The sequence below is a fragment of the Spinacia oleracea genome, chromosome 5 (genome assembly GCF_020520425.1).
Source record: "Spinacia oleracea cultivar Varoflay chromosome 5, BTI_SOV_V1, whole genome shotgun sequence".
Lineage (NCBI taxonomy): Eukaryota > Viridiplantae > Streptophyta > Magnoliopsida > Caryophyllales > Amaranthaceae > Spinacia > Spinacia oleracea.
The window spans coordinates 26,076,817-26,148,435 of record NC_079491.1 but is presented as its reverse complement, the minus strand read 5'-3'; the positions used below and the strand labels follow the sequence as shown (position 1 = coordinate 26,148,435).

Genomic DNA, 71,619 nt, shown 5'->3' with positions numbered 1-71,619 from the left:
ATCGCCCTTAAGGTGCTAGGATTTTCGGCTATTGTGTTTGCAAGTGTATGGCTGATTTTTCTTTCAAAACTTGCCCTTTGAATACTTCAATTGTATCTATAAATTATGACCCTAGGAACTTATTTATATAGGTATGGAAAAGGAATTATAATCCTATTAGGATATTAATTAGTTTAATTAGAATCCTGCTAGGACTCTATTAAATAATCATTATCTAATAGTTTTAGGATTTAATCATATTTCGAATCCCGATTGCTTTAGGATTACCGCATGAGCATTGCACGAGCACCGTACACCCGCGCAAGCCTTGCGGCCCACGCTAGGCGCACAACGCTCGGCCCATTGCTGCTGTGTTCTCGCGCACGTGCCCCAGGCCTTGGCTGGGCCTGGCCTTGCGCTGGGCCTGGTCGAGGCTTGGCGTGCGATGGTGCGTGTGGCTCGTTGGGCGATGGCCTGGCTTCGTGCTGGGCCTTCGTCTAGCGGGCCTCGTCCGATGCTAATTCGTACGATACGCTTCCGATTAAATTCCCGATTCCGGAATTCATTTCCGATACGAACAATATTTAATATTTCCGATTCCGGAATTAATTTCCGTTTCGAACAAATATTTAATATTTCCGTTTCCGGAATTATTTTCCGATTCCGATAATATTTCCGATTCTGACAATATTTCCGTTTCCGGCAATATTTCCGATTCCGGCAATATTTCCATTTCCGATAATATTTTCCGATACGTACCATGTTTCCGTTTCCGGCAACATCTACGACTTGGATAATATTTATATTTCCGATGCGATCCATATTTCCGTTTCCGGCAATATCATCGTTTCCGGAGTATTCATTTCTTGCTTCTGACGATCTCAGCTCCCACGGAAACCAAGATCCGTCGATTCCGAATATCCATAGATGGAGTATTTAATGCCATTAAATACTTGATCCGTTTACGTACTATTTGTGTGACCCTACGGGTTCAGTCAAGAGTAAGTTGTGGATTAATATCATTAATTCCACTTGAACTGAAGCGGCCTCTAGCTAGGCATTCAGCTCACTTGATCTCACTGAATTATTAACTTGTTAATTAATACTGAACCGCATTTATTAGACTTAACATCGAATGCATACTTGGACCAAGGGCATTATTTCCTTCAGATACAACATACCCCCAGGGTATGTGTATCATCTTCCATTTAGGCAAGACCACAAACCATTGAACTACAAGATTCTTTGTTGCTCTAAATAGATATTAATTACTACTCCCTAATATATATTTTTGCAGTTTTTCCCCCAGAAAAATGGGGTCCCTTTGGTCCCCTCAAAGGACATGTAAGTCCGCCCTTGGTTATAACTTGTACTCCCTCCGTATTTATTTAAGAGATACACTTGCCTTTTTCGGCCGTATTTATTTAAGAGATACACTTGCCATTTTTAGTAATTTATCAACCCCACCATCTAATTAAATAATACATCTAATTTACCCACCCCACCTCCCACCCCAAAATGACATGGTCCCCACTTGTTTACTTATTAAAATATCTACCTAACTCCACTTGCTTTATTATTTAATTCATTCAATTCTTTTTCTTAATACACGTGCCCGACCAAGTGTATCTTTTAAATAAATACAGAGGGAGTAACAAACATATCACTCTTGATCAGGGTCACTTCAATATTTTTTCATTAGGATCACATTTTTCATTGGTTATGCTCACATTTATCCTTAAGTAAGGTAACTTTATTCCTCAAATAAGGTCACTTATATCTTTAATCGGATTCACTTTTATTTTCGATATGAGTCATTTTTTACCTTGAATAAGTTCTATTTTTCATTTTTTACGCGCTAGGTTAGATGTACAGTAAAAATTTATGTCGATTGTACAGAGTATGGTCAAGAGATTTTTTATATAGAGTTAAGTTGTACTACGTATTACGTACCACGAAACATACAATGCATTTAAGTTAAGAAACTAAGGAATACCGAAGTAAGAAAATCTGAGTTTTTGTTTAAATATTAAAAAAAAAAAAAAACATCAAGAGAAAACGACATGTTTAGATTACTCTTAGGACCGACAACCAACTAAATAATATACGAAGTAAGTAAAAATTCTTGTAAAAAATTGTCTGAAAGTTAGTAAATTGTCATATTATATGTAATGTCACCCACCTCCTACTTAACTAATCAGCGTATTAGGACATGAGATAAGTTAGAATAAACGTACATAAATTAAACAAACAAATAAGGAGACTTAAAAACGAAGTGTCGTTTATTTTTATTGGTTGACAAGGAGTATTAGTAATTGATTCACTCCAAGTCCAACTCTCCAAGTTTGATATTTCCTCCGATCTAGAAATACTCGCAACGTTTGGTCTTTTGACACTCTTTGCATATTCTACTTTGATTATATGTCAGATAAAATATAGTTATGTGAGATCTTGTTAAATTCGTTTCAATCCGTAATTTCAAAATATTATCTTTTTATAATTTTTGCTTGAAAAGAATTTAAGATGTCAACGATCAAAATTGTGCATTGGCATGCATGAAAGTAACAAACGTGGCGACTATTTTTAATCGGATAAAGTATTAGTATATCACAAATAAATTCACATAAATGACAAAAATAGAATAAATAATTCCACTTTTCATACTAATTATATTGGAATTGAATCTGGTTCGTTCTTACTCTAGAGGAATATGCATTGTCTACCTTTTTCCCCCATCAGATGACAAAATTATCGCTGTGGAGAAGATTCACTAAGAATTAATTAATTAGTGGTTAAGTGTATAATTAGTGCCTAAGTATATAATTAAAAAACCACAATTAATTGATTACGTGTTACAATCTTGGTTAGTAGTAATTAAAAGAGCCTGTCAGCACGTAACACGTAGCTAATAATTGGAAGAGAGATAGAGATGTGTGATATGTCTTGCCTGCCATATGCCTCTAACCTCTAACTCAACACATTATATTGTTATTCTGTTTTGGGAAAGTGACTTACGGTTGGTTGCTAAACAAAGATTCCCTTACGACTACCCTACATTATTAGGTCATGAAATTTTTCATTATCATTTTCTGAAAATTATTTGTCAATTATGATATTATTATTTTCTTTTCTTAGGTGACAATGTACGTGCAAAGGATCTTTCCAATTAACTTTTAAAATTCCAAATATAGAAGAGAATAGAGATTGGCAAATCCGAAATTGTTTGATCACAGATAAGTTTATCCCTCATATTCAACCCTAAATATCGGGCTCTATCCCTCATACTCAACCTCAAGTTTTAGACTCTATAATTTTTATCTACTTTTTTTATTGTCCAGACTTACGCATGACTCCATATTTTTTACACATTATCTCCAGACTTGACTCAAACCAACCTAAACTTCTAAAAAAAAAATCAAGTAGGATAAAGTGTGTTGATGTGGCATGATTGGATTTGGTTGGAGAGAAAATAGTGTAATGTTCAGTGGAATCTTGAATTTTCAAACTCACGTCTAAACTTGCAATCTTTTACTCCGTAACACATTATCCCAATAGTCTGGAGTGCATGCAAGAGTCTGGATTAAAGACTGCACTCCATACTCCGATCCACTCCAGACTAGGGATAATATCACCCGTCCTTGTAAAAATATATATAGAATTCATGAAGTCTTTTTGTTTTTCGAAGTTCTTGTAATAAGTTTTGCGCACACTTAATGTACAATAAATTTATCGTATATCGGAGTAATTTTTACTCACGTGTAATCAGCGAATTTTAGTCATATGATAGTATGATAATGTGCTAGATCATTTCCCTCTAGAAAAAAATAATATTGTGCTAGATCATTTTCAATACATAAAAACTCACCCGAGTTCAGTTTTAACTTCTTTTGATGTTATTGTAATAGCACATACGTCGTATCAACCACTAAATATAAAAAGTCTCTGCCGCCCTAGCTGACAACATTTATGTTATCAAGTAATGTTTTGGTCTAGTGGAAATGAATGCACCTTTCAGTCAAAAGATTGGGGGTTCAATCCTCACCAGGAAGAGGGAGAGTTCCCTTTATTATTCCCTCCATTCTCAAATTGTCTACCCCTCTAATTCGAGAAGGGTTGACCCATGCAGGGTTTCAGTTCGATAAAACATTTCATTTTACCTTCTAAAAAAATATGCACCACTGAATTATTGGGTGTAATTTGGATTTTGGATTCTGAAATTGATTGTATTTAAATATGGCCAACGTAGCGGGTTGGGTGGGTCATGGGTAGGTTTGCTGGGTCGTGGGTCGGTGATACTTGACACACAACCCGCCTCAGTTAATTTAGGGTGGGTCGACACTACAAAAAAAAGCTCATATAGCGACGGACCAAATCCGTCTCTAAATGGGTCAAATCCGTCGCTATGTGTGCTTAGGGACGGATTACATCCGTTATTAAAAACCTTGTCGCTAATTCAATTTAGGGACGGATTCAAAAATCCGTCTCTAAATTTAGCAAGTAAAAATAATTACTACCTATTGTTAGATGTTTGGTTCAACTCGGTCCCATTACCGGTTCGAAATCTCGCTTAGGTCAACCCGGTCCAGCTTTGCAAGGGGAAGGGATAAGGGGATTCGAACTTGTGACCTCAAAGTCGCGAGGAGAAACTCTAACCAACTACACCAAATACAACTTGTATACTTCTATGTGTAAAATTGATAATAATTAAAAGAAATATTAGAAACGGATCTAGAAAATCCGTCTCTAAACTAGGGACGGATTTAACATTCCGTCTCTAAATTAGGGACGGATATAAAATTCTGTCTCTAATTTAGAGAAATTGCTAAAACACATTAGAGACGAATTTTAAAATTCTGTCTCTAATTTAGATCTAACTTTCTACGAAGAGTCTATGAGAAATTGCTAGTGGAATTTACGTTTTGAAATTGCTAAAACATATTAGGGACGGATTTCAAAATCCGTCCCTACTTAGAGACGGATTTGAAATCCGTCCCTAAATTAGAGACGGATTTATAAATCCCTCGATAAAAGTATCGACGGATTTCCAATATCCGTCTCTAAATAAATTTAGAGACAGATGTTGAATATTCCGTCTCTAAATTAGAAACGGATATAAATCCGTCGCTAAATATCCGTTGCTATATGAGATTTTTTTTTGTAGTGCGAGTCGCGGGTTATCTCGGAAAAATGGACATTGTACATGATTGGTTGTGGTGGGTTTTGCGGTCGAGTGGGGCCAGTGTGTTTGGTGGGTTACAACAAGTTTTGAGGCTTAGTGTTATTTCGATGGGTCAGGTGAGTTTGGTGGGTTTAGACGAGTTTTATGAGCTTATTTGGGCCAGATGGTTTGGACGGTTATTTAAGCGTTAAAAAGTTATAAATTTTGTATGAACTTAAATTAATTAATTTTTATGTTATCACATACTCATATAAAATGTGGTTAATGTAAATTTAAACAATAAAATTAAAATTTATTAGCATTAAACATATAAAATAGTTTAAGTTATGATGGCGGGTCTGGTGTGTTACATGGTTAAGTGGGTTGGGTTCTTGTATCGGGTGAGTTGAATTCGTGTGTTGGGTGTGTCGTGGTGAGTTGTATCGTGTCCGATGGGGTGGGTTGAAATGGATTGTGTTGAAAAAACTTAACCCACGACACATCAATAAAATATCGGGGATGAGCGGATTGTGTCATGGGTCATAAGTAGGTGACCCACAATGAATTGTGTTAGGGTGGACTGAGTCAGACCCGATCCACTAGCCATCACTAATTGTATTATATGTGGTCTAAAAATTCCGAATCATTATACAAAGAATCCCAACACTGCCACGGATGCAGTAATCACTAATCAAACATTTTGTATACGAGTACTAATGATTAAGGACATGAAGGGTTGTCAATCCTAAGTATGAATGAAACATTCTCCGAATACATCAAATAAAACGATTAATGTGAATAGTAGTGGTGCACTTTTCCTGCTGATAGAACGTGGATGTGGTCCGACATGTACGCCAATTGCCAATTGCCAATTGCCAATTGCAATTTTCTTATCCTCTTCCTTATTAGTCTTGTATGTATTCTACATGTTGTGGATTAATAGTGACATAGTGTGCTCCTTTTCTACGCCATAAATGTTTTGTTCTTGGGAATTTTGTCAAACAAGAAATAGTCGGTGAAAATTTCCAAGAACAAAATATTTGTGACCTTAAGGAGCATTTTTTGTGCAAAATATATAGCCATTAAAAAAATATTTGAGGTTTATTTACAAGCTAGGTATTTTATGGAATAGTTTTTTTTTCCAAATATTTACAAAAGTTACGAACATTTGATCCATAATGTCAGGGCAAGTACTAAGCACTACGCTATTACTGAGTACTCTACAAGGCAATATGTGTGTTGGGTTGGGTCGAGCTTGTTGGGTTATATTTGACAAATTTTCCAAACAGAAATAAAAGATTACAGAGAAGAGCAGATTGGTGAGTGATTTTATACAAGAGATATGAGGGTGTTCCTGGTTGTAAAATATACATACCATAAGCATGTTTGTAACGAAAAACACTTTGTTTTAGAGAGAGTTTATACAAATTGACATCGGAATATTTTAGATAAATCACCACTTTAATTCTTCCCTCAACTGACTCTTGCTGTTTACCGGCGTTGTACCTACTCCATGCATCGAATGTGGAGCAGAGGTCAACATTCTGAATAAACTTCCCAGCGTCAACGAGAATGAGAGGTCCAAACTCGAAAACCATGGATTTACACTGGGAAAGCAAACAGGGAGAGTGAGAATTATTCACTTGATCAAACATTTTGCTTACAAGACCAGAAAGAATTCTGCAGATATATGTGATGCCAATGCGCATCTACCATATTAGTCCCAAATTGGTCCAAGCTGTAGATCAGAGAAATTCTGCTAAGTTTTTTACCCTCTATTTTTCCTCTAAAGTGCATATCCAGTTACCCACAACCACCCACCTTTTTTCTCCCTACTTTTTCTTGCAACAGACACTAAACAACATGAACTTCAAGTTCGTATTTGACAGCATTCCCGTGACATATTTCTTTGTCAAACCGGGAGGAGGAGGGCCGGGGGGAGCTTACCTTTAGAAACCGTTTAATCATATGCAATTCTCAATCCATCAGAAAATACAAAAGCGATAAAAGTACAGACCTCAGTGTCAGGATCATTCAACTTTTCAAGAGCTTTATCACAACAGCTCTATGGCAAAGATCACACTTGTTTCACTTTTCAGGCATGGATGAAACCATACAGAGCTCAACTTTCTTACAAAATCCTTCACAGGTTCAACTGATGAAACCTCTAAGAAGAAAAGAGGAGCGTAGTAGTTCATCAATGTTGTGGACTGTCAAGTAAAATAAGACTAATAATACTTCAATAACAACACAGTTTCCAGAGAGATCTTATGCTCAAGCTTTGAGCTATAACATTATAAACAATTATATGGGACCAAATTGTTTTAAGCTTCAAGAACCAAAAGTACAGACAAAAGTTCAAAGAAAACACATCTATGCCAACGGTTAAATCATTCACCTCCTTTCATGACCCATGCCATTAAAGACTTAACATTCCTTTTTTATCTCCAATAATAAAACAACTAACACAATCTACTTGTTTTTATACATCTTAAACATCTTCTAATGAACCAACTATAAAATTACGAAAAACACATAAAATCAGAATTTATGGCATAAATGTTTTCTATAATGACAAAAATGAGAAATTGGTGGAGCCAGATGAAATCATGGAAGAAGTTTTGAAATTTTATGGTGGCTTGTTGGGGTCTTGTGCTGATTCTCATCCAATGATCGATATTTCAGTTATGAGAAGTGGCCCAAAATTCCATTTAGTTGCGGCAAATTTGTCAAAAACTACCTTATAAAATATGATTTTTGCGAAAAACTACCTTATAAAAAAAATGTTGTCATAAACTACCTTATAAAAAATTTATGTTGTAAGATACTACCTTTTCCCAAATTACGAACGTTTGATTGAAATTTCGGGATTGACTTTACCATATATATGTCACGTGCCATTTAATTACGTCTTTCCCGTTAGATGTCGCGTAATATGCACCTAGTAAAGTCAACGTCGTAATTTTGAATTAATGCTCATAATATGGCCAAAGGTAGTATCTTACAACATAAAATTTTTATAAGGTAGTTTATTACAACATTTTTTTTATAAGGTAGTTTTTCGCAAAAATCATATTTTATAAGGTAGTTTTTGACAAATTTACCTTTAGTTGCAATGAAATTCCTTTGTGGGACTGTTGATAATTCTGAGATTGATGCAGCTTTTAAAGGAATAGATGATGGGAAAGCTCCAGGATTTGAAGGACTTAATGCAGTTTTTTCAAAAGAAGCTGGAACATTATAAAGGAGGATATATACGAGTTTTTTCAACAAATAAGCTCCTCAAGCAAGTTAATTGCACTTCAGTGACTCTTATTCCTAAAATCCCTAACCCGTCTATGGTTAAGGATTTTAGACATATTGCTTGCTGCAGTGTCCTTTACAAGTTTACTTCAAAAATCTTGACCTCTAGGCTGCAGAAAGTGGCCGGTGATGTTATTAGTGAGTGTCAGGCAGGGTTTGTTCCAATGTAGACATATCTCGGATAATATTCTTCTTGCAACAGAGTTAGTCAAGGGTTATAATAAGAATCATATTTCTCCAAGATGGATGATAAAGGTGGATAAGAAAGCATACGACTCCATTGATTGGAGCTTCCCAAAAGAAGTTATGGTAGAGCTTGGGTTTCCTGAAATGTTTATTGGGTGGATTTTCAGTTGCCTAACTCAGTCTCCTACAGTATTTTGATTAATTTTGATTAAACGTACCCTCCTGCTGCTAAGAAGGCATTAAGGCAAGGAGATCCTTTATCTCTCTTTTTATTCTCTTTAGGGATGGAGTAATTGTCAAGAAATATTGGAATCTTGGGCTCTGACCCTAATTTCAATTCTCATCCTTGGTGTGAAAAACTGAACGTCACTCACCTAATGTTTACAGACGATCTTCTACTGTTCTCAAGAGCAGATACTATTTCAGTGACTATGTTGTTTCAAGCCTTTAAGAAGTTTTCTTTAGCTTCTGGTTTAGAGGCTAATCTAGAAAAGAGAAATGTGTATATCGGTGGAAATAAAGTTTTCAAGCAGCAAATCATCGGTGCATTACAGATTCCAGTGGGTGATTTTCCTTTTAGGTACCTTGGGGTTCCTTTGTCTACTAAGTACTCTCTTATATCCAGTGGAAACCTCTTATTGACAAGGTTCTTGCTAGAGCAAAGTGCTGAACTGCAAGGGTCTTGTCGTACGTAGGAAGATTACAGTTGGTAAATGTTGTGTTATTGGTGCCGATTTTTGTAATTCTGTAAAAGAAATCAAAGAGATTCAAGGTTTCAATAGGACCTTTCTCTGGACAGGTGGTGTTAATCCTTCAGAAAAAGCTTTAGTTTCCTGGGATGGGAAAGAATGCGAAGGATTCAATTATATGATAATGTGGAGCTATGTGCAAACTCTTATGGGCCATTTCTTGTAAAAAAGGGTAAGTTGTGGGTTCGTTGGGTTAACAGCTCCTAAGTTGTGCCTTAGGAGAACTTTTAGTTGTGCTCAGCTAATCACAAGTGTAAGGGGGTGGAGTGCAGTGGTGAAAAATGGAGTTTTCTCAATAAAGTCTATGTACACCCTGCGGTGTGGAATTTATAGCAAAGTGCCTTGGCGAAGAGTTCTCTGTAACAACAAAGTAACTCCAAGAAGCAATTTTATTCCGTGGCTTGCTGTTCATAATAGGCTTCCTGCCCTTGATTGACTTATAGTCTGGAAAGTGATTAATGATGATGTGTGTGCTCTGTGTGCGTGTGATATAGAGTCTGTGAAGCATCTATTTTTTCACCTGTACCTTTTCTGTGCAGATTTGGGAGAAGGTGCTAAGTGCTAGAATCCAACATTCCTTTACTTGTATTTTGCTTATCTATTGCTTTCTAGAATCTTTCTAATAGTTTTCTAGGGTTTTTGATAGAATTATTATGTTTCTGTCAATCCAGCGTTCACTAGAAGTTTAAAGCTAATTCAAAATAAACCTTGAATTAACCTCTATGAGGGGTATGAACCAATAACTTTCATCAAAAGTTGTCTTTTCTTAATTATTTGCATTGTTGTTACTTTATAGATATTGTGCTGTCGCATGTTTTTAAGCTTTTCAAAACTCAACAAAGTCTACTCAAAACAGATACACTCTCGTCGTCGGTCCCGCTTGTGCTTGTTGTGCGCACACAAGCGCCCCGATCGACCCTCGACTCTTGCTCTTGACGCCAATAGGCAAGAGTGAATTTATAGCAGTTGGACTTATTTATTTTGAGGTGTACTCTTACTCTGCTTCTTTACTTGGTAATTAATAAAGTTCTTTAATTGCCAACAAAAAAAACACATAATTTGACATGTTAAGAAACCATGAAACAATCAACAGATCAGTTTTAAAATTTGACATGAGAATTGCCTACAGCCAAAAATTCTATGAGGAAACACAAGTGGGAGGGAGAGGGGGAGAGAGAGGGAGAGGGAGGGAGAGAGGAATAGCACACATTTTGATGGCACTAATTATTACACATTCTGCTCTAAAGAAGTCAGTACCTTCTTTGCCAAACCATGCATTCGTAAGCAGGCTTTGTGAAGAAAACTCCATAATCTCATTCTTGGTCTTGTTTTAGCTGAGGTAATCAACTGCTAATGTGATATCGTCTTCACACATAATACAGAAATCTATAGGTCCACGCCGTCCACCAGGTTTTGTCACACCTGAAACCAGGCAATCTCAATCTCAACTGACTAAACGAACAACTCAAAACCAGTTAAAGAATCCAGACAACATCATCTGGTTGGAAGTTAAAGATGTTTTATCATGAATTAACACGGTAATATTGTATTATTTTATACAAAGTCCAAGAATTGGAACCCTCAAAATGCTGAAAAGTTTCATGCAATAAATCTGTACTTCTGTAGTTAATATCAGGAACTGAATGTAACATTTTATGGTACTTTGTAACTATCAACTATGGCCTAGAACCCTGGGACATGTATTATTTTGGGATTGGTATCCTCCTCAATATTTCTATAGTCAGATACCTCTCATGCAATTGAAAAGGTTAGGAACTAATGTGGTTTTGCATGTATGCCGTATGGTATCCTTATAATCAGCAAGTCACTATCAGAACTAAGCTGTGAAAACCAACAATCCCCATATTTTCAGCAATTTTGTGATTTAATGTAAACAAAACGAAGAATGTAACACCAAATTCTGCAATCAAATAAAGAATGCACCACCAGAAATTTTTAAAGCCTAACAAGTACCCCGTACATTAAATAACAATAACAATAGCATCAAACGGAATCACCGACACTGTAACAAATCAAAATTACATAAACTTCAGAACCTATACGACAAAAATCAGGTCAAACAGATTGAATAATCATCCAAGAATATAAATTTCGAAACAAAGAGTCTACAGCAAAGCCTAACTGAAATATTGGCTATAATCCCTGAAAGATCATGATTTGTAGCATCACACACCAAAGTACCACGAGCCCAACGCGGACCGACCATAATACCTGACTTGCAAGATGAGAATCTTAGTTCAAAACAGTCTCTACAATAATAATTTTTTGCAATTGATTTGACAAAAAGAAGAAAATAGCTCATATATCAGAATTCTGGAAGAATCAACCAATTTGATTGAAAAACTCCAATTGATCAATCCAAAAGAATTTAATAACTTTTCATAATTGGGGTTTTTGTAGAATTAAACAACCCAGTGGAATTATTTACAATCAACTTAATAAATCAAAATTTCATGCCAAATCATCATAAACCCTCGTTTGCCCAACAATCATCTTGATCAGAAATTTTGAGGTCAACCACGAGTGTAATTTAAGCAATGATAACAAGGCAATACTAATTCCACAATTTCCCTAATTAAACATTGAACTTTTCACACAATAAAAAAAATTAGATCTTTAACATGAATTTCAGTAATAGATTAACTCAATACATGATGGGTTTGAATAAAATACAAGTTTAATCGTGAAAACCACAAATTCAACAACTTTCATCACAAAATTTATCAAAACAACAATAGAAAAATAAATAAAAAAGCAACAAAAAAGGGGGGAAACATAAACAAAATTAAACTACAAAAACTCCGTAATAAGGAAGAATTATACTCCAGGTACCTGAATTTGGGGGGGGATCGAAGATGAGTAAGACTGTAAGAGAAGGGGGAGAAAGATTGGTTCTACTTCTTTGTGAATTGGTGTGGTGTTATAAAGGGTCCCACAATAGCTTTCAATACTCGTATTCATATTACAAGTGTGATATTCCAATGTACAAATTGAGTTTGTCAAAATTCACAACGGCTTTATTACCAATCACAGTGACTAGATCCCACATGTCATCTTCAGCTCCTCTTGGATTCTCAACACTATCACCTCTGACCTCCCCCACTTGTTTGGTTCTTCTTTCTCTCATCTTCAACTCCTCTTGGATTCTCTCTCTATCCCAACCCTCACTCCACTCTCTCTCTCTCCTCTGTCTGAAAATATAATCTCTAAATGTTAACCCTATTCTTTTCTCTCCTCAAAAACCACCAAATCACCACCCTCTCATCCACCATTCTAATCCTCTACCTCTGTTTCCCAACCCCTTTAACCGCCACTGACGGCGGCGACGACACCACCGAGTTTGATTTTGGTACACTAACACTCACTAGCTTAAAACTCCTCGGCGACGCCCATTTAAACAATGGAAGCGTCCGCCTCACCCGTGATCTCCCAGTCCCTAACTCCGGCGCTGGGAGAGTATTTTACTCCCATCCGGTAAAGTTCCGGCAAACCGGGACTAATTTTCCGGTGAGCTTCACTACCTACTTCTCCTTTACCATCACAAACCTCAACCCCTCCTCCATCGGTGGCGGCCTTGCCTTCCTAATCTCCCCTGACGCCGCCGCCAGTGGTGGTGCTGGCGGGTTCCTTGGTCTTAGTCAGGGTTCGAATCCAGGGTTCGTGGCGGTTGAATTCGATACACTTATGGATGTCGAATTCAAAGACATTAATGGAAACCATGTGGGTTTAGATCTAGGGTCAATGGTATCATCTCATGTAAGTGATTTAGATTCAATTAATATTGATTTAAAGAGTGGTGATGTTATTAATACTTGGATTGAGTATTCTGGATTAACCCAGATTTTTAGTATCTCTATTTCTTACTCCAATGTAAAACCAAAACAATCTTTGCTTTCGTTTAGCTTTGTATTGGATGATTTTGTTGGTGACGAAATGTTTGTGGGATTCAGTGGGTCAACTCAGGGGAGCACCGAGACTCACAGTGTTGATTGGTGGAGCTTCACCTCGTCTTTCGAGTCGTCGTCGCCTGAACCTGAACCTGAACCTGAACCGTCTCCTCCTTCCAATGTCCTGCCTCCGCCAACTCCACCATTTGGAACAGCGACGGTGGCAGTCCATGCTCCTCCGCCGTCGATTGCGCCATCGCGATCGAAATCAATGGTATCAACAAATGGCACAAGCAGGTCCTGTGGTAATGAGCTGTGTAAGCATAACCCAGTTGCGGTGGCCGGGGTTGTGACAGCAAGTGCATTTTTGTTGGCTATATTAGGAGGGGTTTTATTCTGGTTATTCTCGAAAAAAACGAAGCTGAAATTACCTAGGAGTTCGGGAGGTTGTTCTTTAACTGCGGATATCATTAAAATGCCCAAAGAATTCAGCTACAAGGAGCTTAAAATCGCCACAAAAGGGTTCGATCCCGGGCGGATCATCGGACATGGCGCCTTTGGTACTGTTTACAAAGGGATATTGGCAGAAACAGGGCTTGTTGTGGCGGTTAAAAGATGTAGTCATAAAAATGGAGGGCAAGGGAAGAATGAATTCTTATCGGAGTTATCAATAATTGGAACACTTAGGCATAGGAATTTAGTTAGGCTTCAAGGATGGTGTCATGAGAAGGAAGAAATATTATTAGTGTATGATTTAATGCCTAATGGGAGCTTAGATAAAGCATTATTTGAGTCAAGAATGGTATTATCTTGGGCACATAGAAGGAAAATTTTACATGGAGTAGCATCAGCTTTAGCTTATTTACATGAAGAATGTGAGAATTTGGTAGTACATAGGGATGTGAAAACAAGTAATATTATGTTAGATGAAGCATTTAACGCTAGGTTAGGTGATTTCGGGTTAGCCCGACAAATGGAGCACGATAAGTCCCCGGACGCCACGGTGGCGGCTGGTACAATGGGGTATTTAGCCCCAGAGTATCTCCTAACAGGTCGAGCCACCGATAAAACGGATGTGTTTAGCTACGGGGCGGTGGCTCTAGAGGTGGCGAGTGGACGGAGACCAATAGAGAAAGAAAAGAATGGGATAAAAGGGATTGGGAATTTGGTAGAATGGGTGTGGGGATTGCATACAGAAGGAAGATTGTTAGAGGGTGTTGATGAAAGGTTGAATGGAGAGTATGATGAAATGGAAATGAGGAGAGTGTTGTTTGTTGGATTAGCATGTTCTCATCCTGATCCAAATGAACGGCCTACAATGAGATGTGTGGTGCAAATGTTGGTTGGTGAAACAGAAGTTCCAATTGTCCCAAGAACTAAACCTTCAATGAGTTTCACTACTTCTCAGCTTCTTTTGAGTTTGCAAGATAGTGTTTCTGATTGTAATGCTATGCTTACATTGTCAACTTCTTCCTCTTCATCGGAGCGCAACTTATTCCTACCCGGCCGTGGAACTGCCGAAGCTGGTGGTGCCGCCGATGAGCTAGTCTAAAGGAATCACTTAATATGTACATATACTGCACCGACGTGTGATGTGCAAGCGCCGGAGGGCCCGAGAAATTAGACATTGCGTACCGCATCCATATGGATGGGAATTTTGTTACTGTTTATATAATTATAGGTTTTTAGGTTTAATTTGTTTCATTTGATTATTGTTATTATTATTATTATTATTATTATTATTATGTATGTATAATAGTGTAAGTCATAATTAATCTTTTCCCCACCGAAAAGAAAGGGAAAAAGACTGAAAGTGTTGTAATACGCACAAAGTGTAGGACTTTTTTAAATGGGGATAAAAAGGGACCCTTAATTTTGTGTAATACTCCGTGCTATTGTATTGTATTAATACTGGCAATAGCCAACAAAGTGAAGAAATTGAGCAAAGCGGTAATAAAAAAAATACCAGGGAAAGTTGGCTTACTTTCCCTTACGCAACAAGAACAAAGGGCAAAAAAAAAAAAAAAAAAAAAAGTGGTAATGATAATTAGTCAATTTTCTGTTGCAATGGGAAGAATTTTTAGAAGGGAAATAGTGGGTCCAAAGGTGGTTGCTTTAAAGTTGTCTTTTATAGTGGAAAAGGCACATATTTGGGTCTAGAAGTTTGAGTAGAGGTTCAGCAAAGCGTACTGATAAAAAGGTGGGCATATTTGTTAAATATGGGTATGGGCCTTATCCATATCCAAGAGATAGAATCCACTTTATATACAAAATCAAAGGAATATTAAAAAAAAATTGTTTAAAATCAACGTGGGTCACTCACAACATGGTGTTTTGAAATCCCTTTTTAATATAGGACATTTTCTCTCATACTCTCATATTTGAAGTCCCTTTTTAATATAGGACATTTTCACATCTCTATGTACTACCAAATTCTCACATTCTTTATTGGGCATATGACATTTTATGGGGCAGAGTATCTTCTTTATCAATTCTACTTTTAGTCATGACTTAAGTTCGGAAGTATTCTACTTTTTTATCCAAGTTGAGTTAAGTTCAACCCGAACTAACTTGATTTTTGAGTTGGAATTTCTACAATTTGGGTAAATCTAAATCTAAATATCTATGTAAAAGATGAACCTTCTGACAGCATAGAGAGACCACCACCTAGAAAAATAAATTTATTTTTTAATTTTATGTAATACTAAAGAGAAAAGATAACACTAGCTAGCTACTACAATTCTTATTTGATTGAAAATATTGTTTAATAATAATGTAATCCTTATATTATAGGGCTCTTATACTCCCCTATATAAACTCATACATTATGAACTCACAAATCCTAAAGCCAATGAGATTTTGAAGTGAAAACTAATTTAATTGTGTTTAACCTTTTAAATTAGTTGTGTTTCCCCTCTTATTTCAGTAGTATAAATATTTAGTTCTAATTCGTTAATTACTCCATTCATTATTTGAAAATTACGTGTGTAATTAAAGTTGAATGCACCTTTGGTTATTGTAGGAGGTTATTTTCGCACGTCTTAGAAAGTTTTTGAAAAATGTGATTTAAATGACTTTAACAAGTTGTATTGACAAAAAGTCAAATGCATCAAACCAACCAAAATGTTAAAAAATCATATGTGAACAAGATGACCTGTATTTTGCAATTCCGCCTAAAAGGAAGCCATTTTGAGTTTATTCAATCACACTTTGATATTTTAAAAAAAAAACTGAAAATGTGCAATAAGAAAAAACGTAAAAAGTTATATATAAAACCTGCACTAACTAAACAGAGAGTATGATTGTGTTGCAGTGGTCAAGGGGGTAGATTATCCTTGATTCATAATGTCCACAGATCAGCCGATAATGTCTATTTTGGTTTATTTTATTAACTTATTTGTTTCTTTTCTTTTTAACTTTTTTTTTCATCTTTATATTTAATTGGACTGCGCTAAAAAAATATATCATGACCATCAATTGTGCATTTCATATTATTTGTTTCATTCCCTTTCTTTCCTAATACTTTCATTTGTTATCTCTAGCTTTGGTTCTTTTTTTTTAATACCAATTGAATATTGTCTGCTTTTTTTTCCACCTTCATATTTAATTGGACTATACTATAATAAATAAAAAGTTATCGAGAACAAAATAAATTTTATTCCATCATTTACTGCTATTAATCACTTTAAATTTTGTACAAATTTTTTACATTTAGTTATATATATTGATAAAAAAAATTCTCCTCGGCCCCCAAAAAAAAAATTTGTGCCACCCTTGATCCAAAGTCCTGGGTCCGCCACTGGATACACATTAGCATAAACATACATCACAAATAGAAAAAAGAACATGGGAATAAATTGTTACAAGACCCTGAAGGACTAGGTGTAATTATAATGAATTGGAAGTGCATGAAAGCAATTAAATAAGCATGTTAAAGCATAAATAATCGAAAATTAAATAGTTTTGAAATATATGAGTTTTGAAGACTTTGAACTTCAAAGAATAAGAATGTTCAAGTGTGACATCTTATTCTTGAATGTTTCAAAAACTTTCATAAATCTAGTTTTAGGAGATGTTGCTCAACTTAAAACATCACTGATTTATAACCTTGATTTTTGAAATCGATTTTGAACAAAGAATTTAGGACTTGAAACTTAGAAATCGGGAGGCTTAATGTTAAAAGAAATGATGATTTAAGTATGAAAATCTCGACTTTATGCGCTCCAAATATTGAAAAGTTCTAGTTTAAAGAGAGATTGCTCTCTTTTAAACATCATTGATTACAAAATCCTTTGAAATTTAAAGAGTCATGAGTTTTAGTTCAAAGAAGGGTCTGCATATCTTTAAACATAAGTCTTATAAACCTTCATACCAAATGACTAAACACTGGCTTCAATTAATTATGTTATACCTAACATCTTCAATTTATCCTCAAAATATAATTTATTTTTTTGTAAAAAAAAACTAATATATAGTACTATGTACTAAATACAAAAATTTATCACTAAATGTTTCTTGTCTGGTTATTTCTAGTTTAATAAGTCACGTGGACCCTATTTAGGTAAAATTAACGTTTTACCATCTGAAATAAAAATAGTGAAATTAACCCTTTGGAATGCTGTCACGGTTGAAATAAAAGTTAAAGTAAAGTGGTAGTATTGGTAAGTTAAAAATAAAAAGTGACATCATTGATAAAACTCAATAATATAATGGTGCAATTGGCAAGGTAAAAACAAAAGGTAATACCTCAATAGTACAATGGTACCACTGTACCATTGAGAATTACCCAAAAGAACTTCCACAATGAAATAAGTGAAAACTCTAACCATGATTTTAGGGAGTACATGAACAAAATGCTTTAACATTCATCAACTACCTTTATTGACCACAACAAAATTTCCGGTCTCTTTGCTTAACAAACAAAGAAAAAAGATAAATTTTCGTTAATTTAATTTGTTTAAACCTACAGAGAAAACCGATAAAGGTTAATGAAATCAGAACGAAAAGTTGTGTAATTAGGGTTTTCATTGAGACCTAAAAAAAGCATAATTATATAAAAAAGTTGTACATATAAAACTAGATGTTTACATTGCAAATTTGCAATTAATATAGAATGAAGGAAGTAAAATAAGAAGTATTGTATATAGTCTTTTTTGTTGGTCGTTTTTTCGTGTAAGATCGTTAAAGCTATAGCCCAAAAATCACATGTGACTGATGTGAGTACACACTAGGACTGCTATTGATTAAAAAAAAAAAGAGAGAATTATTTTTAACACCAAGTAGGCTACTTTTATGTAATGCATAAATACGTTATACGTGCCAGTCTTAAGAAACTAGATGTTTCTTGAACAACTTCATCTCTAATTTAACACATTATCCAATCCGTCATTGAATTGGGTTTCTTAACCACATATAACAAAGTGCGTATAACCATGTCCCGGAGTATTTTCTTAGAAAAACGATATGCTTAATCTACTTTAAATTCGGCCGAAAGAATAAAACTAGTGGAGAAAAGGCAGAAATACTAAAAATTCAAAACAGAAAATAAAGATTACAGCAGCTTTTTGAGTGGATTTTATACAAGAGAATATGAGGGTGTTCCTGGTTGTAAAATATACATACCATAAACATGTTTATAATGAATGAAAATCACTTTGTTTCAGAGAAACTTTATACAAATTGACATCGGGATATTTAAGATGAAGTCACCATTTCAATTCTTCCCTCAACTGACTGTTGCTGTTTGCCGGTGTTGTACCTACTGCATGCGTGGAATGTGGAGCAGAGGTCAACATTCTGAATAAACTTCCCTGCGTCAACGAGGATCAGAGGTCCGAACTCGAAAACCATGGATTTACACTGGACAACAAAACAAAGAGAGAGAGGTGAGATTATGAGAATTATGACTTGATCCAAATAAATTGTAGAATGTAAACAAGTTACTCGATACTATGACTTAATCAAATGTAGCCGATTTTGCTTGATACTCGATACTATGACTTAATCAAATGTGGCCGAAATGTGAAAGGATGAAGATCACTCACTTAATGTTCGCAGATGAATTGCTTTTATTCTGTAGGGGTGAGATTCTATCTCAGTCAGTCTCCTTTATGCTGCTTTCTTAAAAATTTCTAAGGCGTTGGGTTTAGAAGCTAATCTTGACAAAAGCTGTCTCTATTTGAGTGGAGTTCCAGAAGTTACTAGGAAGGCTATGCTTGAGATTTTACACATGGAAGTTGGAGCTTTACCCTTGAGGTATTTAGGAGTGCCGTTAAGCTCTTCTAAACTCTTGTAGAGAAGATGGTTGAGAGAATCAGAAACTGTTCTTCTAAGCAACTTTCCTATGCTGGGAGACTTAAGCTGGTGAAGGTAGTTCTTTTGACTACGCAAAATTAATGGAGCCAAATCGTCCTACTTCCAAAAAGGATCATGAAGGAAGTAGAGAAAACTTGCAGATTGTATTTATGGACAGCGTTTGTTTTGGGTACAAAATGTCACGGGATCTACGGAGAAATCTAAGAAACCGTTAGTAGCTTTGGCACCTGATTGATGGGTGGAAGTGTGGAACCTGATTGATCTTCCGAAGTGGAACAAAGCTGCAATTTGCAAGCTTTTTTGGGCCGTTGCTCTAAAGGAAAGATAAACCCTGGATTCGTTGGCTTCACTCCTACTATATAAAAAGCAAAGATGTTTGGACTATGGCTATTCCAAATGGTCTTTGCTATCAAAAAAATACGGGAATGTACTTGTAGGGGTGTTCTGCAAACTACTTCACATGCTCAACAATTTATGACCAGTGAAAAGTTCTCTTATTAAGAAACTCTATAAAAGTTTGCAAGTACCTATTGCCTTAGTTCAGTTGAAAAGACTCATGTGCAACAACCTAGCAAGTCCCAAGAGTACTTTTATCCTATGGTTAGCTATTCTTAACAGGCTGGCTACCAAGGATAAGCTCTTCAAATGGAAAACAGTTGCTGATGCTGATTGTGTTTTATGTGGTACTTCTGTTGAAACTAACTCTCATTTATTCTTTGATTATCCTTACTCTTCTGTGATATGGGAGAGTGTTTTACAGAAGTTGCGCCTGACAAGGAGTTGTCTACCTTTCGACCTAGAAATGCAGGAAGCGGCTAAAGCCTGTCGGAGGAAGCAGCCCCTTCAGAAGCTTCATGGCATGTGCTTCACAGAGTCAGTGTATGCCATATGGATGCAAAGGAACATCAAAAGTTTTTAGAGGCAGTTTTGAAGCACCTAATGTAGTGGTTAATTCCATTCTTTTTAAAGTAGCTTGTAGAAGCAGTGCTGTAATCCAGGACCTATTGCTGTAGGTTTCTTTTTGTTTGCCTATGATAGTGTCTTTTCAACCCTTCCTAGAAGGTGGGGAGAGATTGCTTGAGGCCTTTGCTGGATTGTGGTGTTTGTGTGTTCTCTTTTGGTCAATAATATTTCTCTTTATTTGCCAAACAAAATAAAATTGTGGCCGATTACGAAAACTAAACAAGTTACTAGATTATACGGAGTATGCAACAAAATTATTCGTACCTTCTTAGTCAACTTTCCTACACTGTTGCATGCCTTCAGTAGCAGCTGGATGACCTCTAGCTGTTACACATTGAGGAATCAAAAAATGAGTTCTCTATCAGGAACATATATTACTGATGATTATCACAACTGAAACATTGTATATATTCAGGAAGTGCAAAAAGCTTTCCAGATTATGCCTTAACTTAATTAGTTTGATTAGCAAAAACTACCAAAAAAATCCAGTCACTTTAGCAATTAGCATTCTCATATTTCAATCAACAATCGAAGGGTAAATTACTAATCAATTAACAAGTGACTACTACGTATACAGAAAATACAAGTTACCGTGCTACAGTAAACCACACATAAAACCAACTAACAAGTGATTATTCCCAAATACAAGTTAACTTGTTGTAAACCAAACATTTATTAATATTTTGGCAAGTTCCTATTTGACAGCATTCCATGACATGTTTCTTTGTCAAATCGGGAGGTGGATGGGGAAGGGGAGAGGCTTTCCTTCAGAAACCATTCAATCATATACCAGGAGCAGGTAATAATACTCAATCCATCAGAAAATACAAAAGCGAAGTGAAGTACAGACCTCAGTGTCAGGATCATTCAACTTTTCAAGAGCTTCGTCAACAGCTCTATGGCAAAGATCACACTTGTTTCTCTTTTCAGGCATGGATGATACCATAGTATTTCTACAAAGATCAACTTTCTTACAAAATCCTTCAGGTTCAACTGATGAAACCTCCAAGAAGAAAAGAGGAGCGTAGTAATTCACCAATGTTGTGCACTGTCAAAAGAGGAGAACAAAGATATTTTTAGACTTTAACCTGTCAAGTGTAAAATAAAGACTAATAGTTCAATAACAACAGTTTCCAGAGAGATCTGATGCGCAAGCTCTCAGCTATAACGCTATAAATAATTATATGGCACAAAATTGTTCGACTGCTTCAAGAACCAAAGGTACAGACAAAGTTTGAAGAAAACACATCTATGTCTAGAGCAAGAGAGAAAAAGAGAGAGAGAGATAAAGAGAGAGAAGGGGAGGGGGGGGTAACATATTGATGGCACTAGTTAACACTGTTGCATGCATAATAGCACGTATTTTGATGGCACTAGTTAACATATGTTCTCTGAAGAAGTCAATACCTGCTTCGCCAAACCATGCATTTGCATGCAGGCCTTGTGAAGAGACTCCATAATCTCATCCCGGGTCTTGTTTTGGCTGAGGTAATCAACAGCCAATGTGGTATACTCTTCACACATAGTACAGACATCAATAGGCCCTCGATGTTCACCAGGACCACGCAGTCCACCAAGTTTTGACACACCTGAAAGCAGGCCATCTCAATGTCAACTGACTACACCAGTAGCTCATACATCGTGTTGGAAGTTATAATGTTTTAGCATGAATTAGCAGTTTAGCACGGTAGATATTGTATTAATTCATACAGAAGTCCAAGAACTGGAAAGTTCAAAATGCCAAAAAGTTCCATGCGCTAAACCTGTACTTCTGTAGTTAATAACAGGAACTCAATGTAACGTTTTATGGTATTTTGAAACTATTAACGTACGACCTAGAAGCCTCTCATGCAATTATCCTCTTTCACTTACAATTCAAGATGGTCCAAGTATATTGAATCGGCGACCCCCACCACATCTCAAGAGCCCCAATAGCAAAGCAAGGACACAAGTCACGAAATTGACAATTAGACAGAAAGCACCACAAGAGACAGACAACAAGACAGATGAGGCATGTATAATACAAACCAATATGAACCGAACATACAAAAAACAAACATGATATGGAAGGTAGGTTTAAGTTAGGCGATTAAATGACATTTGATGGGAAGTGCCTCAGAGGCCAATATGAGGAAAATGGAACAGGAAGGTTTAGTACTAATGTACTATCAGGTACTTTGGGTAATAGGAAGTATGTAGATTCCCTCAAAAAAAAAAAGTATGTAGATAACATTAATTGAAATTATCCACTTTTGATACAGGAAACTCTCAGAGTCTCAGTTATATGACAACTAGAAATGTACATTAATCAGAAACTGAAAAAGTTGGGAAACAATGGGGTTTTGCATGTACGCCGTATGGCGTATGGTATCCATATAATCAGTAAGTCACTAGCAGAATCGGACTTGTAACCCATCTTTTCAGCAATTCTGTGAATTCATAAAATAAGGAATGCACCACCTTAGTACACTAGAAAACCATAACAATAGCATGAAATTGAATCACCAATACTTAAACAAATCAAAATTACAGAGAATACAGAACCTATATGACGAAAATCAGGACAAACAGATTGAATAATCAACCAAGAATATAGATTCAGAAAGAAATATAAGATAGAGAATTGACCAGAGAGTCTACAGTAAAGCCTATCTGAAATATTACCTGCAATCCCTGAAAGATGATGATTTCTAGCATCACACCCCAAAGTACCGGCCACAACCAAGAGAACCACAAGCCCAACCCTGACGTCCATAATACCTGAATAACCAACACAGTAAACAAAATCGAAAAAATAAAACTGCAAGATGAGAATCTTAGTTCAAAACAGTCTCTACAATAATAATTTTCGGCAATTGATGTAACAAAAAGAAGAAAATAGCTCTTAGATCAGAATTCTGGAAGAATCAAACGATTCGATCGAAACACTCCAATTGATCAACCCACAAAAATTAAACAACTTTTCTTAATTGGATTTTTCTAGAATTAAACACTCAGTCAAATTAATTATTAAATCAAATTATCAATTTTTCATGTCAAATCATCATAAACCCTCGTTTGCCCAACAATCATCTTCTTTAGAAATTTTCAGGTCAACTACGAGTCTAACTAAAGCAAAGCAATAAAAATTCCACAATTTCAATAAATTCATGATATTTTCCAATTAAAAAAAAGGCGTTTTACCAATTGAACATTGAATTTTTCATACAATAAGAAATTAGATGTTTAGCACGAAATTCACTAACAGATTAATTCAATACGTGATGGGTACTTAAATTACAAGTTAAATCGTGAAAATACCAGAAATTTAGCAACTTTCATCACAAAAATTATCTAGTCATGACCAAAATTAGAAGTTTTTTAATCGAAAGTTGTAGAGTCAACAAATTAACAACAAAAAGGGGAAAATATAAACAAAATCAAACTACAAAGAATAAGGAAGAATTACAGGTACCTGAATTTTCTGGGGGATCGAAGATGAGTAAGAGAGAGAAAGATTGGTTGGAGAAGAAGAAGACTACAAAAGGCTGAAGGTTCCTTGTAGAATTGGTATGGTGAGGTGAAGTTGAAGCTTTTAAACGACACTGAGATTGGTTCGATGATGGTATTTCAAGGCCCCACTCTAGCTTTTTAATACTCCAATCCTATTAGGATTACAACTCTGATATTCCATATTGAAATTGAATTTGGAAAAATTCACAACAATAACTAGATTGGATAATTATTGCTTTATTTATCACAAATTCACAAGTTTATACCCACTCGATTATTATTGCATCTTTTTGTTACATCAATCTAAAAAAGTAGAGCTGGCAAAAATTGACCCAACCCACCAACCCAACCCGAACCCAACCCAATAATAAAGGGTTGGGTCAAGATTTTCAACCCGTTTAATTAAATGGGTCAACCCAACCCAACCCGTTTAATTAAATGGGTTGGGTCAGGTTGAAATTTTCAACCCGAAAACAACCCGTCTAACCCGTTTAAGTGCAAGCAAGTATGTAATATATATATGTATAATGTGATTTGAAAGATTTTATTTCTCATTTTCCCTTCAACATTGAATAATTATTTGACGTTTTGATTCATGTCAAATACATATTGAAAAATTACTTTTTGCAATGAGATATGCCATAACAAAATCACCTCGCAATTCTATAGTCAAATCAATTTACAATTTAAAGTGGGAAAAAAAAATTAAACGGGTCAACTTCAGGTCAACCCGTTTATAGTTGGGTTGGGTTGGGTTGAAAATCTCAACCCGTTTAATTAAACAGGTCGGGTTGGGTTGGGAAAATCTCAACCCGTTTATAAATGGGTCGACCTGATTTCGACCCAACCCAACCCATTGCCAGCTCTATAAAAAAGCATTGCACGACACTAACGTGAAAATAATACAACAACGTCCATAAAACACGAGTGTAAAGTCGTGGTTTGTAATTGGACCGTGATTTTTTGGAATAAGCACGACAAAACGTGATACAACCAAGAGGCGGAGACAGGGGTAGGGGCGGCTGCCCCCCAAGATTAAAAAAAAAAAAAAAAGCTATATGTATTAATAACTGTAAAAATAAATCATCAATTTCCCTTTGCTCTAGTGGTCAAAGGTTCATATTTGAACCCCTTGATACAAGGTTCGAGCCCCATCTCCAGTGTAAAATTCTCGCCCTCCCAACCTACAAATCCTGGCTCCGCCACTGGATACAACACGGCTTGACACGACAATACACGTTAATCAACTAGTGGGTTAGGCGGCTTAGGCCTATCCATACTCAAGGGCAAGCAGACTAGACACGGTCAAAAACATCTTTACTAATCTAAAACAAAGTACAAATCTTTAATGGTGGGTCTTCCTTTTGCCTTGGGTGGGCCCGACCCTCGGATGAAGAATTTGATAGTGTATTTTTAGTTTGATGCCATATGGCTTATTATTAATGAAATTGTTCTTCCCCGTCAAAAAAAAAAAAAAAAAAAAAGTTACGACCACTTTTAAATTATTGTAAAATTGTATAAGTTCTATGTTATATTAATTAATTTCTTTTACCGGTCCCTTGTAAAACCGTTTAAAATCCGCCACTGCAAAAGAAAGATATTCAACCACGTTATATATAAATCTAAATCCGCACCCGCTAACTCGAGCAAATTGAGGAAATATGATTCAAAAACAATTTGAACTAATGGGGTGAATTCAAATCAATATATAAAATGCAAACTCTGAGCACAACTAAAACTAGTTTATTTATTTATTTGCTTTTTTAAAAAAAAAATTTGTAACGAGCTTTATTTGAACATGTTTTTTTTTTTTTTTGGGAAAATTTGAACAAGTTTTGAAAGAAGCTTGAACATAATGTAGGCTTACTCGTTCATACATGTTCGCTAATAACTAATTTACTACCTACTTATATTCATGAGTAAGATCAATTAGTTCTACGTTAACCTTTATGCTTATGCTCATGAATAAACTCCATCTTTAAGAGGTTTTGTGTGTTGTAATTTTATTCTATTTTTTATTGAGGTAGAGTATCAAATACAGAAATGGTCATAAAAGTAGAAATAACATTATAAAATTTACTCCGTATTAGTTTTAATCAATTGAAATAGTTGGCATTTTCAATAAATTTATAGTACACAGACACGTAGTACTCTACGTCTTTAATATTTAACCAACAAAAGGAGTTGAAGCAAAACAGTTAAGAAATTAGGTGTTATATTGTCATAGGGGAAGCTAATTAAAACAAAAATGGGTGTCAAAAAACAAATTATTAGTTATCATCCAAGTTTTGTGGAATGTAATTATGCTAACACATAAATACTTGCAAAGCTATCAATTCCAATGCGCACACTAATAAGAAATTTACCCTAAAAAGGAAAGGGGTGGCTTGGTGAGGATACCAAGCATGGCATCCCTCTTTGCATTCCTCCTTGCCCTTGTTCTGAACCTTTTTAATCCATCTCCGTCTCCATCCCCGTCTCCATCCCCGTCCCCAAGTCGGTCTTTATCTCCATCTCCATCTCCATCCCCATCCCCATCCCCATCCCCATCCCCGAGAGGAGAAATCAACAGCACTGCAATTAGTGACAATCTTAGTGTAGATTTCTACAAATCAAGTTGCCCAAATGTAGAGCAAATTGTTGCTGATGTTCTTCGTAATAAATCACAAGCGCATCCGGGGATTGTCCCTGGTATTCTTCGTCTTTACTTTCATGATTGCTATATTACGGTAAGTCTATTACATAACATCATATACATCCTTAATTACAATAACATAGACTTAATGGTCATAAATGAATGATGAATAACAGGGTTGTGATGCTTCAATCCTTCTAACCCCACAAAGATACAACAACCACGACGTAGAAATGATCCACCCAGCAAATGGAAACTCCTTAAGAGGCATGAAAGCCTTAGATGCAGCAAAGGAAGAGGTCGAAAAGCAATGTCCAGGCGTATTATCCTGTGCGGATCTTCTATCCTACGCAGCTCGAGATATGGTTGTTTTTGCAGGAAACCCCAAATATGATGTTCCTGCAGGACGTCGTGATTCTTTTTCAACCAGCGGTGGCCTTGCAAGTGCCCTCCCTACAGGAAATGATACCATTGCTATTCAACAAAAAAAATTCGCAGAAAGAGGGCTTACCTTACAGGACATGGTGGTGTTAGAGGGGTCCCACTCAATAGGCCGAACCCGATGTCAGAACACAATCGCTGAAGATGGTTCAATGGATAAAATGCCTGATACTGCAAAGTTTGTAGACAAGCAGTTCGAGCAGAAGGTGAAACAGAGATTCTGTCCTGAATCTCGGCATGCATTGTTTACAAGTATAAGAGCACCTTTGGTTCCTGATAACCCTAACAATTCTGATTGGGGCAACTCATTCTATAAACACATTATCAAAGGCAGGACCTTGCTGCCTTTTGATATTTCGTTAGCTGTTGAACAGACTACTAAAGATATGGTACATCAGTATGCTTCTGACAGTGCTCTTTGGCAGAAAATGTTTAATGATGCTATGATCAAATTGGGAAAGGTTAATGTGCTTACCGGAGATCAAGGCGAAATCAGACGCAAATGTGGATGGATCAATGCAGTTTCTACAATTTAATTAATTAGTTAATCTTGCCTTTTTACATCAATCAATACTTACTACTTAGTGTGCGTCGCAACAAAAATGAGTAACATATGAAATTTGTAACGCTCAATAATATGATTAGAATTTAGAAGGTGTATTGCTTCTTGCTTCTTGCTTCTTGCTTCTTGCTTCTTGCTTCAGGGTTTTTTTGTCAACTTTTAGTGGTACATTATTTCTTTTTTCAGGATATTTTTGTAAATTTTTGGTGTTATGAACAGGCTACCATGTTATATACTCCGTACAAAGTAGTTTTTCAACATACGATTTCATTTTGTTTTTCAAGTTACGTTTTCATTTTAACAATATATAACACCAAGAACACCATACTATCATGAAAATCCAGTTTTGCTCTCACCGCTACAAAAGTCGACTTAACGATCTCGAATAAAGAGAAATGTTTAAGATTATGTAACTTTGTGCCATCCCCTAAAAAAAAAATTGTAACTTTGTACCACACTAATTTCGTCACAAATTCTCAACTTAATCCATTTTGATATAATCAAGTTTTTAACATTTCTACATTTAGCTTTTTGTTTAGTCTAGAGTTTCCCCTAATTACTATTTATAGCAACAGACCGCCTTTAACACTAATACTAATTATAGCAACAGATCACTTTTTACACTAATTACAAGGAAAGAAATAAAAATAGAGCACAGGAAAAACTTTTCAACTTGTACAACGGCTACTTTTAAGTCCTACATGGCAGTCGGCAGATCTGAAACAGAAAATCTGGTTACATGGCATATTCACATAAAATAACTTAATAAGCTTCCTTTGAAGACTAACGGCTAGTTTGCCTCAAAAAAACACAAACCAATAGAAAAAACAATCCAACGGCTATATTTCAGCATGCTCCTTTCTTGTAACCTAGTAATCACCCTAATCATTCTACTACAATCATTCTCCTTTATCGAGCATTCGTACTACTCCGTTGCTAGATTGATCATCAAGCAAGAAATTCAGCGTAAACCAGTACAACTTTACAAGATAGTAATACCTACTAACAGTAGCAAATTTCCAAGGCAGAAACATACATTAAACATAAGAATGCATGCTTAGCAGCTAGGCCGAACCAAGACATGGTCATTAAAATCCAGACAATTAGATTTACAGTACAAGAAACAGAATGTATTAATTCGATAGACTATAACATTACAGTCAGCTCATACCATACAAGGAAGCCGAATTCCAAAAGGGTTCTTTTAGTTACCTTGCAGCGGAAGTTGGCTTCTTCTTTTTCTTGCTTTGCTTGGGCAAAAAGACTGAGAATCGACCAAAACCGAGCTTCTTTCTTTTTGCAGGCAGCTGCTTTTGAGGACCTCCACAATCACTGTCCACCTTCCAAGCGGAGGATATGACAGCATTTTGTTTCCCAAGCATCTGACCCAACGAAATCTTTCGTTTAACATTGTTTTTCCCTGACTCAAACTCTTCAGTAATGAGCAGCTTCTGGCTAAGTATTTGCCCAATTGACAAGGTGGACTTTAGTACCGGGGCTTTGGAATCACTTACTAGACTAACACCATTGACATCAAGCACCCAAGAATCTCTCCTTCGATTAGAAGGACAAGGATTCTTAAATTTGGTTGAATTATGTATAGAACGTCTTCTCTCTCCATGCTCAGATCTCCACTTCCGAAGAGCTTCCTCCACACCAAGTTTAGCCCTATTGGCAGCCTCAACTCTGTTTAAAGCTTCTTCCAATGCCTGCTTTGAAGTTTCAACTTCATCCATGGCTTCTTCTACCCTCATCATTATATTCATTTTCGATATATTTGCTTCGTCAACTTGAAGCACTGCCTCAAGTACTTTCACATTGCCACTTTCCTCGGCATCTTGAGCTTTTCTTTTCAAGGAAGAGTATTCTTCAAGACTAAGGGTTATTCTTTCTTCGAGTGGGGAATTCTCGCTCTTCTCTAAAGCTTTGATCTCTGCAAGAGCAACAGCTTCTGCAGCCTTTGCTGCTTCCTTCATTTTTCTAGCTGCAACCAATCTGATCTCAGCCGTCTTTGTCTTAGCCTTTGTTTGTTCAATCTCTGACATAACCCTCATGACTTCAGACTTAGCAGCCTCTCCCTTTTTCTTGAAATCTTCTGCCTCATTGCTCAACCGCTCAAGTTCTTCTGTTATGTCCTTACTACCGCTGCTAGCTTCCTTAGTTTCTTCCAGCTTTGACTTTTTCTCATTGATCTCATCCTCTAGAGAAGAAACCTTCAATGTATTTGATCTCAGTCTTTCACGGGTTTTCTCCAAGGATATCCTTTCTCTCTCTATTTTCTTGTTATATGACTCCACAGATGCTCGAATTTCGGCTAGATCACCAGTTGTCTTGGTAAGGTTTAACTTTGCCTGTTTGAGTTCCATCAATATAAAGCCCGGGGTGGACGATGGTATAAGGCTTGAAATTTCTGGAAGCTTCTGAACTGAGAGATTAGGATTATTCTCCTTCTCTACCTCGTCTTCTTCTTCTTCCACAACAGACGGCTTCTCATCAGCAATAACAGTCAATTGGGCTTCAGATTCTTCTTTTTGTAGCTTGGATTTGAGATCCTCAACCATTCTCTTTGTTGCTTCGAGTTCTTTTAGGACCTCAAGTGTATCCTTTTCTTTAAGGATAAGCTCTTTCTCCAATTCTGCTGCCTGCTCCTCCACTTTAGCCACATCAATTTCCTCCCCATCACATGACTGTAACCAAAAAAAAGAGAGTTAGAAATCTCACCTTATCAAACGAATGCACCGGGATAAAGTGTACACTACAGCAGACAAACAAAAATCATAATTCAATTCACCTCAACTCAATATCAAATCACTATACCATTTTATACCCCAATAGTTGAACACAGCAGATGTCATGAACCTAAAAATCATATCTATTTGGGCACTAATCGAACGTGGTCACAGTCCCAAGAATTGCTATGAATCACATTATTATCTATTAATGCAGCCAAGCAGGCATCAATTGTATACAGCTACACCTACATGTAATCTTATCTATGGAGTATGATTTTATCTTAAAAAGACAACTCCAAATGCCACTAGTCTTTCTGAACTCAAATACATTCGTTAAATATGACTCCGTTCAGTTTATGTTGAGTTATTGCCAAATCAGTAACATATCACTCTTCTTCATCTAACCACCCACTAACAAGAGAAGCACTCAACATAACTTTCTCCATCTACTTCCCAATTCCCACCCCAAAGAAAATTCTAGACAATATCATCCCTTTATGACCATTAATGTTTTGAAATATCCGCTATTTCCTTCAAAACTGAAAACTGATCATAATACCACAATGAACTCCCATCAACCACCAGTTTATGAATCCTGCTTCGACTGATGTATACATTCACGTTCCTAACCCATCCAGATAGATCCTTACCTGTTCGTTTCTCAACTATCCCGCCAAAAAATATACCACTTTTAATAGTAACAACTTAACTTTTCTATAAACTAATCATACACACCACTCACTCCCATTCATAAGTCTTACAGAAATAACATCTTGAAATCCAGCCTAAATCATTTTCCTATCAATAACCCCATTCATAAGCCATTGCTCCTCCGAGCTCGTGATTGGTAATTGCTAAGTGCTAACATAAGATCACATTGCAATGATTCAGTGTGATCCCTTCATCGATCAAGTATGGGTCACACAACCAGTAAACCCTAACCACTTTAGACATTTTCCAATCCAACCAAAAGTATCAACTTTCCTTCTCAAATTATAATCTTATTGCTACTATAACAGTATAACAAGCAACACTGACTAAGTGACTAGTCTACTACTCCACTACACAACACTGTATTCCTTTTCCTGTGTCTTCCATAACTGACATCTTAAAATCAAACACAATTACAAAATGTGACATTAATTACACATTTACACCATAAACCCAACATATATGCAAACACTTCATAACAAATTCACAAAATAAAAAATCACATTCATTTATTTATGTTTGGCGCACAGAGCCATGATAGACGGGATTCGGTGCTAGGGTACCACCCCAAGAGTTCAACCAGTTAAACAAAAATTCACATACACAAATACATGAAACCACAAACATTTCACTTCTCCTTATTCCAAAATTTCAAACCTAAACATAAAACCAACCAAAATCTACACAAAGCTAAAACAGAACAAACAAATTCTCAACAAAATTCAAGCAAACAAGAACAACAATAACAAAATTACTAGAAATTTCTTTACCAGAAAAGAATGAGTGGATTTATGTAAATTGTGAAAAGGCTTCCAGTATCCAACTCCACCAAACTTAGAAACAGCTTCTTTAACAGACTCAAATGGCGCAGAAGTATCAATTTCACCCCTCAATTTCCCACCTCTAAAATCCCCAAATACTAGGGTTTCTTCGTCCCCCATTTTTACAAGCAATCTAAAATTCTGAACCCACAAAAAAAACACAAAATTAAAATTGACCCTTTTGTTCTTTTGACCTTAATTGTTGAAAAAACTTTCTGGGTATCCAATGATGTTGATTGAAAAAATTGGTAAATTTGGAGAGAAAACAGAGGGAAAAGAATGTGAAGAGTAGAAGGAGAGAGTGAAGTGGGGAGGGTTTTTAAGGAAGATGAAAGAATTATTAAAAGGGGTTTGTTTGTTTGTTTGGCGTGGGGACAACGTCAATTGTCTTGTAACGTTCGAGTTTTCAGGGGTTAATGGTTCGAGTTTGAAGTTTGAGCCTTGTGTGGATTTTTTTAGTATTTTTGTTGTTCCATGACTTCTTTTTTTGGTCTACTCTAACGACTACTTTCACACTTTGGAGTCTACTTTTGTCTTTCTCTTTGAGGGTAAGTGGAAATAGAAATTGAATCTTGCACGAACTTGGGAAAAAGTCAAAATGAGGTTTAGAAGAGGGGTTAGTAGTACACCTCAAAAAATTGACCCCAATTCGAAAAATTGATGCGATTGATCCGATCATATGATTAATCCATTATCCGATTTTGATCCGAAATCCAAAATTGATTCGAATCGAAACCGATCTGGAATTGATTTAACCTGAAATGGTCTGATACCAAATCGACCCGAGCTGAAACAATCCGACCCGATCTTCACCTGAAGCCGAAGTAACTCGAACATAACTGCAAAATTTGAATCAATCCAACACCGATCCTAACTGAAGACACGAAACCAATCCAAACCAAAGAAAAACTCAAATTTAACGATAGTTCAACCTCAATAACACAAAATTTTAACTTTAATTACTATATTATTATTATTATTAATTTTTTTTATTAAATTATTATCAACCTTAAATTTCATTAATAACGACATATTGTCTATGAAGTAATCCGAGTGTTTGGTTTCAAATACTAGTTACTTTACTAAATCATGATAAATTTTCATTTCCCTAAAATATATAATATTTTCCATGTCTCATATATGCTTGTTGCCCGCATACTTTTACTTGCCAAGGATGGACATAAATGTTAAAGTCTTAGTATCATAGTTTTGGAAAGGTATCCTTGTTAGGACACCAGATTTTTATTTTATTTTTTAAAATAAAAAATTGAACAAAGAAGGCGACATTAACAAGTTGTCATGTTTGATTTTGAACAAATATGGCAAACATAATTGCCCTATTAAAGTTGTTTTAGAGGGCGAAAAGTAATCAAGAAGGGCGAGATAATTGTTGGCTTCCTTGAGTTCAACCAAAAAGGGCGAAAATAAAGAGTAGTCTTGAAAAGCTAATAGGAAGGATCTAACAGGGGGAGTGAAGGGAGATTTTTATGTCGCCCTTAAAGGATAGGAGGGCGATATTTTGATCAAATAGGGCGACAATTTTTGCCCTCCTTGATCCTGTTTGTTGTAGTGTGTGAAGGGCGTGATAAAATATAAAATTAATCTTGAAACTTCAACCATCAACTTAAACTTTTGGTCAAGTTGGTCATTTGACAGGATGAATTTGATAGATCGTTGAAAAAAATATTAGTTTGGCCTTGTTCATTATGATTATGCATGAACAAAAATAAAATTGAAGTTGAGTCAAAGTAAATCATCCGTGGTTTATTCATACTTGCATACTCCCTCTGTCTCTTAATACTCGCACCGTTTTGACTGGACACGCATGCCAATGCACAACTTTGACCGCCAATATCTTTAACTATATATTATAAAAACTTATAAAAAATTTAATATTTTGAAAATATATATTAAGATGAAGGCAACACTATATTATATACTAACATTTGTTTATATATACTAGAAATAAAATAGGGTCAAAGTGAATGATGTGAATAGTGCAAAAAATCAAAACGGTGCGAGTATTAAGGGACAGAGGGAGTATATTATTGAGGTAGCATGGACCAAAAGCATTATATACTAAGCGGCATGGCTCTAGAAACCGATACGTTGCGATGTTTCGAGGGGATGGCTAGGAAGATAGCCATTAGAAATGGTGGTAGATCGAATTATTGAGGTATGTAAGAGTAATTAGGCTTCTTTTCTTCTAGATACAAAAAAATAAACACAAAAGTCCGGAACTAGCTGTTTTATTGTGACCACTTACGGTGCACTGTGCATGTTTGCTAGTTGATGCATGCTTACCTTCCAAAATGTATGGGGGAGGTTTTATTTGCTTCAGTTTTTTGGTTAAACAACAAATGTCCACCCCCCAGACTAAAGTGACTAGTTTTCTCGCCCGATGGGCTCTACTTAAGGGTAAAAGGACGACCAATAATCTGGTTTAATTCTAAAATCTAAAGGGTTGAGAATTAAACCACTAACCAATTGATCAAGAGACGAAGTAAACAACGACTGCGCCAAAACCAACTTAGTTATTTTATTCTTATTTTTTTTGTTTGATTGGCTAATGAAAGTTGTTAACTCCATAAATTAAACTTTTAAATTGATCATTAGATGGTGGCGTATATCATCTGTAACATTCTTTTTCTTGGACCAACTAATTTGTTGAGTTTGCGTCGTTATAAGATTTTCACGTCAGCAGGTTAGTGTTTTGAGCCAAAGAAATGAGTAAAAACAGTAACCACTCACAGTTGGAGATTGATTAGATAGACCATTACAACCACAATAAGCACAAGAATATTTAGCTAATACCCTTACCAATTACTTCCTCCGTTTCTGAAAGTTCTTTACACTTAGGAATATGTGTCCAAAATATGAAAACTTTGACCGTAAATTCTCACTATTATATACATCAAAACGTTACATGTAAGATCTTGTTAGATTGGTCTCGGTATGTATTTTTATAATATCAACTTTTTTTAATTTTTCCATATACGAAATTGGATATATTAGGAGTTAAATATTGCATTGGAGTCCGTGCAAATAGTAACTGTAAAGAACTTTCTGAAACGGAGGTAGTACCATCTTAATCCACCTCCCGAACCTTAAAAAGAACTGTGACAGACGGACAACATGATTGTTAATCATCATTCCCGAGTACTCATTACAAGATAATACTAATATTAGTGTAGAAACTCAAATCAATTTGAGAGAATTTAGAGGAAATCAACTGATTCCTATATTGTATTATGAGCTCACACCATGCTAAGAGCTGATCATCAGCTTATATACAATACAAATATACAACGCAAACAGAATATTATACAACGTAATTGTGCCACATCAGCTAAAATTGTAACTGAATTGTAACCACTTTCTAACCAACTGATAACTTAAAATAATAATAAAAATAGAATAAGGAAGTATTTCCTATACTCCCCCTTCAAGCTGGACCTTGGAAATAAGTCCAAGCTTGGAAGAAAGTGACTGGTGTTGAGATGAAGCCAATGGTTTAGTAAGGATGTCTGCAAGTTGCTGATTGCTTGAAACATGAGCAGTCTGTATAAAACCAGCCTCCACTTGCTCCCTTACATAATGCATATCTCTCTTCAAATGCTTTGTTTTATCATGGAAAACAGGATTTTTTGCCAAATGTTCAGCAGACATGTTGTCACAGAATAATTTAACAGGTAAAGGGATCATAACTTGAAGATCTTCAAGTAAACCTTGAATCCAAACCAGTTCACTTGCAGCAGCAGACATACTCCTGTATTCTGCTTCTGCTGAGGATTTACTGACACTTCTTTGCTTTTTGGTTTTCCAAGAGATGAGATTGGAACCAAGAAACACAGCATATGCACTTAATGATCTACTACTGAACTGACATGAGCTCCAGTCAGCATCACTATAAGCAGAAAGAGCAAAATTGTTTCCTGCAGAGTACCAGAGTCCCTTATCTAAAGTACCCTTGAGGTATTTCAACACATGTAGAGCTGCACGCAAGTGTGGTACCCTAGGTGAGTGCACAAATTGACTCAAGTGTTGTACACTGTAGGATAAGTCAGGCCTAGTGATGCCTAAATAAAGCAATCTTCCAATGAGTCTTCTGTAGACATCTGGTGCATCAAGTAAGTCACCAATGTCAGTTGATAACTTGAGACCACATGATAAAGGTGCGGACACAGGATCACAATTGTCCATACCAGCATCAATCAAGATATCCTGCACATATTTCTTCTGAGAAAGAAATATCCCATTGCCATTTCTCTGTACTTCAATACCCAGAAAATAAGCTAAGGGACCAAGATCTTTGATGGTGAATGCCTGATCTAGAGCCAGTTTAACACCCTCAATTTGAGAGGCAGAAGTGCCTGTGAGTAAAATGTCATCTACATACACCAGTAACACCAAAAACTCACCATTAAGAGTTCCGGTAAACAAAGAGTAATCCTGTGTGGATTGTTGAAACTGTAGAGTTTTGAGGAACTTGTTCAGTTCCTTGTTCCATTGTCTAGAAGCTTGTTTCAAACCATAAAGTGATCTTTTCAATTTGCATACCTCTCCTGGTTTAGCTTTAGTGTATCCAGCAGGAGGTTTCATGTAAACTTCTTCATCAAGAAAGCCATGTAGGAAGGCATTGTTGACATCAAGTTGGCACAGAATCCAACCTTTCATGGCTGCCAAGGCAATCACAATTCTCACATTAGCTAATTTGGCAACTGGAGAAAAGGTTTGATTAAAATCCCTTCCCTCAACCTGTTGGTACCCAACAGCTACAAGCCTAGCTTTATATTTATCAATAGAATAATCAGGATTGAGTTTGGTTCTGTAGATCCATTTAGAATTGATTGTTGTCTTTCCCTTGGGCAAAGTAGTAAGATCCCAAGTGTCATTGCTCTCAAGAGCAAGAATTTCTGTATCCATGGCCTTGATCCAATGATCACTGTGCTTAGCTTGATTGTCATGTTTGGGATCAGTAGGAGAAGCAAACACAGAGAAAGCAAGGGATTCCCAAGTGTCAAACTCATGCAAGGAGAGGTTAAGCAACCAAGCTGTATCAGAATAGTCAGATTCATGTGAATCATCCAAAATAGAACCAACAGAGAAAGAAAGAGATTCACTATCAGTAAGGTGAGGAGGAATATCTCTGTGAGGAATATAACTACCAACAAAATCCTTGAGAACAACAGGTGGTTTAATAATTCTGGTAGATTTTCTCACAACAGGTAGAGAAACAACAGGAGAATTCTGAGGTGGGGAAAGATCATTATGATCAAGAGAAAGATCATGGGTAGAAGAAGAGATATGAGTAATAGGAGAGTGAGTGAAATGTGGAGAAGAAGAATAAGATGGAAGAGAAGATGTGAGTATAGGAGAATGATGAGAGGTAAAAGAATCATTATCAAGACTGTTGTCAGATTGATTAACAATCACATCAGAGTCAATACCAAATTGAACAAGAGAAGGTGAGGCAGTAGAGTTTGTGATTGAAGGAGAAGATAGATTGTAGGGAAAAATGGTTTCAAAGAAAGTTAAATGTCTAGAAACAAACACAGAGTGAGAATCCAGATCATACAGCTTGAAAGCTTTGTAACCTGCAGGATATCCAATAAACACACACCTTCTTGTTCTAGAGTCAAATTTATCCCTGTGAATCTGATTATTTGTGAGCAAAACACAGAGAACCAAAGACTCTTAGGTTGTCATAGATAGGTGGATGATGAAATAAAACCTCAAATGGAGTCTTCCAGTCCAACACTTTAGTTGAAATTTTGTTAAGTAGATGAGTGGCAGTTAAGACACATTCCCCCCAGAACTTCTTGGGCAGATTAGCATGAAATCTCAAAGATCTAGCAATTTCAAGTAAGCTTCTGTGTTTTCTTTCAACCCTGCCATTCTGTTGAGGAGTGTAAGGTGTACTTTTCTCATGAATAATACCTTTGTCAGCAAATAGAAGTCTGCAAGATTCTTTCACAATTTCAGTGCCATTGTCAGATCTTATTCTTTTGACTTTGGCATGAAATTGTGTTTCAACCATTGCTAGGAATTCAGAAATAACTTTGGCAACTTGTATTTTATTATGAAGTAGATAAGTCCAGGTGGTTCTACTGTGATCATCCAGAATAGTCAGGAAGTAGGATGCACCATCTAAACTCTTGACTTTATATGGTCCCCACAAATCCAAATGAATCAGATCAAAACAAGCCACAGCTTTACTAATACTGACATCAAAGGGAATTTTGTGATGTTTAGCTTTGTAACAAACAACACAATTGTATTCAGTAAAACCTTTACAGCTTTCAGCATCAATACATTTCATCTTAGACAAGGAAGGATGACCTAGTCTAGCATGAAACAAATGTATTTTATTCCCTACAGAACTCTTAACTTGAGAAGCACTGGTAGCAGTCTTATTTGGTAGAATATCAACATTGTCATCAGGCACAGCATCTATATTATTGCAACTGGAATTGTGTGAATCAATATCTTTGATGGAACCAGCAAGGGAAGGCAGCACATAGTAATACAAACCATTTGTTCTTTTTCCAGCACCAAGCAATTCAGAATTAGTAGGGTCCTGGAAAACATATCCAGTGCCATTGAATAAGACTTGTAAACCAGTGTGTTCAATCAGCCTACCAACAGATAACAAATTATGTTTGAAACCCTTGACCAACAGAACATTGTGTAACACCAATTTGTTGGTCAAAGAAGTATCACCAATGGTATCTACTGTCAGTTGAGAACCATCTGGTAGACCAACTTTAATAGGGTTGGACAGAGTTCTGATATTGGTCAAGATGGTTTCATCATAGGTCATATGATCACAAGCTCCTGAGTCAACTATCCATAAGCAAGCATCATGCAGTTTAGTTACATCACAGTTGAAAGAATGGGAGATTATACCTGCATAACTTGCAAAAGAAGAATGAGAACCACTGGTTTCAGTAACTTGAGATTGTTTGCCTTTCATCACTTTCATAACTTCTTGACAGATAGCATTCAGCATTTCATTGTTCACCCTGTCATTGTCATTGTCAGTATTTCCCAAAGGTTCATCAGCATCATCAACAGTGTAACCAACATTTGCTGCAAGCCTATTTCCAGTAGATCCAGTTCCCTTCGAAGCCTTGATTGAATTATACCAATCAGGATAGCCAATAAGCTTGAAACACTGATCAGCAGTATGACCTTTGCCTTTGCAATGATTACAGAACCTATTCAGTTTCTCCTTCTTAATTTCTTTCCAGTCTTTCTTTCCTGATCCAGCAGCATACTTCTGAGATTGATTTTGTCCTCCTCTATAAGCTTGAGTAGCCATAGCACTGCTGGTCATAGCATTGGATTCCACAGCTGCTTCACTTAATTCTTACTGTTTTTCTATTTGCTGAGTAATTGAGAATACTCTATTAATGCTAGGTAAGGGATCCATGGAAAGGACATTAGTTACAGTGCTATCAAATCCACCATTCAGTCCAAGAAGAAACTTCATCATTTTATCTTCTTCTTCAAACTCAGCAATCTTCTTCAGAAATTGACAGCTGCATTGCATCATAACACCACATGTGCAGCTAGGAAATGCTCTCAAATTTTGCATTTCATCCCACAGTTTCTTGAGTTTCCCATAGTAAGTAACAATTGTCATGTTTTGCTGAGTTAAACTTTCAATTTCTTTCTTCAATTGATAAATCAGAGGGCCATTGGACTGACCAAACCTCTCATTTAATTCTCTCCACAAATCAGCAGCAGTGTCAATGTAACCAAAATCATCTACTAGTTCATGATTCATGGAACTTAAAATCCAGCTAACCACCATGAAATCAGCACGTTTCCATTTCATGTAATCTTTATGATTTACAGCAGGTTTTGTTATCTCACCACTGACAAATCCTTCTTTGTTCTTAGCTACTAAAGCACGTTTAACATTTCTACTCCATCTCATAAAATTTTTACTAGTAAACACAGCAGCAACTAAGGAAGAAGTAGGATTATCTGAATTAGCAATGAAAAACGGATCACAATTTATCAGTGTTACCTCCATTGTTGTTGTTATGTGAATTATTGCTTTCAGAATCTTGAAATGCCATCTCTGATGATCAAATCACTCGAACAAACAAAGAATTTTGAACAATCGTCGAAGAAGATCTCAACTATCGCAAGAAATTTCGCAATCACACTTGTGAATTGCAAGAAAATTTCGCAATAAAATTTCTGTAAAACAGATACTCTCAGCTTTGATTTGAAAAAACAGATCGAATTTATCTCAGAATGAGCAAACCTCAATCTCAAATCAGAGATTATTGCTCTGATACCATGTAGAAACTCAAATCAATTTGAGAGAATTTAGAGGAAATCAACTGATTCCTATATTGTATTATGAGCTCACACCATGCTAAGAGCTGATCATCAGCTTATATACAATACAAATATACAACGCAAACAGAATATTATACAACGTAATTGTGCCACATCAGCTAAAATTGTAACTGAATTGTAACCACTTTCTAACCAACTGATAACTTAAAATAATAATAAAAATAGAATAAGGAAGTATTTCCTATAATTAGTAACAGAGTTTGGTTATAATTCTTCATAACATGTCCATAACTGACCGCTTAACAAACGCATGGTAATAATAGAGCTAGAAAGGAATAAGATTCCTTATCAATTGAAAGTGAAAGAATACGTAGTCCTACAAATTAAACAGCATTATATATGATCGATCTGATCTAATCTGATATGATCTTTAGATATATAGCATTGGCATTTGGCAGGTGGTATTGTTCACAGTATGTCCCTGTTGAGTTGTTAATGGAATTTTTGGCCCACCAAGGCTTAGCTAAACACAACAGATTTTTCACATGAAACGTAATACTATAAATATATATATTTTCTGTGTACATTAATTTTCAGGATAATTAATGTAAGGTTATGAATTGCTAAACATAGGCTTGCCATCATTTCTATATATATATAGGCCGGGTAAATGCAACGAGCTAATTTAAAAATAAGTTGTAAGAAATTGAAACACAGAAAAGGGTAGGCTTAGATATTTAGGCTATAAATATATAATACAATTATTTTTAGAGAGTTTTTATCTGTTCGTGATTCTGAAAAAAGCTAGCTACGAAAACACAATGATCTCGTGTTCATCTCTAGCTATATTCGTGTTTTGTGCTACTCTCATGTTGATTTGTGCCTTGGAATTCGTCTCAGCCTCAGGTAGTCTCTCTTTCTCTTTCTCTTTCTCTTTCTCTTACGTACGTCCCCTTGTCTAACAGCTAGCTACGTAAAATTTAACTAAAAACGTTAAAAATGTTGAATGCACAAAACATATATATATATATAATTAAACTCCAATTAATTAACATGGATAATATTTGGTTACATAGAAAGAGAGGATCTCTTTCTCAATGTCGATGTGGATATGGATCTCCCAGAGTACAATTATTCAGAAACAGATAAATGGGGAAGCATTGACCCGCATTATGCAGTTTGCTCGACAGGCAAGAGGCAATCCCCCATTGATATTAAAACCAATGACGTCTTTGTCTTTGTCAACAAAACAATGCAAGAGTTGACCATAAACTACCACGTTGACAATGCTACATTGTGCACTGATGGCATTGATGTTAAGGTAACTTCATTTTCCTAGATTTTAACTAATTAATATCTAAATTCGATCTTCAATTCATTATTTGATCCAGGTTTTGTTTAATGCAAGAGGAGACTTGATAATCGATGGCGAGACTTACAAATTGAAGCAGATTCATTGGCATACTCCTTCGGAGCACCGCGTTAACGGTGTCCAGTAAGACTAAATTATAAGGGCTTAGAAGTTTTTGAGTTAGTATTTTTTCAAAACCAAATTGAGACATTTTTGTTTGAATATACGTACGTGGGAGCGTTATAAAGATATGCGGCAGAACTACACCAACTACATGCAGCTGATGATGGAAAGCGGGCAGTTGTTGGGGTCTTTTTCAACTGTGGAAAACCTGACCCTGTTCTAACCATGGTAATATATATTACCAAAATGATAAAAGGTCGCAACATGCACTTTTAAGTCGTGTCACAATGATGACATGGCATGCTTATGTGTCATGGTTTAAATTGGAAATTAGAGCATTTAACTTATATAACCTATTATACATGTTTTATAAAAAGGTAGGAAAATCTTAATATTCTAATTTGTTTCTTTCTTTATGTCGAATACCTTATTTCTATATTTTCATAGTAAAAATATTAGATTGATAGTAAAAATATTCTGATGATGCATAGCCTACGTGACGCGTATATGTACCAATTAAACTCCGACACGTAAGATTGAGACAACTAAATATTGTCGCAACTTGCGACTTAATTTTATCATCACCTATATATTAAGATGACACCATAATATATTTTCTTATACACCTAATACTACTTCCTATTATTTAAATATGATCTTAAACTTTTTGAAAATAATGGGGCTGAGTCCATTTCTTGTGTTTTTGGTTTGATGTGAACGGATTTCAGCTAAAACCAGAATTGGATAAACTAGCTAAGGAACCTTGTCAACGTAAAGAAAGAAAGGTTGATATCCCAATGTTTGACTCAAGCTTCTTGAAGAGGCGGCCTCGCAAATATTACAGATATCCTGGCTCTCTTACTACTCCTCCCTGTGATGAGAATGTCATTTGGAATGTTCTTTCCGAGGTATGTACATTAACCCCTTTTCCCTTATGTAAATAATTTTGTTTTCACTTTCTTTTCTAACCGGATTGATTTCTTTAAAAAAGTAGCACAGGTCAAATTTGTATCACACTTTTCCTAAAAAATTTTGACATTAATTATTAAAAATTTTGAGTATTTTATAGGGGACACTAAAAAATCATTTATAATATTGAACTCAAAAGTTCCCTTATACAATAGAGATTTTACTGAGCTCACATACTTTTCTTATTCTATTTAGAATGTTGACTAAATTTGTAGGTTGAAACGATTTCAAAGGATCAAGTTGAAGCTTTAAAGGCTCCTCTTCGTGAGGCCTATAAAATCAAGAATGCTAGGCCTACACAACCACTTAATGGAAGGAAAGTCCAAACTTATGATGGTAATTAGCATGGCCATTGGCCAAGGCTTGGCACATATACTGGTGTACTTAGCTTTAACCAGTAACCGTGTAATAAGTTGAGTGATGCCATGTTAATTTGATTTAGGAGAGAACTAGTTCGAGCCCGAGATTCACCGAGCTGATAATTTTGTGTAGATCCAATCCAAGTTTAGCTTTGTAATTTATAGCTTTTTTCTTCAATTAAGCTCTTCTCATCAAACGTTTTAAAGAGGGAAAATATCCATCCTTAGAAATTAAGTCTACTGAAATAGAGATTGTTGCATATCTCTATTATATAAGGGAAGAGCTGAGGATAATTTCGTAATCACACTTTTGGTGTCCCCTATGAAAAAGATAATAATAGCCTCAGTTAATTCAACATTTAATTAATTAATGTCCCTACTAATTACAAAGTTTAAATTACTACTCCATTAATTATAAAAGGCAATATAAAAGGCAAAAGGGAGTGTTTAAGACATTAAGTTGATAACCAATCTCTTATAATTACGTTAAATTATTAAAAAAAATTGGTAGGAATATTAGTGAAATACGGAATTATTATCGTTTCGTTTTTTGAGTTTTCAATTTATGCATCATTTGCGTTAGTTTTCAAACTATGATCATACATAATTGTCTCAACAAATTTGGTGGACCTCAATCTATTATTTCGGTGTTTAAGTTTTCAACTTACGCCTTTTGTTGCTATAGATCTTTCATACCATTTTCTTAACTATTCGATTAGTTACGAAGTCTTGAAATAGTTATTAAGAAATTGGTTAAGATGCTTTCAAAAGAAGAAAAAAAAAAGGTAATCATTTTACGATAGCAAATATTAATTTCTCAATATCTGCCTACATGCATTCTAAAAATCTCCACGCACGCGATGCGTGCATAAAAGACTAGTAAATATATAATTGAATCACTCTTTTTTCAATTATGTTTTTTTTTTTTTTTCCGACAAAAGCTTTCAATTATGTTATGATGAACAAAGACTCTACATAACTATTAATAAATCTCCGACTTATGAAGTGTTGCAGTCTACAAAGCATACATAAATGGACTAATGGATGCAAGAAAAATAAAGAAAAAGAACAAATAATAACACGCAAGGCAAGGGATAGAATGTTTATCGATATTGAGAATGTTCGTAATACAAACTAATAACACCGTTACATAAGGAGCAACATACATGCCTAAACTGTTCATCACTTAGTATGTGTGTACCAAACTCCATCATACTCAGCTACTTTCTCCTTTTAGATAAATTACTTCATGCACAAAGTCCAATTTAGATAGCTTATGAAAATACTTGGATGCCCTATTAGAATCATCCTTGATGTGCACACCAACGAGAACTTAACACAAGTTCGAGTAATCACTTTAAAGTGAAAGTAAATTAGTACTCCCTCCGTCCCGGAATACTTGACCTGTTTTCTTTATCGGGCCGTCCCTTAATACTTGACCTGTTTCTAAAAATGGAAATATTCTAACAATATTATATTATTTCTCACTCCACCCCTATTAACCCACCTACCCCCTATTCCATACAAAAAATAATTAAAAATTCAACCCCTACTCTCCCCAACCCCACCTCTTAACCCACCTCCTACTAACTACATTAAAATAATACCCCACTATCAATTACTACCTATTAAATTAAATAAGTCAATTCAAGTCCCTTAAACTCTGTGCCGGTCAAACCGGGTCGAGTATTCCGGGACGGAGAGAGTATATAAAGTTTCGAAAAACAACTATGGTTATAACTTTAATTTAACAAATATTATATTCAAACTTTGATTGTCTTTTCAACATAGTTGAGCTGACCTCTATGTATAATAAAGAATATCCCTATTCGATCAAAATCTCAAATCATAGATTTGAAATTTACAATTCCGAATTCAGATATCATGTCTAGGCAGTAGTGTCTAGCTAATAAACCTTGCTTAAGGTTATCTTTAGAACATATTTTCGATATTAACCAAAAATGCTAACACTTTCCATAATAGAAACTAGTCTGTGATTAGCATGAGATTTCTATAAAAATTAGAAAGCTGTAAAAGAGAGAATTAGGTTATATAAAACTACAATACAAGGTTTTACGTAACGCTGATTGTCGTGAGCGCCTCCTCTTAGTTCACTTTTAAGATCTTGGACTATCATGTCTTGTATTTGTTGAGCATTGACCTTGACAGATCGAGCCACCCCAGCTACTATCAGAGTCAGAGTTATCACCTCCACTTTCTGAACTCCCGTGCTTTGAGGAGACGTTTGTGTGACACTTTCTAAGCTTCTTAGTTAAGTGTTTGATTTTAGCATCTTTTGCTTCTTCGTCCTTTATTAGCCGTTCGAGAAGAACCCTCACCTCAGTGAGCTTCTCCTCAACAGTATTTGTGTTAATCACCATTACAGAAGCAATGTCTGTATGTAGGATTCAAGGGATTCTTTGAAACCAGACGCCTCTTCGGATATTGTGGTTGGGGAAACACTACCGGCTTCATAATCGTTCTCCCCATCATAAAAGTCGAAGAGCGGATCGTTGTGGATGACCAGCTTGTCAGAATTCCCAAGAAACTTTTGCTTCAATTTAAATGAAGTAAAAAAATGTTGTTTAGGTTCGACTAGAGACGTTGAACCGAACACAGGGGTTTCACGCGACCTTTTAGAGAAAGGCTTGACAAGCACCTTAGAAACTGAGGGAAAAGCATGGTGTTTGCGTGCCTTAGTAGGAACACATGCAGTCTGCAGATCTGCTACAGCAGAGGCGGTATTCCTCTTTCTCATTCTTCTTGTAATGATACTAGTTTTTTAGAACATTGCATCCAATGTCGCAGCTCGTTCCCGAACTATGACAGTTGTCACTTCAATAGGTTGAGAGGTAACTTTCTTTGGAGCAATAGGAACATAAATGAGAGGTAGAGATGGTCCCATCGAACATGCCAAAATTTGTATACACAAATTTTCTAGTCTAGGGAAATAAGATAGAAAATAATGTAACAAAGTAATTTTATTGATATTTGAATGATTGGGTACAATCTCTGTATTTGACAGTTTACAAGAAAATAAACTAAATCCTCTGATTTTGTTTCGCAGCTGACGGTGACACGTGTATGTTACCTGGATTTGGTTTTAGGGTGACAGTCGATTGATGACTTCAACATGAGTTTGAGTTTAGGGTGACAGTTGTTCGATGACGTCAACCTGAGTTTGAGTTTCGGGTGACATCCGCTTGATGATGTCAACCTGAGTTTGAATTTGGCTAAGTAGTCGACACAAAGTTGATATGTTTATTGTCTACTTTCAGAGAGAATTCCAAGAGAAATTTATGACTTCCTGAGAATAATGAATTTCTGGTCCTCGTTATTGAAGTAGACGAAAAGTATTTGTAGGAGATGGAAACTACTTTTGTTGGACTTGGTGAGTTTGGGCCCATACTCATTTTTGTGGCTTGAGAGTCTTTAACCTGGTCCGCTTGATTTGATTATTTCAGGCTAACAATACGAACTAGCCTAAAAGCATATGATCCAAATTAGTAATTCAGAAATTTAATTTAGGTGGGCAAAATTAATTAAAATGGATTAATATTATGATATCGGCCCAAATTTATTAATTTAATTTAATTGTGATACGCTACAAATTTTTAGTGTCTGCAAACTGTTTTCAGTGTGTATTATTAAGGGGGAATTAATGTCGTTTAATGTTTAATTTGCGATAAGCATTATTTGTTTGTCATCATCAAAAAAGGGGAATATCTATACCTAGTATTTAAAAACTAAAACCATAGGTGACAATGAGACATGTGTCACCTCATCAATATCCCATTTTTGTCTTTTTTCATAATTAAAATAGAAAACTAAAAAGACATCAATATTAATGTGTATTGGTATTAAAAGAAGGAACCCCAAAAGACTTCCCTCAAAAAAAAAAAAAAAAGGAACCCCAAAAGACTTCCCATAAATAAAAACCTAAAATACACCACTAAAAATAAATAATCAGAACTTAATGAGCTAAGTTACATTGTTATTAATATTCCATAACAATAACAATAAACATTAGTATTTATGAGTTAATAGTTTTTTTAAAAAAACTAACTCAAAAAAAATCATAAGAAACTAAATACCTTCTTTATCAACCTCTCATCTTCCATGCACCCTCTTATAAATAATTTGACTTACAATCATTTTCGTTGTATCACTTACACAATCACTCTATACCATCATACCATTTTCAGAGGTAATGTGTGTTTTACTTTGTGTGTCTATTCTTTTTTTATTTTTATGGCTAAGTTTGATTTTTCGTCAATGTATTATGATTATTTTATTAACTGTTTGTTTTTCTATTGACATCATATTATATATCACTATCGTCGATCGTTCCTTCTAAATGTTATTAGATTAATTTATTAATAATCTTAAATATATAAATGTAGTCTAGGGAAATAAGATAGAAAATAATGTAACAAAGTAATTTTATTGATATTTGAATGATTGGGTACAATCTCTGTATTTGACAGTTTACAAGAAAATAAACTAAATCCTCTGATTTTGTTTCGCAGCTGACGGTGACACATGTATGTTACCTGGATTTGGTTTTAGGGTGACAGTCGATTGATGACTTCAACATGAGTTTGAGTTTAGGGTGACAGTTGTTCGATGACGTCAACCTGAGTTTGAGTTTCGGGTGACATCCGCTTGATGATGTCAACCTGAGTTTGAGTTTGGCTAAGTAGTCGACACAAAGTTGATATGTTTATTGACTACTTTCAGAGAGAATTCCAAGAGAAATTTATGACTTCCTGAGAATAATGAATTTCTGGTCCTCGTTATTGAAGTAGACGAAAAGTATTTGTAGGAGATGGAAACTACTTTTGTTGGACTTGGTGAGTTTGGGCCCATACTCATTTTTGTGGCTTGAGAGTCTTTAACCTGGTCCGCTTGATTTGATTATTTCAGGCTAACAATACGAACTAGCCTAAAAGCATATGATCCAAATTAGTAATTCAGAAATTTAATTTAGGTGGGCAAAATTAATTAAAATGGATTAATATTATGATATCGGCCCAAATTTATTAATTTAATTTAATTGTAATACGCTACAAATTTTTAGTGTCTGCAAACTATTTTCAGTGTGTATTATTAAGGGGGAATTAATGTCGTTTAATGTTTAATTTGCGATAAGCATCATTTGTTTGTCATCATAAAAAAAGGGGAATATCTATACCTAGTATTTAAAAACTAAAACCATAGGTGACAATGAGACATGTGTCACCTCATCAATATCCCATATTTTGTCTTTTTTTCATAATTAAAATAGAAAACTAAAAAGACATCAATATTAATGTGTATTTGTATTAAAAGAAGGAACCCAAAAGACTTCCCTCAAAAAAAAAAAAAAAAAGGAACCCCAAAAGACTTCCCATAAATAAAAACCTAAAATACACCACTAAAAATAAATAATCAGAACTTAATGAGCTAAGTTACATTGTTATTAATATTCCATAACAATAACAATAAACATTAGTATTTATGAGTTAATAGTTTTTTTAAAAAAACTAACTCAAAAAAAATCATAAGAAACTAAATACCTTCTTTATCAACCTCTCATCTTCCATGCACCCTCTTATAAATAATTTGACTTACAATCATTTTCGTTGTATCACTTACGCAATCACTCTATACCATCATACCATTTTCAGAGGTAATGTGTGTTTTACTTTGTGTGTCTATTCTTTTTTTATTTTTATGGCTAAGTTTGATTTTTCGTCAATGTATTATGATTATTTTATTAACTGTTTGTTTTTCTATTGACATCATATTATATATCACTATCGTCGATCGTTCCTTCTAAATGTTATTAGATTAATTTATTAATAATCTTAAATATATAAATGTAGTTCTATTTAATTATATATTTATCTCATAGTACCTAAAGTTATTGTATGTTGAGCAATACAAGTTCGTATAACACCTTACAAATGCTCTCGTGCATTGCACGGGGCTCAAATGCTAGTTATTGAGTAATATAGTGTTTGATGATTATGAATGAATGATGATTATCTAACTAATTTGTATATTATTGAGATGTGCATGAACAAGTAATGAAGGTTAAAGATCATTTAGTTGGAAGATTATTCTGAAGATATATACAAGAAGAAGTGCAGTTCCTGAAAGGAACTCTAGAAGTAAAGGGAACTTCAGAAGAGAAGTCTAATTGTATGAGTCTACTATGAGTCTACTATTAGACTTGGAGTTTGTGTCCTTAACAACTGCATACTTTTTTTTATAAGTTTAGTTTTCTTCATCTTGTTTGTATTAGTTCTCATCATCAACTTTATGGTTTTGATGATAACTAGCAAATGACTAACCTATGTCCACTACAAGAAAATTTACATATAGAGGCAACTCCTTGAGGCAATAAATTTTTTATGGCCTCTAAAAGTACTTTTTAGCCGTAGTTAATTATGGTAGCCTCTAAAAAATATTTTTAGCATCGGTGAATTTTAAGTTGTCCCTAAAAGTACGTTTTAGCATTAATAAAATAATGGATGCCTCTAAAACCTTCTTTTAGCATCAATATAATTTAAGTTGCCTCTAAAATTTACTTTTTAGCATTAATGATGGTTGCCTCTAAACTCGTTTTTAGCATCAATAAAATTTATGTTGTCCCTAAAAAAATATTTTTTAGCATTAATGAAATAATGGTTGCCTCTAAAACTTTTTTTAGCATCAGTGAAATTCAAGTTGCCCCAAAAAAGTAATTTTTCGCATTAATGAAATAATAGTTGCCTCTAAAACTTTTTTTTAACATCAGTGAAACTAAAGTTGCTCCTAAAAAGTACTTTTTAGCATTAATGAAATAATGGTTGCCTCTAAAACTGGTTTTTGCATCACTGAAATCTAACCCCACCACTAAAAATTAACTTTTAGAATTAATGAAATTACGGTTGACTCTAAAACTATGTTTTTGAGTTAGTGAAATTTAGATTTCCCCTAAATGTTCTTTTTTTCATCGTTTTTAGCATCATTTTCTTTTTCTCTCTCCTCTTTTTCTCTCTCCCTCTCCCATGTCAACTTGTTGCTGCTGCTAGAGCTCAACAATTGCGACTAACTTTTCCCAATTCTCTCACATCCCATAACATCATCACATATACTCATGGAAAAGGAGAGTTCAATGCTTTTGGATTTCTGTCTCAATGACTATTTTTCGATTTCAAGCTTGAGATTGAACCCACTGTTAAAAAGTCTGCAATTTGTGAATATAATATGATGTATCTTTAATTTACTTATGATGTAGCTGTAACTCTGTAAGAAGACCCGTGTATAATGTAAATGTGCAATGTGTTGATAATTAATGCAAATGGCAATCGGGTTCTCTGGTTCGGTTCAGATCACCATTGATGCATCTCTAGTACATCATTGATGTATCTATATGGAACACTTATGATTAGACCTATCAAAAATTGACCCGACCCGAATCCGACCCGAAAATACTGGGTATTGAACAAGATTTCGTGACCCGTAACCTGATTTTATCCGAACCTGAACAACCCGAAAAGTAATGGGTCAAAACCCGACCGAACCCGTTTTTAACCCGACCGATTGAAAATCATCGTATTTATGGTAATAAATGAGATTATGAGAAAATTTAAGCATAATAAACACGTTATTTTTACCATTGTTGTGTGTAATATGATTTTAATTTGAATTATAGGTCATTTTATGATTGAATTTGACTAAATATAAACTTGTGTAGGAAAATTTGTTAATTTGTGCCCATATTTTGTATATTTATCACCTAAATTAATGAATATATAATATAATGCGCGTTTTAAAATCTCTCAACTCGTTGGGTCGACCCGAACCCGAAAGTTCTGGGTCTTGAACAAGCATTTGTAAACCCGAACCCAAAAATAATTTTTTACAACCCGACCCGACCGAACCGTTTGACAGGTCTACTTATGATGTATCTATAGAACACTTCTGATGTATCTGTAATGCACAGTTGATCTATCTCTCACACATAATTGATGTATCCCTCACACACAATTGATGTATTTACATGGTAGATGAAATGGTTTGAAAAAATCAGAGGAAGAATTGTGTTTACTAGAGGAAAAATAGTATTTGAAATTTCAAAGGTGGTAGTTTTAATTTAAATAATACCTTAAAAGCTCACGGGGAAGGGAAGGAGATAGTGAAAAATAGTATAGTACTCCTTATGATGATATATAAGGGATGGGGAACAAAATACCATGGGAACTTGTGCCTACCGGCTATAGCCTTGTGGGGAAGAAAAAGGCACGTGATTGTTTATTTTATCAATTACATTACCCTTTTGCTATTAATGGTGCGCGTGAGGTTTAGGGGTACGATCAGTTATCCCAACGGTTGGGGCTGAGATCACTTCTCACGCTTGTCACCTAAGATCACTTTTCACCGGATCCCTCCCCTATATATATATAAAATAAAAAATAAACCTTCTTTAAACATAAACTCATGCATTTACGCACGTGCACACACTCACATTACACACACATTCCTTCCAAAAATAAAAACATTACACACACATAAGTAGCAACCACATCACCGGTCAGTTACATTATTCTTAATCAGCAAACTAATTCATAAAACATTAATAGAAATAAGTAGAAAGTTTATTTGTATGATAAAATTGGATTTCTTCAAAGGGGAATAGGGCTAGCATAGGTTGAGATAATGTCGTCCTTGATAAGTTTAGCTGAGTAAGTGTAGCCATCAATGACCTTGTACAAGGCATCCACCACACGAGCTAGGTTAAGAACTCGTTTGAGAACCGGCTTTGGAAGATCGTCATCACTTGGGTTAGACTTGATTAACAACTCCTCATTCAATTCTTTCCATGCATCTTCTATCATTTTGTTAAATATTTTAACCACTTCTTCTCTACTCTTGTTATAGTCTTTCATATAGCATTCCACTCCCGATGCAACGTGCCCTCTTGCTTGCTCCTCCTATTAATTTGAAATTAGAAAACATGCATAAATTATAATTATCATTTCTGATGCTATAACACTAATTTAATGGCTAATTAGCATTCAATTCAAATATAGGGAGTATGTGGTACTTGGAATTCCGTTCTATTCGACTTATTTTGTCTGAACCTATATTAATTGTTTGAAATAAGTCAAAATAAATCGAACAGAACATAGCACAAATTCTAAGCCACGTTGGTACACGAAACGATTAGGATCCACTGTATTCCATTTTGTATCTATATGTTCATTTAGAATGGGTCATTTTAGGCATGTTAACTACGTACAAAACGTACCTCGTGACTAACAATGTCGTCCATGATGCGTCCAATGATTTCACATGCTCGAATAGCCTTAGGAGCTTGTATGATCCGTTTAAATGGTTTGACTTGAATAATTTCTTCCATTCCCATCAATGAGGAGGTGCTAATGATTTGAGCAACCCCTGTTATTCTCGCATTCACCATGTATTCCTCAAAAGTTGGCACATATTTTGCTTTATACCATTTCGCCTCGGTGTAGTAGCTCCTTATCAGATCCATAACCTGAATTATACAAGAATATTTTAAAAAGTAAATTCCAAAAATGCTACTTTCTTAATCCCAATCCTAGGGTGCATGTGTGATGTGTGATGTGTGATGTTTTGAGGGGAAAATCGTTACGTTTAATAAACAACGAAAGTTAGACTTACGCGGTCTTTTGCAAATTGAGCTGCAAATGGTTTATCATGCTCCGTCATCTCTTTCGCAAACTCATTATACGTGTTGTATACAAACTGGAAAACTAATTTCATGTAGTCTGCAGGGAATTGCTCCATAGCATTCAAGTCCCACCTGCATTATTATATACTAATTAATTAAGACGAGAGAAATAATTAATATGATTCACTATATATATAGGTAAACTATTTTTTTGAAATTCAAGTACCTCTCGAATGCTTGTGTTAAGAGCTCCAGTTCCTCGAACGTTCCATATGCATCATACGAATCATCTAATATCGAAATGACAAGGAGAACTTTGCTAAGTAGCAATCTAGCAAAAGAGTATTGAGGTTCGTAGTACATAGCTATTGACCAAAAATGGCACTCCACACTTCTTTGTCTTGCATAAGGTAGCCTGTTTTTGAAATCTAAGTCGTGCCACCACCTGTCGAGTAAACATTTAAATCATTACATCACTTTGAATTACCACCGTCATCTCTATTCTCCACTCTCCACCAAAAATATAATCACATGTACTACATTGAAATACATCTCGTAAAACTCACACGCACCCAATTATTTAGACGTAAAAATATTTAAATGCCTCAAAAAAAAGCAGCTAAAGTTGTTGACAGGAAATTTAGTTGGTAAATAGAGGTAATGTAGGATGAATAGACCTTAAGATTTGGCTCAATTCTTGACGATACAGTAGTTGCACCCTATTGAAATCAATCTTTGAAAGTCTCAAAAGCGTTCCGTTTCGAGAATCATCTTCCTCGTAGAAGGAGATGAAATGGCGAGTCTCCACCCTTTGAATGCCAAAATGCAATACTTGCTTCAATGCATGACGAGCTTGCTCCGAAAATGATGCACTTGACTTAAGGACATCGATCGTATAATTGAACGCTTCGTCTAGGATAGGTTCACCATGTACTCTTAAGTGTGCAGCTTCATACAAGCTCACCATGCCCTTTATATCACTCCTTAGACTATCCTTGATCTTGCCATCACTATTTGTAAACTTGTTGAGTACATCTGCATTTCTTAGAGGTACGTTATATTATTGAAAATGATATGATAGACATAATAAATGAAAAGTTCGTTTTCGATCAATTTCAATTACAAGTAATTTATTAGTTTTAATTAGGCTCTTTTCAGTTAACGTCATACTTCATATCATATATCAAGTGAATAAAATGCACCTCGACCTCTTTACTCTTTAGGGCCTTATGCTATACTAGAAATATATAACGTATGTAAATCTCTTACCACAAGGCATCTTGTGTCCATGTTGCCTGAATATGCGAAATTGTGAAGCAATGTTGTATAAATCATACTCGGTTTTGAAATTCTTTGCAGCAAACTCCTGGAAAATGTTGTTCAACATCTCTTCGATTTCATTCTCAAAGTAATAGGAAACTCCTAGACGCTCAACCACATCTATCAAACTCATCTTCTTTCCAAAATCAACATCATCATCCAAAATTAACATCTTTCCAACTTCTTCCTTCAATGATTCTATCTCTTTTGCGTATCTTTCCATCGTCTGGACATGACATATATATAACAATTAACAACACACAATATTAAAACTCTTTCTACAAACTAAATCCTACCAAGTATAATTTTAAAAATTAATAAGCCTAGTTAGTTAATAACTTAATATCCATGTGCATAGGGATTAGGGATTAGGGATTAGGGATTAGGGGTCTCATCAATCAGTGTCAGTGTGTCACACATTACACATGAACTAAGATTGATCCCCATCTAGATCACCACGTACCTTTTCTAACTCCTAAAACAATTATACAAGTAATATATTTCAAAGTTAGAGTATCGATCGATCTTAAAAGTTAGTGCAGGTATCGTTATTCGACGTCCGCATTCGCTAAAATCGTCCGCGTATTTTACATGAACGAACGATTATGACCTTATAAAATTCTACCTCAAATTTCTCCCTTCCTTCTAGCTCCGACCACCTTGATCACCGGCAGCCTTCATCTTCCATCCTCATCATCACCATCCTCCGACCACCTTGTTCACCGTTGTGTGTATTTTTTATTTTTTTTAAATCAATATTTTTAGGAATTTCTTATTAAAAAAATTATTTAAATTGAAAAATTATTTTATTTCAGAACTTTTGTTTAAAAATACAAGTAAAAAAATTGAAAAAATATTTATTAATTTTGATTCATAAACAAATGTGAATTTAAATATTTAATTAAAACAAAAAATAATTTCATAATTTAAATAAAAATAACAACAAAAATCACAAAACAATTAAAAGAAATTTCATAATTTAAATAAGAATACTAATAACAACAAAATAAAAAATAATAAAATAATAAAATAAAAATCATAAAACAAAAATCGGTTTTTTTTTTAAAAAAAAGGAATATCGCGGGAAGGGGAACAAAAACAAGGGAATGGGTGTCGCTCAAGATATGCGGCCTAAACCATAGAACTGCCGCCCTTGTTTAGGTGTCGCCACCATGGTCAGAAAAACGTAGGTATGTATGGTCCACAATTTCACACATCTATTTTGTGGACCATACATACCTACATTTTTCTTTCATTCTTTAAATTGCGTATTATACTATATTTGGACATGAAAATCTACCACCTTATTCCTCTTACCTTACAAATTTACATTTTCTCACCCACATTTTCTTATTTTATTCATTTTTTTTCCTTACACTGCACCCACCCATTTTACATGCAGTATATCTCTTACTTTATCTATATTTAATTATATATATTTCCGCCTTAATTTTTAACCATTTCATCACATTTATCTTAATATTTGTACAAACAGTAACCATAAAGATTATTGATGAAACTGAGGGTAGTACAATATAACCATAAACCATAGATGTAACCAATGTTTTACTTTCAGGGGGCGTTTGGTTGGGGGTAATAATCAAAGGGAATGGGAATGAGAGGATATCATTCCCTTTGTTGTTGTTTGTTATGCCTATTTCTTCATTCCCTTTACCCTTTTTCATTATTGAGTTCACCCTAAAACCTTCTACACTTATTCCCCCCCCCCCCACACTTTCCCATTCCATTCCCCCCTTGCCTTCCCCACACCCTCTCTCCCTCCTCTGACCCTGAATCTTGAACACACCTTCGTCGTCGCTCAACCACCATCTCCGTCGGCGCTCAACCACCACCTCCATCGGCGCTCAACCTTCACCCCCTTCGGAAGCTTCGTCGCCACTCAAGCTTCACCGCCTCCGTCGCTGTTCGAGTTCACCGCTCCGTCGCCGCCGAGTTTCACCATCGCCGCTCAAGCAACCTCTTAATCATGGCTTTAAATAGTCAAATTCGACCATAAAAACACCAGATCTGGTGTTTTCATGGTCGAATTTGACCATTAAAACCACAAATTTGCCAATTAGAATGTGCGAAAAGGAGTGGGAAAGGCGGCGGCTGCGAAGGAGAAGAGGCGGCGGCTGCGAAGGAGAAGAGGCGGCGGCTAGGTCCACGAAGGAGAAGAGGCGGCGATGGGTTTCTTTGGTTTCTCCGGCGATGGGTTTCTTTGGTTTCACCGGCTTCTTCTCCGGCGATGGGTTCTCCTCTACTTTCTTCTCCTCATTCTCTTTGTGTTCCCCAAACAATATTCTAAATCAAAGGGAATCATTCTCATTCCCTTTCTTTCCCTTTGTTGATTCCATTCTCTTTACCCTCTGCGAACCAAACGCCCCCTCACACCTTTAACCGGAGCAGTCGAGCAATTTGTTCCTCAAGAAGAAGAGACTCAGAGAGTACTCCCATTATTTGTTCCTCGACTAATTTTTTTTTTCAAGTAAAAGAAAGTTGTTCCTCGACTAATCTTGACTGTTTTTTTTGTTATTTACCGAGTAATAAAATAAAATTACTTCATTCGTTTCTTAAATATTACACCATGATTGACTTTACATTTTTCAACACATACTTTGACTTTCAATACCTCGAATTATATACAAGTAAAAACTATAAAAAGCTGATATTTAGAAAATATATATCAATACGAATTTAACAAGATTCACATGACTATTGTTGACCCTAAAGTTTTGATGATGACAAAGCAAACTCCTGACAATTGGTTAAGTTATGTTGCATAATAGGTTCCGAGATCCTTAGAGGGATAATGCTAAGTTAAGGAGATCCTGAGTTGGATAAACTAAGCAACGTGGAATATAAGCAAGTAATTGATCCATGTCAGACACTACATTGAAGAAATAATCATTAAGCAAGACGAGATCCTTAGGCGAGTTCCTAAGGCGAGATCCTCATATATTATGTGGATACTCGATGTTCCAGAGAAGGAACAAATTGGGAAGACTTCGAGTGAAGCTTCTAAAGGTGCAACATGAAGACTACAACATATGAGTTTATGTTTAGGATTTATGTAAGTATTTAATATTGTTTATACGTAATTTGGAACGAAAGGAACCTAAGTATTTTGGTACGTTTTAAATTGAAATATATTAACTGTAATTATAAAAGAGTTTTAAGTTGGAAAATCTTTGTTAATAAATAAAATGAATTTAATTAATAAATGTAAACATAGGATTCTGTTTTCATTCTCCTTGTTTCTCAAGCAAAAGATTTTCCATGATCCTTAAAACTCTCCCACGTATTTCTATTTAAACGTGCATTTAGTGTTTTGATTTGGTCTCCCTGTTTCTCTCCAACTATGCCCATGTTACTGAGCAGTAACTGTTAGTGGGAAGTTGAGGAGAACATGGGTACCCAACCTTAGGTAAAACTCTCCTATAAAAGGAGAAGAGTTTTGGCTTTTCAAAACACAACTGATTTCTACAAAATCTATCTTAAAGAGCTTAAACGTTTTAAAAGAATCAGTTGGCAAAATAGAGTGTTCCTTGAGTTCCTTATTATTATAAGCTTTATTACGTACTAGAATCTATCTATCATATTGTATTTTGGGTTTAAGGATTGAGTGATCCTTGAGTGACTTAGAGTTAAGTCAAAGAGAGAAAGATTGACTTAGAGTTAAGTCAAAGAGAAACAGAGCGACTTAGAGTTAAGTCAAAGAGAAAAGGAGCGACTTAGAGTTAAGTCAGAGAGAGAAAGAGGAGCACAGTAATCGAAGGGGATTGCTGTGGGGAACTCGTGTTCGAGAGGAACTCGAGTTAAAGAGTGTATTTGTAATAGAGTTATTGCATTAATACAAAAGAGTAGTGAGGTTCTTCTTGATTAGGGTCAAGAAGGTTCCTCCGTTTTATATCTTTCTTCGCTCATTGTTCTCAGTCTCTTTATTGTTTAAATTCCGCAAGAAACTTACTCAAGTTCCCAAGAAACAATTCACCCCCCTCTTGTCAAGTGTTCCTACTGAACTATCAACTATAATTTTTCTTAGTTATGAATCATAACAGACGACAGAAGGTCTACTATTTTTTTTGGTGCAAATGAGCCACAAGGGCGGGGATGAGAATCGATCACAGGATCACCTGGAACCGGGATTAAAGCTCTAACCAACTGAGTTATCCATCACTCTCACCGAAGGTCTACTATGAATAGTGTAAAAAACAAGATGCGATATTTATGAAACAGATGAATGATTATTATTCTATTTGTTTTTACTCGTAAAGTTTAGACATTTTATACTATTCATATATTTTAGTTTGATTTTTGTTGGTGATTTATACGTAAGATTAAAATATGTTGAATCTTGTTCAATTTGTCTCAATTTGTATTTTTTAATATCGATATTTTATAATTTTTTCAAATTGTACCATTAACAACGGAAAATCCTATTGCTAAATTAAAGGCCTATAATCGTTGATTAACGAAGGGATTTCCTGTCGCGAACCCGTCATAAAAAAGGGGGGCGTCATTAATGAAAAATCTCATCGTTAACCCATCGTAAAAGACATTTACGACGGTTGTTCCCGTCTTTGTTCGGTTGTTAGCCCCGACGCAAAAGGCTTTTGCGACGGGATTTTTGACCCGACGTTATTAGGTTGCCATTAAAGATACAAATTCTTGTAGTATTTTTCCTTAAAGATAATAAAAGATGTTAATTAAATTAAGTTATGCTTTAACATAATAACTCTGCTTCAAAAAGATATTTATGATTATTATTTGCAGAAATATTAAGACAAAAAATAAAAAAGTTGGTTAAATATAATAAAATATGGATGAATAAGAAAAATGTGTAGAAAAATAGCGAGGGTAAGAAAATGAATAAAGTAAAATAATTGTAAAGAAAATTATGAAATAAAATAAAACAGAAAATATAAAGATAATATACACGTAATAGCAATCAATGTACATTGCAAATAAAAAACGAAGGACAAAGTATTTCATCATGAAAAAACCACTGTATCACTGTGCGATAAAGGCCATAAAGCTAGTGTTGCAATTATTAGTAGATATTGGACTCCCTCCCACCAATAAAGGTTTCGGTGCTGCCCGACATAAATATAAATCACTGTATTACTGTGTGATAAAGCTAGTGCTACAATATTTTATTCTATCTATAAATTCTAAACAAAGTCCCATACCATTAGGGGTCACCCGTTAATTATCAGTGCTGATCTCATTCTAAAATCATCCTATATGAGTATGTTCTTTTTATACTTCTTTCGTTTTATAGAGGATAATGCAGTTATTATGTACTCATATTGACAGAATATCATATTGATAGAGTTATGTACGGATAGAGTTATATATGGAGTAATCTTAACTTTATTACATATGATATTCTATCATTATTCATCTATGATAACTATGTTATTATTAATATTTTTTTAAAAAAAATAGATGTATCATATTGACTTTGATTATTATTTATTTAATAACTTTAATCATATTTATTACTAATATATAAAGATAAGTTTTCATTTTAATTGCTATTTCGTACGTTGTATTGAGTTAATCACAATATCTATATTAAAAAATATCTTATTTTTATAATTATTATTAATATATAATAAAAAAGGTTGATGGACAAAATTAAATTAGTATATAAATAATGTTAATTTTTTTGTAATATATTGACGGTCCTCGTATAATTGTAAAATTAAAGTATGTAAAAATTAAATGTCATTAATTTAATTATTATTGTACTCATCTCAAACGTGTCTAAAAAATTATACATGATGCATGAATGCATCTACTAGGAAACAAAAAAAACTTGACTTTCTCCCCTCTTACATAAAACAATAATTCTACAACAGTAAGTGATTAGAATTCTGAAGAACCGAGGGAGTATATATCTACTTCCTTAACCGAAAATTATGAGATCCGGAGTACTACGTAGTATCTTGTGTGCCACTTCCAATAATAATCAGACTAGATTACAAAAAATTGGTAAAATCATTTCACATTAAAACCAGATGATAGGATAAAACTATGGTGAAATCCATATGTTTCAATTTTCAAGTATATCTCTTTACTACTCCCCAAATTTCTATGAATGCACAAGCATAACTACACTCGAACTTTTGGACAATTTTTTACTTGAACAATGTGAAATTCTACTTTTTCAAAAAATAATAATTTTGACATACTATATATTGATTTTGGCACAATTTGAGGATTAGAGGGCTTAGAGGCGTAGATCAATGAAAAATTGAAAATTGTAAATTGTACTCTTATACGGAGTAATTCTTTTGTGCCAAAATAAGTTTTTAGCTGTCAAAATTATTTCCCGTGTTTCTAGACGTATCTTACCCGATTGCATAATTGAGATTGTCGTTTAGTGTAAAGTTTTGTCCTTGGAAATTGGAATAGCGGTGAGGTGATACAATTAAGAGTGGCATTATTAACTTTCTCTAGAGCATTAGATCCAAAAGTCTAAAACCTTCACCTCCATTTTGAAGTACTCCTACTGTTTTTGTATCTTAAATCAAATAAAAACGGAACTAAAATCATAAACTTTAAGAAAATGTCATTAAGTTAATTTTGTAGAGAATAAAAATAATTTACCAAATTGTCTTCTAGGGAGAAAGTAACGAAGCGGTCACCCCAAATGTCTGGAGGGAAATGAGCAAGAGGCCTAAACGCAACATCCTGTGCTTGAGGACATCCCATAGTTGCTTTAGAGTGTAATTAAGTATAATATCAGCAATTAATATAAAATTAATTAGAAAATAATTAAGAAATTTGAAGTGGCACACAAGTTCCTAGCTTGGCTTATGGGAAAACTGATGAAGAATGGCATAGGCTATTTATAATGTATGGAATTCTACATTAAATTATTAAATAAATGTACCAGTAGAAGCATTATTTGCCTGCAAATAGAAAATGTGTCCAAACTTTAAAATACGTGTTTATTAGACTTATGCAGCTAGATGTTTGACCTTTTGAAAAAGCTAATTGGAAATGTTTGTTTATAAGAGGTTTGGAAGAGAGTGTTGAGGTGAAAAAACTAATGGATTATGTAAATCAATAAGATTATGTAAATAATCTATATATGTGAAGCATGTTAGTTTAGGATTCGTTTTAGCTTGTAGTACTCATCTTTTTGTTGATTACGTGCTTTATGTTTTTGGTCATGACCCTTGCCATAATGACCCTATGATGATCCATCATTTGCACTTGCGTTGTTGGGGAGTAGATTTTTAATAAGCAATATTTCTAGAGGTGACTTTCTAGCCAAGTACTTTTAGGATGGGATTGGATGAGAGAGTTTAGTTTTACTTGCATTGTTAAACTCTATTTTTTATTTAGTCTAGACTACTATTATTACTATATTGGTTAATGGATTGTTTTAAATTGGATTTTGGTTTGTGCTTTTATGGTTCCAACTTGTAGTAGAGGCCATTAACTATTATTTAATTATATTTTGAAACTTAGTTATTTTGGCTGCGTAATTATGGTACTAGTCTTAACCGTTATCATGGTGGCGGTAATGCTTTAGTAATTCCTTTATTTAAGTTGGAAAATGATTTTATAAAAGCAAGGAATTATTAGGGTGTTACAATGTGGTATACGAGCTCTAGTTTAAGAGTTGCTTTCCATTAAGTAATCGTGTAAAGTGGTAATTCCTTAAACTACGATTTTAAAACCTACTCCCTCCAATTTCCAGTTTTTAAGAAAATTGGAATCTTGGTTTGTATTGGTATAAGTGTAATGATTGGGTGTAAGAAAAATGATTGTATGTAAGAGATTATAATAAAAAAAAGAAGAGAGAAAATAATAAAGAAATAAGGTAAGAGAGAGGAGTGATAATGATGGGTGATAAAGGAGGTGAGAGAGTGGGTATATGGGGAAGGGAAAAGAATTAAATAATAGGGGTGAGGAAATTTAGGTGGGGAATCTTTAGGTATTTTGGTAATTAGATAGAAATGTAAGGGTATTTTAGTAGAAAATGTATGTCCAAAAATAGAAACGGATACAACAAAAAGAAACGCTTAAAATGGAAACGGATACAACAAAAAGAAATGGAGGGAGTACTTAATAGTAATTCATACTTTTTGATAGTGTGCGGAACTTTAGGATGATTTTGAAAATTGTTTTCTTAATGTCAAAATGATATTTTTGAGTACTCTATATTTTGAAAGTCAAATACCAATTATTTTAAAGTTTATTTTAAAATAAGATTTTTAGTTACTTATTTGTTATTACTTATTTATTTTATTTCCCAAATTGTGGAATTAATTTTGAAAATCAATTTTGAAATTAATTCAAAAATTTCTGATTTTTTTTTTTAAAAAAAAAAGTGGGTCCGGAAATTATTTTATTTCTTTTTTTTCGGAACTTTTTTAATATTAATTCGAATTTAATTAAGTTTAATTTTGAATTTTATATTTAATTATTCGATTATTAATTTATAATTTTCACTTTTATTTTAAATAATTTTGATTATTTAGGAGGTATTTCGTAATTATTTTAAAAAATTATTATTTATTCTAAGTGAGGAAATGGTAGATAAGAAGGGCATAATTAGATTAAGTATGCATTTAAGTGACTATTTATGTGCTAAGTGTTTACTTGTTTGAATTTATTAAGCTTTAATCGTGATTTATTTTACTTTATGTGATTAATTGCATCATGATTTATTGTGCGTTGAATTTGTTTAAGCTTTCAAGCTTAATTTATGTTCTCTTGGGGGTTCATTTCCTTTTATGGGAACGCGTTAGTAAGACTTCTAAGTTGTGTGTTTCAGGATTTAAGATGTTTCCGTCAAAGTTTTCCAATCTAGGGCAGTTCGAGAAGCTTGATAGTGAGACTCCATACTTGTAAGTGAAGAAGATTGAGTTTGTAAACTATTTTGCTACACTTAAGAATATGCAACATTTGAGGAAAGTTGATGTCATGTCTGAGATGATTGTGTATGGTTTACCTCATAAGACACCATATGTATAGATTAAGCATAAGTTTCATCATATGCGTTATGAGGATGGTACACATAATTGGAGAAAGTATGGTACTAGAGATGGTAGATGGAGGTATGACACTGAGGTGATGGATACTATAATTGAATTAGTAGAAAGGTGCTATGAAGATGGTAGACTTGCTATGGGAATAGGTCTAGATGACATAGATGGTGATGAAGATGATGATGAGTATGAGATAGAAGAAAATGAGGAATTGGATGATGATGATGATGTTGTTGAGATTGAGAATTTGAATCCAGTGGTTCGTGAACCTACTATTGAGCTGTCTAGTGGATCCGAGTCGGAGTCTAAAGTTAATGGAGAAGACAATACTGTGCCACAACAGGATGATGAGGTTATGGGTAAAGATTCTAATCCTGAAGAAGACATGGATGATCCTGAAACTCAAGATTTCACCCCAGAGCACTACAGGGAAAGAAATGATAAGCGTGATGCCGCTAGAATTTGAGTATTGTTTTGTTGTAATTATTTAATTTAATATTGAATAATAAAGTAGCAAAGATACTATTTATGGTTTTAGTAGAGAAGTTATTAATTATCCAAAGGATGTAGAATTTTAATTTAATTTAAGCAATAAAAGTACTTAGTTTTCTTTCGTTATTCTCTAAGTTTTAAGTTCTAAGTTTGTTTCAATTCAAGTGAGTTCGAGTAATCAACGCAAAGGGATTATGTGCTTATTTATTAATGAAATTCTAAATTCATTGTGGCTAACCTATATACCACTTAGCTATGTGACACAAACAAGATTGGGGAAATGGCCATAGGTGGCGCCAATTTTCCCACAAGGTTTGAAACTTCTTGATGCATTATTGCATATAATATGATTAGTTTGTTGATTTGTAACCTTAGGGTTTTCTATGTCAAAATCAATCATTAAAGTTAGTCTTTTAATTCATTCAGGAGAAGAGATATGGCTAACCAAGGAATATATAATGTGGTTAGACAACTAGCTGAGGTAGTGCAAAATCTAACAGAGGCTAGGCAGAACCCAATCAATGATCCTGCTGGGGAATTATTCAAGAAGGTATCCCAGAGTAAGCCTCCATTGTACCAAGGGGAGTATGACCCAAGTGTAAGTTTGATAAGTTGATTGTTGTTGTGAACTTCCCAGAGAACCTTATGATGAATAGTGTTGTGTATTACCTTAGAGGAGAAGCTGATATGTGGTGGAAAAGGTGTGAGAATGCCTTAAGAGCTACACCAGGATTTGGGTGGCAATCATTTACAGTTTCCTTAAAGGTGGGAATCAAAGGCTGGAGTGATACCGGCCATTTGGGTTGTGGTAGATAGATTGACCAAGTCAGCAATTTATACCAATGAAGGAGACCTGGAAAATGGAGAAACTTGCTAAGGCTTACATCAAATAAGTTTTGAGACTACATGTAGTTCCTAAGGATATCGTGTCAGATATGGATTCAATGTTCTTTCAAACTTCTAGAAGAGTGTGTAGAAGAACTTTGGTCCCGACATTGAAAATGAGTACAACATTCCATCCAACCACAGATGGACAAACTAAGAGAACCATTCAGACACTTAAGGACATGCTCCGCGGATGTGTTACTTAATTCCAAGGAGGTTGGGAAGATAGCCTAGATTTGATTGAGTTTTCGTACAATAATAGTTATCATGCCAGTATAGGAATGACACCATTTGAGGCCTTGTATTGAAGGAAGTGTAGAAGTCCACTATCTTGAAGTGAAATTAGTGAGACGGCTGTGTTAGGACCTCAAATAATAGAGGACACCATGAACCAAGTTAGAACTATCCAATCAAAGATTTAAGCAGCGCAAGATCGCCAAAAGAGCTATGCAGACTTGAAACGTCGGGACGAAGAATTTCAAGGGGGTGACAAAGAGTTGCTCAAGGTTTCACCAATAAAGGGTGTAAAGAGGTTTGACAAGAAAGGGAAGCTAAGCCCGAAGTACATAGGTGTCTATGAGATCTTAGAAAGGATAGGAAAGGTAGCTTATAGATTAGCCTTACCAATGGATTTTCATAGAGTGCATAATGTGTTTAACATTTCTCAATCAAGGAGTCAGAATATACGATTTGATGAAGCAGTCAATGAATTTGGATTCATCAAGAAACAGGACGAATCTTGTGTATAGTCAGTGGGAGTAAATTTGCATTCCTAGTCTTATATGATGACGACATACTACTTATTGGAAACGACATTCCTATGCTGAACTCTGTAAAGACTTGGCTTGGAAAGTGTTTCTCAATGAAATACTTAGGAGAGGCACAATACATATTGGGCATCAAGATCTATAAGGATAGATCTAAGAGGATGATTGGACTAAGCCAAAGAACTTACATTGACAAAGTGTTAGCTAGGTTCAGTATGATCGATGGAAGCCAAGAGAGGCCATCTACCCGGGTCACATGGCATATATCTAAGAAAGACTCAGTGTCCCAAGATGTCTGATAAGCGTAGAAATATGAGTGGAATTCAATATACTTCGGCAATTGGATGTATCATGTATGCTATGATTTGTACAAGGCCGGATGTTTCGTTCGCACTCAGTGTAACGAGAAGGTACCAGTCAGACCCAGGAGAGGTGCATTGGACTGCTGCCAAGAATATCCTAAAGTACCTGAAAAGGACAAAGGATCAGTTTGTAGTTTATGGTGGTACAGATTAGTTGATTGTTAAGGGTTACACGGACGTAAGCTTTCAAACCGACATAGATGATTTTAGATCACGGTCTGGTTTTGTGTTCTGCCTTAATGGTGGAGCAGTAAGCTGGAAAAGTGTTAAGCAAAGCACTATTGCGGATTCTACAACTGAAGCCGAGTACATTGCTGCCTCAGAAGAAACAAAGGAAGATGTTTGGATTCTGAAGTTCATTGACGAACATGGGGTTGTCCCCTCCATAAAGGGACCAGTGGATTTATGTTGTGATAATAGTGGAGCAATTTCCTAGGCAAAGGAGCCTAGGAGCCACCAGAAGTCCAAGCACGTACTCCGGTGATTTCACATACTTCGAGAAATCGTTGAATGGAAAGAAATTGAGATTTACAAGGTTGAAGATGACAATAACGACGCGGATCCATTGACTAAACCTTCGCCACAAGTGAAGCACAATGTACATGTAGCAACCATGGGAATCAAGCATATTGGAGAATGGCTTTGATTTTCTAAGTTTTGTTTTAGAAAATTTGTTAGATATGTGTTTAAAACAATTGGTTTAACCATTTCATATTTATGAAATTCTTTATTTCATATTCGATCATTTATTTTTGGTTTAGTATTAAATGATAAAGTCCAAATGATTCAAAACATTCAAATGGGATGTCAAGATGGATTCTTTGACAAAGAAACTCCCTAATCCGGCCAGGTCATTGAAAGGTTAGACGACCAATGACTAATGAAGATTAGATTGCAAGTAGATTTATAGTTTAGTTTCTTAAACTAGATGGACATTATATGTCAAAAATCTTTTGCATAGATACTTATTGTATCTTGTATCAGATTGACCATGAGAACATTTTAAGAGATTAAAATCATGTCATAAGTAGTTCTCATTAACAGTGATTAGAACAATTCCTCAAAACATTAGTAATTATGATTTCTCGTTTGAAGATAAGTTTTCTTGATGTTCGCTAAACGTCGCACCGTAAAAGGAGATTATAAAGCCGTTATTGGGCGTGCTGTGAATCAAAGTGAGTATTCATAGATTACAAGACTGGATTGTCCTCCTATCTTTGATAGGATATGCATGGTGTTGTTGTGTAACAAGGCCTCTCGAAGAGTTAGATATTGTGAAAATGCATGGCCGTGCTCAGACTGGTTAAGGCTTAACCTTCTGTAAAAGTTTAACAGTTGAACTCAATAATTCGAGAAACACTTCTGGACCTAATAAGGATGGCTTGGATCTTACCTTATTTTCAGCAAGTAACACTAAGTGACAAAGGAATGCAAATGCACACTTGTCTAAAGGACAAGTGGGAGACCGAAGGAAATGTGTCCTTCACCCAATGTGCATTAGTCTAATACCAAAGGTTCAAATTAATTACGAATAATTAATTCAGTGAGATCAAGTGATCAGAACAGCTAGCTGGAGCAATGATTTTGATCAGTGAGTTCTAATCCTAATTAGGCTCACATCTTACTCTTGATTGAACCTATAAGGTCACAATATTGGCATGTAACAGATCATCGGATTAGATGAATAAGAAATTCATTTAATAGATTTTAGGGATATTAGTTTGTAAAACATAATTATACGATTTAACATTGGGTCGTAAAATTGTATATCGTGTTGCGAATAATCGTAATCTAGACGATACCAATAATCGTATTGTACGACAATGGATAATCAAGTACGAAATGATAAATAAATTATCAAATGATAATTTAATAGCAAACACGAAAGAAAACCCACGAGACAAGCACACGAGGCGCAAGGCCTATGGGCGCAGCGCTGGCTCATGGCCTTGGCTGCCTTGGCGCACGCGCAAGGAAGAGCAACGGCAGAAGCGGCAACGGCCCACGGCCCAACTGCTCGTTGTGCTGTGTGTATGTGCATGGGTTCGCGGGCCTTGCTGGCCGGTTGAGCGTTGTGCTTGGCTGGTTGACTTGGCTTGTTGAAAATGTTATTTTAATAAACTATTCTATATGTTTTCCAATCTAACCTAATATCATATTCTAACCTAAGGCAACAGAAAACCCTAATTCTCTATGTGCCTCCATTAGAGTGTTCATCCCAACAATGAAACAATCTCGAAGGATATCTAAGCCATCAATCTCAAGACGGATCTGAACGTGTCGGTGAACCAAGTAGAGGAATGACATTTGGAGTTCTTGTTCGTGTTCGTTGAGCTAAAGGGGAAAACACGCTTCACATGTAAGTTATGCTTAATCTGTACTTTATACATGCTTCCTGGCTTTGGGGTTATTCCGCTATCATGTTATGTATTTAAATGTAAACCCCTACACTTAAGTATCATGTATTTGCTTGTTTCTTAACTCTAAGTTCTGTTGAGGTCACTTCGAGGTCATATTTCTCCCACTTGCCTTTTTTGAAATATGATGTTTTCCTAAAAGACACTATCTAGTGAAACAACAATGGGTTCCCAGATTTGTGGTAGATTCAATACCTTTTGTTTCTATGAGTTGCTCATAAAGAAACATATATCTATTCTTGAGTTTGTTTGATGTAAACACCAACTCCCACTAGGTTTGACAACCCTAGATATATATGCTGAAAAGATATACTGAAACAGAGTTCAATCCTTATTATATATTTTCTCTAGCTTTGACAAATTTAGTTTAGTGTGATAGTCTTTTGAGAGTATCATTTATAAACCGTATAGGAAAATAGTCGTGATTATCATGAATCTAATAAATTTCAATTTCTCCAACTAGACATACCATATTCTTGTGGAGCTTTGATTGTAATAATCCCTTATAAACAATCTTGATAATCATTCTTGGCTCATGTAAACATCATCTTGATCTAGACTAGATGTTCCAAATATCTTGCCAAGTTGATTTTATGTCCTTTTGTGAATCACATTGAAGCATTTCATGTATTTCACTTTGAGTAAATATAGCCATATTTTCTCAAGTTCTTGTGAAATATATGTCATAAAATCCATCTTTGGCCCATGAACGTAATTGTCTAGAACTTTCTAACAATATTCCATTTCTATGTCATATTCAACAAGAAACACCCATGTGTCTTATATTAATCAACTTTAAAAAACAATGCCATTGAATCTTAGAATGTTGTCATGTTGATATAGTCGTATGACATTGCCAAAGATACATGGAACAAAAATCAAGAATTTTGATTTGAACCTTGTGAAGTTTGAGTGTCAAGATAATTGTTTGTTTATTAATCAATCATATTAATCAACCCATAAATGTGAAGGAAATAATGCCCTTGGTCCAAGTATGCATTCTATGATAAGTCTAATAAATGCGGTTCAGTATTAATTAACAAGTTAATAATTCAGTGAGATCAAGTGAGCTGAATGCCTAGCTAGAGGCCGCTTCAGTTCAAGTGGAATTAATGATATTAATCCACAGCTTACTCTTGACTGAACCCGTAGGGTCACACAAATAGTACGTAAACGGATCAAGTATTTAATGGCATTAAATACTCCATCTATGGATATTCGGAATCGACGGATCTTGGTCTCAGTGGGAGCTGAGATCGTCACAAGCAAGAAATGAATACTCCGGAAACGATGATGTTGCCGGAAACGGAAATATGGATCGTATCGGAAATATAAATATTATCCAAGTCGTAGATGTTGCCGGAAACGGAAACATGGTACGTATCGGAAAATATTATCGGAAATGGAAATATTGCCAGAATCGGAAATATTGCCGGAAACGGAAATATTGTCAGAATCGGAAATATTATCGGAATCGGAAAATAATTCTGGAAACGGAAATATTAAATATTTGTTCGAAACGGAAATTGATTCCGGAATCGGAAATATTAAATATTGTTCGTATCGGAAATGAATTCCGGAACCGGGAATTTAATCGGAAGCGTATCGTACGAATTAGCATCGGACGAGGCCTGCCGGACGAAGGCCCAGCACGAAGTTGGGCCATCGCCCAGCAAGCCAAAACGCGCGCCCAGCCAAACGCGCACCCAGCCAAACGAGCGCCCAGCCAAGGCAGCGCCCAGGCCCACCGCAAGGCAGGCCCAGCGCGCGCCAAGGCCATGGCCTCGCTGCGTGGGCTGCTGCTCGCACGCACACGCATGGGCGGCCCATCGTGGCTGCCGTGTGTGTGTGTGTGAGTTTGTGTTCATGCACGATTCCTAAAACGTGCAGAGTTCGGTTAATGATTAAATTCCTAATTCTATTTGATAAATTAATTAATTAGAGTTCTTGTAGGATTCTAGGTTTAATTAATTCGTATCCTAATAGGATTCCAATTCTCTTTCCATACCCCTATAAATATGTGGCCTGGGTTCACAATTTATAACGAGTTTTAAAAGTATTCAAAGTGAGTTTTTGAGAGAAAAATTCAGTCACACATCTTGCTCAAAAGTGCCGAAAATTCTAGTACCTTAAGGGCGATTCTAGTTGGTCAATCTTAAGGCGGATCCGGACGTGCTGTGGACTATCTACGGAGGGACGACACTTAGAGTCCTAAAGACTTGTTCTTGCTCGGTTCGGGCGCAGCTAGGGAGGGCACGCAACAAAGAGTATGCATCTAAATTATGCTATATGATTATGTGTAAATAATATGTATTCCTGGGTTAATGGTTGTTTCCGCATGATTATGTAGTATCATATGTATCATAACCTAACAGTGGTATCACGAGCCCCTTATTATTTTCATAATCTAATTTGCATGAACATGGTTAAATATTACAAATTTGCAAGAATTAAAAGGGGTGATTAATTTTCGTAATTGTTAATTAATTGCAAATTGCGTTTATTTAATTATACGTACGCAGTTTTTCGGCAGTTTCTTCGTTACTCATCCAAATCGAGTGATTTTTGTGTCAATTCCGCATGTAAAAGGCATTCTAAAATTTTGACAAAAATAAAATTTTTCTGCCGAACCCAGAATTCTCAAATTCGAAGCCTAATTATGACTTTTCGAAGGTTTTAGCTTTTCGAATGCAAAATTTCGTAAATTTAAGATGTTAAATTAAATATTTGCGATTCTTGTTGATAAATCTTGAATTTTTGATTGACCTACTGTATATGTTTAACAAGTTTGAATGCCTAGCCTTGTTAATTATGCAATCTAATTTGTAATTATGATTAATTTGTTGAAAATTAGAATAATTTAGAATTAATTTGATTTTCATAATTAATTATAATTTAATTAGAAACCTATGATTAAAAACCACCATAAAAATTGTAAATTTGTGATAAATTTTAAATTTTTATGACCTAGACTTGAATCCATAACAATCGGAAATCAATTGAATAATAAATTTTCGATTTTTCGCCCTAAAATTATGAAATTAATATTATTTATTAATTTGTCATTAATTTTAAATTTTTATGCGATTCGTTCATATAACTTGCACGCACAAAGCAATGGACGCTTCGTGTTACCCTTAAGGGGTGTTGTATAGTGCGGGCATGCGACGACGAGCAAGGGAGCTCGTCGCCCGTGCGGCACCAATGCAATGAGCAAGGCACGGTGCACGAGCACAAGGCAGCAGCCCTGCCTTGTGTCGTGGGCCACGAGCTATGAACAAATGGGCATGGGCGAAAGACAAGCCAAGGCAGTCGCGTGTGGGCAGCAAGCGAGCTGCGCCACAACGCGCACTGCCTCGCGCAAGAGCGCGCAGCCTCGCGCGCAGCGAGCGCAAGCTCGCGTGCCACGAGCGCTGCGCCCAGCGTTGCTCGCGCGCACAGCGAGCGATGTCGCGCGCCCAGCGAGCGATGTCGCGCGCACAGCGAGCGATGGCTCGCGCGCACAAGCGAGCGATGGCTCGCGCGCACAGCGAGCAATGGCTCGCGCGCACAGCGAGCGATGGAGCGCGCGCAGCAAGCACCACAGCGTGCAATGGCTTGC

General features: G+C 35.3%; 7 protein-coding genes across 7 annotated transcripts in view; 3 read left to right on the top strand and 4 right to left on the bottom strand.

Annotated features, from left to right (window-relative positions):
• Positions 1–8,038, bottom strand: part of LOC110785116 (protein FAR1-RELATED SEQUENCE 5) — a 10,627-nt gene extending 2,589 nt beyond the window's left edge. Inside the window, exons 1-4 of the mRNA XM_056829454.1 lie at positions 8,018–8,038; positions 7,255–7,347; positions 7,155–7,202; positions 6,513–6,744 (exon numbers count right to left, since the gene is read on the bottom strand). Of these exons, the coding sequence (XP_056685432.1) occupies positions 6,513–6,744; positions 7,155–7,202; positions 7,255–7,347; positions 8,018–8,038 (394 nt within the window). The remainder of the gene's footprint in view (positions 1–6,512; positions 6,745–7,154; positions 7,203–7,254; positions 7,348–8,017) is intronic.
• Positions 8,039–12,404: 4,366 nt separating this feature from the next.
• On the top strand, positions 12,405–15,025 carry LOC110785131 (L-type lectin-domain containing receptor kinase VIII.1). Its single transcript, XM_021989571.2, has one exon. The coding sequence runs from the start codon at positions 12,607–12,609 to the stop codon at positions 14,833–14,835; it is 2,229 nt and encodes a 742-aa protein (XP_021845263.2). The 5' UTR covers positions 12,405–12,606; the 3' UTR covers positions 14,836–15,025.
• A 3,760-nt stretch (positions 15,026–18,785) lies between these two features.
• On the bottom strand, positions 18,786–24,204 carry LOC110785130 (uncharacterized). Its single transcript, XM_021989570.2, has 6 exons — positions 24,016–24,204; positions 23,226–23,321; positions 21,969–22,150; positions 21,412–21,609; positions 20,826–20,885; positions 18,786–19,142 (listed from the first exon to the last, which is right to left on the bottom strand). Exons 2-6 carry the CDS (start codon positions 23,314–23,316, stop codon positions 18,978–18,980), a joined length of 696 nt encoding a protein of 231 aa, XP_021845262.2. The 5' UTR covers positions 23,317–23,321; positions 24,016–24,204; the 3' UTR covers positions 18,786–18,977.
• Positions 24,205–26,251: 2,047 nt separating this feature from the next.
• LOC110785109 (peroxidase 5) lies at positions 26,252–27,665 on the top strand. Its single transcript, XM_056829453.1, has 2 exons — positions 26,252–26,782; positions 26,865–27,665. The coding sequence occupies exons 1-2, from the start codon at positions 26,459–26,461 to the stop codon at positions 27,663–27,665; spliced, it is 1,125 nt and encodes a 374-aa protein (XP_056685431.1). The 5' UTR covers positions 26,252–26,458.
• Positions 27,666–28,510: 845 nt separating this feature from the next.
• LOC110785128 (WEB family protein At2g38370) lies at positions 28,511–32,323 on the bottom strand. The gene is made up of 2 exons (XM_021989569.2): positions 31,905–32,323; positions 28,511–30,378 (listed from the first exon to the last, which is right to left on the bottom strand). The coding sequence occupies exons 1-2, from the start codon at positions 32,073–32,075 to the stop codon at positions 28,900–28,902; spliced, it is 1,650 nt and encodes a 549-aa protein (XP_021845261.2). The 5' UTR covers positions 32,076–32,323; the 3' UTR covers positions 28,511–28,899.
• An 8,641-nt stretch (positions 32,324–40,964) lies between these two features.
• On the top strand, positions 40,965–43,284 carry LOC130461059 (alpha carbonic anhydrase 1, chloroplastic-like). Its single transcript, XM_056828955.1, has 6 exons — positions 40,965–41,180; positions 41,351–41,595; positions 41,666–41,769; positions 41,874–41,976; positions 42,477–42,656; positions 42,933–43,284. The coding sequence occupies exons 1-6, from the start codon at positions 41,096–41,098 to the stop codon at positions 43,059–43,061; spliced, it is 846 nt and encodes a 281-aa protein (XP_056684933.1). The 5' UTR covers positions 40,965–41,095; the 3' UTR covers positions 43,062–43,284.
• Positions 43,285–51,574: 8,290 nt separating this feature from the next.
• Positions 51,575–60,915, bottom strand: LOC130461858 (valerianol synthase TPS8-like). Its single transcript, XM_056830097.1, has 7 exons — positions 60,700–60,915; positions 54,031–54,307; positions 53,439–53,796; positions 52,988–53,206; positions 52,752–52,893; positions 52,357–52,605; positions 51,575–52,039 (listed from the first exon to the last, which is right to left on the bottom strand). Exons 1-7 carry the CDS (start codon positions 60,802–60,804, stop codon positions 51,731–51,733), a joined length of 1,659 nt encoding a protein of 552 aa, XP_056686075.1. The 5' UTR covers positions 60,805–60,915; the 3' UTR covers positions 51,575–51,730.
• Between the last annotated feature and the right edge of the window lie 10,704 nt (positions 60,916–71,619).

What these genes read in the sequence shown, in the direction of transcription:
- LOC110785131 (XM_021989571.2), top strand. Translation starts at nt 12,607, where the DNA reads ATGTTAACCCTATTCTTTTCTCTCCTCAAAAACCACCAAATCACCACC.
- LOC110785130 (XM_021989570.2), bottom strand. Translation starts at nt 23,316, where the DNA reads ATGGACGTCAGGGTTGGGCTTGTGGTTCTCTTGGTTGTGGCCGGTACT. An exon ending in TGCATGGTTTGGCGAAGCAG is followed by an intron (nt 21,610 to 21,968) that starts GTATTGACTTCT and finishes CTCTTTTGACAG; the next exon opens with TGCACAACATTGGTGAATTA. An exon ending in TAGGAAAGTTGACTAAGAAG is followed by an intron (nt 19,143 to 20,825) that starts GTACGAATAATT and finishes TTTGTTGTCCAG; the next exon opens with TGTAAATCCATGGTTTTCGA.
- LOC110785109 (XM_056829453.1), top strand. Translation starts at nt 26,459, where the DNA reads ATGGCATCCCTCTTTGCATTCCTCCTTGCCCTTGTTCTGAACCTTTTT. An exon ending in TTCATGATTGCTATATTACG is followed by an intron (nt 26,783 to 26,864) that starts GTAAGTCTATTA and finishes GATGAATAACAG; the next exon opens with GGTTGTGATGCTTCAATCCT.
- LOC110785128 (XM_021989569.2), bottom strand. Translation starts at nt 32,075, where the DNA reads ATGGGGGACGAAGAAACCCTAGTATTTGGGGATTTTAGAGGTGGGAAA. An exon ending in AATCCACTCATTCTTTTCTG is followed by an intron (nt 30,379 to 31,904) that starts GTAAAGAAATTT and finishes TTTTGGTTACAG; the next exon opens with TCATGTGATGGGGAGGAAAT.
- LOC130461059 (XM_056828955.1), top strand. Translation starts at nt 41,096, where the DNA reads ATGATCTCGTGTTCATCTCTAGCTATATTCGTGTTTTGTGCTACTCTC. An exon ending in GGAATTCGTCTCAGCCTCAG is followed by an intron (nt 41,181 to 41,350) that starts GTAGTCTCTCTT and finishes TTGGTTACATAG; the next exon opens with AAAGAGAGGATCTCTTTCTC. An exon ending in CTGATGGCATTGATGTTAAG is followed by an intron (nt 41,596 to 41,665) that starts GTAACTTCATTT and finishes TATTTGATCCAG; the next exon opens with GTTTTGTTTAATGCAAGAGG.
- LOC130461858 (XM_056830097.1), bottom strand. Translation starts at nt 60,804, where the DNA reads ATGGGATGTCCTCAAGCACAGGATGTTGCGTTTAGGCCTCTTGCTCAT. An exon ending in GAATTGAGCCAAATCTTAAG is followed by an intron (nt 53,207 to 53,438) that starts GTCTATTCATCC and finishes TTTACTCGACAG; the next exon opens with GTGGTGGCACGACTTAGATT. An exon ending in ACGACATTGTTAGTCACGAG is followed by an intron (nt 52,040 to 52,356) that starts GTACGTTTTGTA and finishes TCAAATTAATAG; the next exon opens with GAGGAGCAAGCAAGAGGGCA.